The following is a 72089-nucleotide window of genomic DNA, read 5'->3' as shown; positions in this document are numbered from 1 at the left end:
AAAAAAAAAAAAAGGATTTTTCTCATTATGATAAAGAATATTTATGAAAAACCAAGAATTAACATAATAATTGATAGGGAAAGACTGAAAGCTTCCCCGCTAAGATCAGGAACACGGCAAGGATGCCCATTTTTACCACTGCTATTCAGCATTGTACTGGAAGTTCTAGCCAGAGCAATTAGGACAAAAAATAAAAGGCATCCAAATTGCAAAGGAAGGAGTAAAACTACTCGCAGATAACATGATTCTATATATAGAATATTCAAAAAAAAAGTCTACAAAAACCTATTAGAGCTCATAAACAAATTTAGCAAAGTTGCAGGATACAAGATCAACATGCAAAAATCAGTTGTGCTTCTAGACATCAGCAAGAACAATCCAAAAGGAAATTAAGAAAACAACTCCATTTACAATAGCATCCAAAAGAATAAAATATCTTGGGATAAACTTAACCAAGGAGGTCAAAGACCTGTACATTGAAAACTATGAAACATTGCTAAAATAAATTAAAGAAGACAAATGAATGGAAAGACAACCCATGTTCATGGATTTAAAGCCTTAATATTGTTAAGATGACAATACTGCCCAAAGTGATCTACAGATTCAACGCAATCGCTATCAAAACTCCAATGGCCTTTTTGCATAAATGGAAAAGCAGAACCTCAGATTTATATGGAATTGTAAGGGGTTTTGAATACTTAAAACAATATGAATAAAGAACAAAGTTGGAGGACTCATGTCCCAGTTTCTCAACTTGCTACAAAGCTACAATAATCAAAAGAGTATGGTACTGGCATAGGGACAGACACACAGACCAACAGAATATAACTTGAGTCCAGAAATAAACACATAAATCTATGGTGAACTGATTTTCAAAAATAGTGCCAAGACCATTCAATGGGGAATAAATAGCCTCTTCAACAAATGATGCTGAGACAACTGGATCGCCACAGGCAAAAGAATAAAGTCAGACTCCTAATAGATACCATATACAAAAATTATTTCAAAATGGATCAACAACCTAAGTATAAAGGCTAAAATCACAATACTCTTAAAAGAAAACATAGGAATAAATCTTCATGACTTTACATTTGGCCATGGATTTTTAGATATGACACCAAAAGCACAAGTGACAAAATTAAAAATAAATTGAACTTCCTCACATTTAAAAACGTTGGTGCATCAAAAAATAAATTATCAAAAAAGTGAAAAGACAACCTACAGAATGAGAGAAAACATTTACATATCATATATCCAGTATATATAAAGAACTCTTACAACTCAATAACAAAACCATAAACAATCCAGTTAAAAACGGTCAAAGGACTTGAATAGACATTTCTCCGAAGAAGATATACAAATGCCAAAAAGCATATGAAAAGATGTTCAACATCATTTGTCATTACAGAAACACTAATGAAAACCATAATAAGATATCATTTCTCACACACTAGGATGGCAATAACCAAAAAGGGGGGGAGGTAACAATTGGCGAAATTAGGGACGCTCGTGCATTGTCAGTGGGAAAGCAAAATGGTTCAGCCACTTTGTGTAACAGTTCAGAACTTCCTCAAAAACTTCAACACGCAATTCCTATAAAACTCAGCAATTCCACTCCTAGGCATATGCCCGAGAACTGAACACGTGTTGACAAAAAAACTTGTACTTGAATATTCATAGCAGCATTATTCATAATAGCCAACAACAGGAAACAACCCAAATGCTCATCAACTGATAAATGAATAAACCAAATGCAGTATATTCATCCAACAGAATATTATTTGGCCATAAAAAGAAATGAAGTACTGATAATACTACCACAGGCATAAATCTCGAAAACATGATGCTAAGTAAAATGAGCTGGACACAACAGGGCAAATACTGTACGTCACCGTGACACGAACCATGAGAAAGGAAACCCACAGAGGCCGAGAGCCGGCTGGCGGCTGCCGGGGCTGGGGACTGGGGCTGGGGAGTGACGGCGCGAGGCATGGGTGCGGGCTCTAACTGGGGCTGAGGGAAGTATTTCGGGGAACTAGACAGAGGGGGTGGCTGCGCAGCGTTTGAACATACTAGATGTCACGAAATTGTTCACTAGAAAGCCGGTCACTCGGCGTGAAGCGAATCTCACGCCAATCTTTTTCGGAAGGAGGGGAGAGCGGCTCTTCAGGAGGGGCGCTCGGAGGGCCCGGGGCGGGGAGAAGCCGCGGTCAGGCGTGGGGAGCGGGCCAGGGAGGGTAGGCCTGTGAGGCGGAGGGGAAGGGAGGGCGGGCGTGTGGCCGCAGCAGGCGGCCGCGCCCTGTCGCCCCTGCCCTGGCGTCCCGGGGCCCCCGGCCAGGAGCGGCCACTCACCGGTAGTCAGGAAGTAGAACAGCAGCATCAGGGCCCAGCTGGCGAGCACGAGGAGCCCAAAGTGCTTGCGGGCCCAAGCCTTCACCGCAAAGTAGCGCGGCCCAGCCTGAGGGAGGCCAAGCAGAGGCGTGCGCCAGGTGGGCCGACGCATGGCAGCCACGGCAGCCTGGAGTCCCGGACTGTCGTTCTCCGGAGGAGGCCCCAGCGCCGGCTCCTCCGCCTCAATGGCTCTCACCCTCGCGCGCACTTGCCACAGCGCCCTGGATTTCGACCGGTTCCTCCGCCCGCGCATCAAGCTCCTCTCAGCAGGCATGGCTCTCGGTTCCCGCCTCGCTGAGGTACCGCCTCGGTGCCGGCGACCGTTGACCCACAAGCCCCTGCGGCAGTGACGCTTACGTGGCCCCCCGCGGCGGCACGTGCCAGGCCTCGCTGCAGGCCCCGCCCCTTTTTAACGGCCGCCAGGCTGTGTGCATGCCCCCTCCGCGACTCCAGGCCCCCTGCTGCCCGTGCGGGGTCAATGGCTTTGAAGGAGCGCCCCTGCTCATCCCTGGCCCACAGGAAGGATGCCGACGGCAGCCTTGCGCTAATTCTCCTCAGAGCCAGTCCGATGACGCACACTGCACCCTTTACGGCCACTGCAGTTAGGCACTGTCGTATTTGCTACGGTGGCTGCTAGGCAAGTGTGGCTGTTTAAATGTCAATTTTAATTAATTAAAATTAAACGGAGTTAAGAAATTATTTCTTCAGTCACAGTAGTCACATATCAAGTGCTCAGGAGCCACACTTAGCTAATGGTAACCGTACTGGACAGTGCGAATACGGAACGTTTCCATCAGGGCAGAATGCTGTGATGGGCAGCGCTAGGTGTGCGCGGTGACTATAGTGAATATGGTCGATGTTCAAGAGGTCGTTAAACTGAGTAGGAGCTTTCAAGTGGAGCAAAATGGTATTTGCCTTTGGAAACCTTAAGGCTGAGTTACAAATAGATGAAACAATAAGAAACATGAGAACAAAGAGGCTGTGAGGAACGCCAGTGACTCAGGAACACTTCCATATCATTCCCATCATTTGCCACCAATGAATTGGGTGGCCTTAGGTGCCTTCCTCCTGCTGGGCCTCAGTGTTACGTGTGTAAAATGAGAGAGTTAGCATTGTCTCTAAGCCCCCTTCTTGCTCTAAAGTCTGACCCTCGAGCAAAGTCCCGTTATCCTCGCTTGGTTTGGGCACACCTGCGAATGGACCATGTAGGTGATGCTGGCTTGCTTCTTAGCCTATCTCATTCTAGTTTTCGAGGGATGTCAAAACTACCCTTCTCAACTGCATTTCCATCCTTATTCTCACTATGTTTTACTCTGGCTTTCCAATGGTTTTCTGCTAGTTTTATTCTATTGTTATTTCCAATGTTAATAGGCATTCCACAGGAGTAAGGAGTGGGGAAGGCCTCCTATGCAAATAATTCTTGAAATTTAGCACATTCCACCCCACCCACCCTCACATCCAGGAGCAATGCATAACGTTCTTTATTAAAGGATCTGAAGAGAGAAGAAACTGCTTTCCTTTCCTTTCATCTTTAAAAAAATTTGTTTTTGCCTCAGCTTTTCCAAGACTAATTGACCAGAAGACACCTGTCCCACAAAACACTTATTAACATCTTCTGAAACTACTGCTTGCACTTGTGAGGAACTGTGAAGTGTCAGCGTTTACTCCACTTGTGAGTAACAAGGTAGCCTGCCACAGTTTCGTAGATACTGGCAGAAGATGCAACACTTCTGGGTCGGAGACAAAGGACAGATGCTCTACTGAGACATGCAGAGACTCGAGAGACTCATGAACAATTGCCTTCCTACAGCAACCCTGTTTGTGTTATAGCACACATGGAAAATGATCATATGACCAGACACGACACAGCCGCCCTGAGGGCTCAGGGGATTAAGCTAGAGCACATGGGTTGGGAACTCAGCTCTCGACCACTTCATGGCTTGTGCTCTCTGAGCCTTAGTTTCCCCTTCTGCAAATTTTGGGCTGTGGTCAGGCTGATTGTGAAGATTCCTTCCAGCTCTGGCTTGCTATGGCTCATACTTGACTGTAGTGTTTGGGTTTGCTGTAAACAAGCAAGACGTGGCAGTTCTACAACAGTGCAATACTCCTGAGCAATCCACATTATACCACTAGAAACCCAAATTACTAACAAGAACTCGGGGACAAAATCCCTAGGATTATGCCTGAGCATCCCCTGGTTTACACAATACTAATTCAAGATTGGGGCGGCAAAAAGCCATGTGGAAGTATCCATTTTGTAGATTGTCAGATGTAGATTTAAAATCTTGCACTGACTTTCCTCTTTCCTCCTATATCCTTGTGGGAGCTAAATTTGATACTGGCCAACTCAGACCTAATTAGGGAATAAAATCTGTTGCATGGGCATGAATACAAGAACTGCTTCGTGAGATGGTACATACCATTGCTCAGAATGTAACTACTGCACTTGTGGAAAATTGAGAATTGACACTATTTTTTAAATATCACTACAGACAGACATGAAAAGATGCTCAATCTCAGGTAATCAGGGGATTGCAAATTAATTAACAATGAGGTATAATTTTATGCTCATCAGATTGGCAAACATTAACAAATATTCACAAGAATATTGTGAATGCTTAACTAGGAATTCAGTCATTGCCGGTGGAGGTGCAAATGGGTACAACCACTCTGGAGAGCAATTTGATAACACCTTGTAAGGTTAAATATCCACATAGTCTGTGACCCACAAATCCCGCTGTTGGGTATCTATCCTGTCACTCATGTGTACAAGGAGACATGTACAAAGACGTTCATTGTTGGGCCGGCCTGGTGGCGCAGCGGTTAAGTTCTCACATTCTGCTTCCGCAGCCCGGGGTTCGCCGGTTCGCATCCCGGGTGCAGACATGGCACTGCTAGGCAAGCCACGCTATAGTAGATGTCCTACATATAAAGTAGAGGAAGATGGGCACGGATGTGAGTTCAGGGCCAGTCTTCCTCAGCAAAAAAAAAAAAAAGAGGAGGATTGGCAGCAGATGTTAGCTCAGGGCTAATCTTCCTCAAAAAAAAAAATGTTCATTGTTATAGTGAAAGCAATGTAAAGGATGTCTCAGTAGGGAAATGAAACAGACTGTAGTTCATTCCTATAATGTACTAATACATAGTACCTAATGATGATCAGGATCTATCAACCTCACCACATAGTAATTCATTTTTTGCTGATTTGCCTAGTGGCATGAGGTGGCACTGCAGTCTCAGCTTCTAATTCAGTGGAACCATTGTTGTATTCCCTGAAAGAAACAATTCCTCTCTTGGATAATAAGCTTCTAAAACAGCAGAAACCAGAGTTGTTGGAATGAGAAGCAAAGTGTAAACATTGTTGCAAGTAGTTCACTAGGTATCATTTTCACCATCACCCCTTAGATCTTAGCCCCGTGTATACTGGTTATTGGAAAAACAGCACCTTATGGTGATTTCAGTTCTGGTTCAGAGTGCACAACGCATCCTCCAAAACAATACCCCAGACTCACAGAATGTTTTCTCTGAGTTGGACTTCAGCAGGTGATTTCATTATTCTATTAGGCTAACTTCTTTTTTAATCTTGACTGACGTGTAATTGACAAATTTGTAAGATATTTAAGGTGTACAATGGGGCGATTTGATATACACTGTGAAAGTATTCCCACTATCTGGTTAATTAAGCTATCCATCACCTCACGTATTTCTCTCTCTCTCTTTTTTTTTGTTGAGAACATTTTTCTACTCTCTTAGCAAACTTCAACTATATAATGCAGTGTTATCAACTATAATCACATGTTTTACATTAGATCCTCAGACCTTACTCATCTTATAACTGAAAGTTTGTACCCTTTTACCAACTCTCCTTATTTCTCCCACCCCCAGCCCCTAGCAACCACTTTTCTACCCTCTGTTTCTGTGAGTTCTACTTTGTTTTTAAGATTCCAAGTATAGTTGCTACCACGTAGTATTTGTCTTTTCTCTGTTGGCTTATTTCACTTAGCATAATGCCCTCAAGTTCCATCTATGTTGTTGCAAATGGCAAGATTTCCTTTCTTCTCATTGCTGAATAATATTCCATTGTATATATATATGCTACATCTTCTTTATCTATTTGTCTGTTGATGGACATGGATGCTTAGGTTGTTTCCGTATCTTGGCTGTTGTGACTAATGCTTTAATAAACATGGGAGTTGCAGATGTCCTTTCGAGATCCTATTTTCATTTCCTTTGGCTATATACCCAGAAGTGAGATGGCTGGATCAGACGGTAGTTTTATGTAGGCCAGTTTCTTCTAGGTGATGTGGCACATGGTAAATACAGTGAAGCCAAATGGCCTCAGTCCATTGCTACACTTCTATTAGGGTAATGTGAGTTCCTTTGATGGAGGCAATGTTGTGTGAGATACAGTGGTGATATATACGGTATTCAATAAACCTATGGATAGTAGGACTAGCAGAAGTGTGGTGGGCAGGGAAGCAAATCCAATCTGGAGGGAGAATCTATTGAAGTGAAGGAAAAAAAGCATTGTCCACTCCATAACAGAAGAGTCCAAAGAGATGAACTTGTCTTAAGGTTTCTGGATGGTACCCACAGGATATGACACCATATCAGGGGTCCAGGGTTGATGGCTCCTGCTTGCAAGTTGGGCATTCAAGCAGCAGTAATAGTCAGTCTTGGTGAGAAGAAATCCATGTTATTGAGCCATATGTAACTTTCATCCCTGCCCCCACAGCCACTTTGTGTATGAGCCCATCAATCAAGCACAGGATGATGGGGAAAGAGTCTGACTGACCTCCACTGCATGGGCATTAAGTCCACCTGATGATTTAGCACCTCTTCTACAAAGAGAAACTTTTCATGAATATTAATATGCAAGACAAATAGTATCACACTCTAAGTCTATTTTAGGTCAATTTACATACCTCTTTCCCAAATTTCCTTGCCGTAAATCCTTCAAACTTGCTTCTTCCAAGACCTTGATCATCTAGCAGCAACATTAGGCTCTGCCGTGAATCAACATAGATCTTTGCTACAGCCCTTCTTTCCTTCCAGGCAAATGGGACAACTTCCAGGCAAAGGGGACAATCTGATACACTGCTCAAAGTTCTGCCCACGGGGAAGATTTCCTATCCCCTTCCTACTGATCACCTGTTGAGTGGAGCTGTAATGCCATAGCAGTCCACTTACTCCAAAGAGATAAATATTCTCTCCTTTTCTTCTGATCGTTGTTGTCTCTGGATCGGCTGCAGCCATCTTGCTATCAATATAAAGATGAAGTCAACATGGAGGATGGCAGAAGAGAAGCACAGGAAGAACCTGGATCCCCAGTGACATCAGTGAGCCGACTCACAACTTAACCCATCTTGAAACTTCCAATTATGTGAGAAAATTATTTTTCTAATAGTTTTAACGACTTTGAGTTAGTGTTTCTGCTTCTGGTAGCCAAATGCTTCCTAACTAATACAGTTGTTCAACCTGTCTCACTAGGAAGGGTAACACGACATGCACTATTTGATCACATAGCCCAAAGTCAATGCTATTAATGGAAAATATCCCACATTTGAACACCACATAGATATAACTATATATACAGAGATTTATGTTAAGTATTTGTTCAATGAAGGAATGAACAAATGGATAAATAAATGTTTTCAATAGCTATTGCTCTAAGCACAAATCTCTATTCCTTATTATCTGTATCAGTCAGGGTTTAGTTGCAGACAATTAGAAACCATCCTAGTTAGTTTAAGTAAAAAGGAATTTAATACAGAGAAAGAGGTGATTACAAATTTGTAGGAAGGGCTGGAGGAGGAGGCTCTTAGCTGGGCCTCCAGGGAAAATTCTAGAACAACACTGTAAACTGACTCCCTGAGGGAACCAGTGGCATACCAATGCCAGAGCAGTAAGACCAGACTACTCTGGGTGTAGGCACTGAGGGAGTGCGGCATCTCTAGGAAAGTAAAAATAATAATAAAACCAATTAAAAGTTTGTCTGCTTTTTTATTGTCATCATATGTCAACAATTCTAAATAATGTCAGTGATAAAACACTTCTCTGAAAAAAAATCATTTCTTTGGCTATGTTCGAAACAAATTACTGTGACTACTGTTGAGTTGTAATAATATATGCAAGCTTCAATCCAGCATATTTCAATTACATATCCTTTAATCAACATTGTATTTACATGGAAGTTAATTTGGAGAACTTCCAGTTATACAGGCGATCCCCAACACCTATGGAACCAACAACATATGTTAATTTTGAAAATAAATTCACCAGAGTTTAAAATCATTCAAGTTCAATTCAAGTACAGTTCATGTCTCCAACACTTGCAGTGCTACACATTCCTGTATTTAAAAAATGACAGCATGGGGGGCCAGCCCGGTCCTGCAGCGGTTAAGTGCGTATGTTCTGCTTCAGTGGCCTGGAGTTCGCCAGTTCGGATCCCGGGTGCAGACATGGCACTGCTTGGCAAGCCATGCTGTGGTAGGCGTCCCACATATAAAGTAGAGGAAGATGGGCACGGATGTTAGCTCAGGGCCAGGCTTCCTCAGCAAAAAGAGGAGGATTGGCAGCAGATGATAGCTCAGGGCTAATCTTCCTCAAAAAATAAATTAATTAATTAATTTAAAAAAATGACAGCACACTGATTGTAAAGACGAAGACACAGAACTTGAGTTTCTTCAGTTCTGTCATTTATGATACCACTTGAAGTTTTTAATTGTGTTTACAATTTACAAAACTGAGACAGAATGTCAACTGTAAAGTATGATGTGGTTATTTAGTAAGTGTAAATGTTAGCTTATACATTAAATAATATTTCATTCATGAACCATTTTACCGAACTTAAAAATTTTCAAAATTGAGATTGATCCTTCTCTGTACCTTACTATTCTTCTTATTTTTTATTGAATTTTTATTAAACTGGAATGTTATTATTCATTATTGCAACTGATCAATATATAGAAATGTTTGTTCCCCCTTGTGTCCAAAATATTTATTAATTTAATTAAGAACTATTAACCCATTACATTTTTCTCTTTTTTGCACAGTAATATTCATTTTATTATTTATTGATTTTTATTATATGATTATATATGAAGTTTAATAAAAGAAATTTTCACAATGCCTGCAGCTCTTTTCTGGCCATGTATTTTTATTCTTTTCATTTAATGATTATTACTGAAAATAATTATGTCACATAGAAGAAAGAGGTGTTAAAAAATGATCGACTCCATTAAACTTCCTCACACTCCTCTATGGCAGCCCAGGTTCATGGGTTCGGATCTGGGGTGTGGACCTTCTCCACTCATCAGCCATGCTGTGGAAGCACCCCGCTTACAAAGTAGAGGAAGATTGGCACAGACACTAGCTCAGGGTTAATCTTCTTCAAGTAAAGAAAGAGGAGAATTGGCAATGGATGGTAGCCCAGGGTGAATCTTCCCCACCAGAAAAAAAAAAAACAAAAACCTGATACACTCCAGTGATCCGATGTGAGATATGTTTGGCATCCAGTGAAAAAAACAGCTACCTTTCTATAGCTGAGATGCTGGGTATCAGGAAGTCACTTCCAGAACTGTTAGTTCTAGGAAACCACTACTTAAGCTGGGATCTGGGGATCAGGAATTTGCTGCTGGAACTGTTGGCACCGGATCCTCACCAGCAAAATGGATGCCTTGCATCCCTCTTTACTCCATTTGGTTCAGTTTGGAATTCAATCACAATGAAATTGCATCTGATTGGCTATATCTTTAGGTGATTTATCACATCCAAAAGCCTGTGTGCAAGGGAATCTGGGAAATGTAGTTTTTAGCTTTCTAGCTTCTGCACTATAGGAAGGCATACTCAAAAAAGTTGGATGCTGAGCAAGCCGCTACAATCTTCAATAGCCTCACACCCATCCAGATCAGGGCTACTATCACACAGGCACACTCTACTTCTCACTGTCACTCTACCAGCTCCTTCCACCGTGCCTTTTAAAATCTCCATCCTGATGTGAAGAAACTACTCTATATCCTCCCTTTTCCTTTTCCCTGATTTCCTTCGCCTGAATTAGCTGAATTTTAGCTTCCTACTGATTAACACTTCCTGTATTCATTACTACCCTGGAAACTGCCTTCAACGAATGCTGCTCCTCCTTCTAATTCTAGGTAAAGAGAAGGAGTCAGTAAACTCCTCAGACTCCTTTGCTACCCCAGAATATGACTTGAATACTTCTGGTCAATCTCCTCTCTTTTGGAGCTCACATTATCTGATTATACCACCTGCTCCATTTTCTGCATCTCAAAGGCCTACTAAATCCTATTTTCTACTTTTGTATTTTAGTACCTGAATCACTGACTTCCTTTCCATCACAACTTTTGGCCATTATCCTTGGAATGAAACTGGCTACATGGTTCCTTCACCTTCCAATTTTCAAATCCAGAGGCCACTGAACTATATATACTCCTCAAACTCTTTGAAACTGTTAACTTCCCTCTTTCCCTGAGGAAGCTATGTGTCCCTACTGGAATATAAGTTTTATGAGAACAAGGATCTTGTTGTTGTTTGTGTTGTTTATTGATGCATTTTTAGTGCCTAAACAGTGAGTTGCACATAAAATCCACCAAATAAATATATTTTAATGAATAATTGTTATGACAAAGCACAGTTCTCAGGTAAAATCTCATCCTCATCCCATTGGCTAAAGGTAGGCATTCCCCAAGATTTAGCCCACTACCACCTATTCTTTGTGTTCTCTAACTTTTTTCCTGAGTGATATATTTACTTCCAGTTCTTCAGAAATCACCTCTATGTCAATAATGCTTTCATCTCTATATATCTAGCCTCACCCCTGTCCTGAGCTACAAGCTGGAGATCAACCAAGCAAGTTCAATGTTCTTGCTTCTAGGAGAACCAGATGGAATAAGTCAGAGATCCTGGGCTCTGAGAGTTTCAGTCTAGTGTGGGAAGCAGCCATGTAAAATACAATTATAACAGAAAGTGATGAATACTCTTAAAAACAGAGGTAGGGAGTGATATCAGAATCATGGTGGAGTGAGCTTTTCCCTTAGTCTCTTCTCCCAAAGATACAATGAAAAGGACATTCATAAACCAGCAGTGGACATTCACACAACACAAAAGACATCTGAGAGACCCATGCAGCCATACTTCTGAAGGGGGAGGTGCTGGACCTCCCAGGAGGAAGGGGAAGGAGGTTAGGGGATCTCCTGTTCATCCCTGGCAGAGATCTAGGATATAGGATTGTGTGCAGCTCTGAGAAGAGAGGGGGGAGGGGTGGCTTTCCATGGGAATGCCTTCGTTCTCCAAGTTCCCTCACAGCTGTGGGAAAGCTCCACACAGAGGAGGCTAAGATATTGAAGAGGTGTCTTCATCAAGCCAGCACCTCAGGAGGTCAGATAGTGAAGGCAGAGTGAGAATGCCACCAGGATTACTCACACGAAAGTAAGCACCCCTCCCCTTCCCTTGCCCAGTGCACCAGCTTGGCCGGTTGGCCGGAGCAAGTGACCCCCGCCAGAGTGACTGTGCATATGTTAGTAAAACAGGAGCTTTGAGCTGGCAGTCACAGACAGGCCCTGTCATCATAGATTCCAAAAGACAGGCACAGATGCCAGGGATGATGGCAGGCTCAGAATACACAGCTCCTGACCCCACCCCCCAATGATGGCAAGTGGAATCTGCACCCAGATACTATCACTTATGGGAAGGCACAAATCAACCTCATCAAATAGCATGAAGAAATACGTTACTACTCCAGAACAGAAGGAAAATGACAAGCACCCAGAAGTCAATCCTGAAGGCACAGAAATTTACAAGCTAAATGACACAGAATTCAAACTACCTATCAGAAAAAAAACTCAATGAGCTACAGGAAAGTTCAGATACACAGTTCAATTAAATCGGGAATAAAATTAATGAACAAAGGGAATTCTTCACAAAAGACACTGAAACTATAAAGAAAAACCAATCAGAAATGTTGAAGACGAAAAATACAATGGATGAGATAAAGAAAAATCTGGTCTCCCTGAACAACATTGCTGATATTATGGAGGACACAATCAGCAGTCTAGAGGATAGAAATACAGAAATGCTTCAGATGGAGGAGAGAGAACTAAGACTAAAAAGAAATGAAGAAATACTCCAAGAAATATCCAACTCAATTAGGAAATGCAAAATAAGGATTATAGGTATTCAAGAGGGAGAAGAGAAGGAGAATGGAGCAGAAAGCTTGTTTAAAGAAATAACAGTGGAGAACTTCCCAAATCTGGGGATGGAGCTGGAAGCACAAGTGAAAGAAGCTAATAGATATCGTAATTATATCAATGTAAAAAGACCTTCTCCAAAGCATATAGTAGGAAAGCTGGCAAAAGTCAATGACAAAGAAAAAATATTAATGGCAGAAAGGCAGATGAAAATAATTACAAAAGAACTCCTATCAGGCTCTCAGTGTATTTCTCAGCAGAAACCTTACAGGCTAGAAGAGAGTGGAATGATATATTCAAAATTCCAAAAAACAGAAACTTTCAGCCAAGAATATTCTATTCAGTGAAAATATCCTTCAGATATGATGGAGAAGTAAAAATTTTCATAGATAACCAAAAGCTGAGGGAGTTCATTGCCACAAGACCCCTCTAGGAGAAATTATCAAGAAGGCCCTCATACATAAAAAAAAAAGGGTTTACAAACCCTCGAGCAAGGAGATTAATAGGCAGACAAAGTCAGAAAATTGCAGCTCTCTATCAGAACAGGTTAGCCAACACTTAATTTTAACACAAGATAAAGAGAAGTAAAATGTCAAAAATAAGTACAATCTCATTTTAACCATGAAATCACGAAACAAAATGGAATAAATTTTGACAACAATAACTTAGAAGAGGAAGAAGAAAGGGATGGAACCAGGTTAAATTAAGGGAATAAGAGGCTATCAGAAAATGGACTGAGATCTCATCAGGATGGCAGCATAGGCAGACTCTGAACTCCTCTCCTCCCACAAACACAACCAGGTTGCAACTATTCTTGGAAAAATTACCCTGGAGAGAAAACTGAAAACTGGATAAAAACAAGGAACAGTCCTGACTGAGGCAGAAGAGGCAGAAATTCCTTCTGGAGAGAAAAAAGCCACCTTTTTGAGCCGTGGAGCTTCACAGCCAGCCAGGCAGGAGTCACTCTAAGGTACGCAGCCCTCCCTAGAGAAGTGGGGACCTTAGAGGGAGCACATCACTGCTATAAGCATCCTTCAGACTCAGCACAACTGAGACGAATGTCCTACTATCTGTCTTCGCTGGCTATTAACTGCAAAGGGGGCATATCCCCAGAAAAGCTATCAGAAGGTAGCTGAAAAAAACTAGCTCTTAAAGGGCCCATACACAAATTCTCCAGTCTCAGAGAGCAATCTAAAATCACCAAAAAGAAAGCTGCACAGTCCTTTGGTGAAAAGAGACTTACCTGGTAGGCTCTGGGTGCATCTTGGTGAGAGGTGAGACTTCTCCAGAGACTCAGACATTGGTGGCAGCCATGGTTGTGACCTAGTACAGGTGTGCTCACACAGGCCCTGGCAGATTCCATTGAAGTTCTTCCCCTGGCCTGTAGGCCCAGGGGTCTGCCACACTCACTAGAGTGCAAATGTTATCCAGTTCAGCCAAGGCAGGCAGCCTGCCCTAGGGACCAGCCCAACCCAACAGCAAGTGCTCAGGCTACTTGTCGACCTGCATAGACTGGGTGCCTTGATCCTCTACAGTCAGGCGAGTGTGTCTGCCTCTGTGGGGCAGAGCCTGTGCGAGGAGCAGGTGAACTGTGAGGGTCATTGGTGCAGAGGTGGGTGCCTCTGCAGTGGGGCAACTGGGTTCACTTCTGGGGTTCGAGAAGTGTGCACAGACCAGGGCTGTGTTGACTGTGTATGTGGGCCTCTGGGGGGTGCGGCTTATCAGTGGCAGAAGACTTGATCTTCACAAATAGCCACAAAGAGGATTGGCCCCACCTTCCAAAGCCTGAAACAATTGGGTGCTTCCATACCTAGGGCCAGCTCCACTCAGCTCCAATCCTCAGAGAGCTGACAATAGCCTTGCAGGCCTGAGGCCTACAGCAACTATAAGCCCCTGAGCCTAGCAACCAGCTACACTGGGTACCTACTCAATTAACAGGAAAACTGCAACAGGAGAGTGCTATTAGACCTTGTAGCCAACTGTGCTGGGGCTACCCAAGCCAGATTTACAAATAGCTGGCCAGGGAGGGAAAGACTACACTCCCTGGGTACCTGCAGTAAGAGCAACCCTGCCACAGCAGAAGGACACAAGTAGCCCACACAGGGATCACTCCTGGATCATCTGGACTGGTGACGAGAGGGAAGTACACTGCTGGGCCTCAAAAGGCATCTCTTACATAAGGCCACTTCTCAAAGATCAAGAGACATAGCTGACTCACCTAAAAAGATTATAAATCAAGATCAAGAGGGTTTTATTCCAGGGATGCAGGGATGGTTCAACATCCACAAATCAATTAACGTGATACACCACATCAACAAAATGAAGAATAAAAATCACATGATCATCTCAATAGATGCAGAGAAAGCATTTGACAAGATCCAGCATCATTTATGATAAAAACTCTGAATAAAATGGGTATGGAAGGAAAATACCTCAAACATAATAAAGGCCATATATGACAAACAGCTAGTATCATTCTCAATGGAGAAAAACTGAAAGCCATGCCTCTAAGAACAGGATCCAGACAAGGATGCCCACTTTCACCACTCTTATTTAACATAATATTGGAAGTTAAATAAGAGCATACAATGGAGATAGGAGAGTCTCTCAATAAAGGGTATTAGGAAAACTGGACCGCCACATGCAAAAGAATGAAAGTAGATCATTATCTTACACCATGCCCAAAAATTAACTCAAAATAGATCAAAGATTTGAAGGTAAGATGTGAAACCATGAAACTCCTAGATATAGGCAGTATACTCTTTGACATTGGTCTTAGAAGGATCTTTTCAAATACCACGTCTACTCGGGCAAGGGAAACAAAAGACAAAATAAACAGGTGGGAATTCGTCAGACTAAAGAGCTTCTGCAAGGCAAAGGAAACCAGGAACAAAATGAAAAGACAACCCACCAACTTGGAGAAAATATTTGCCAATCATATATCCTACAAGGGGTTAATCTCCAAAATATATAAAGAACACCTACAACTCAACAACCAAAAAACACCCAATCAAAAAATGGGTGGAGGATCTAAACAGATGTTTTTCCAAAGAAGATATACAGATGGCCAATAGGCACATACAAAGACATTCAACATCACTAATCATCAGGGAAATGCAAATCAAAATACACTAAGATGTCACCTCACACACTTTAGAATGGCTATAATCACCAAGACAAAAAATAACAAAGGTTGGAGAGGATGTGGAGAAAAGGGAACCCTCATAAACTGCTGGTGGGAATGCAAACTGATTCATCCACTACGGAAAAGAGTATGAAGATTTCTCAAAAAACTAAACATAGAAATAACATATGACCCAGCTATCACACTACTGGGTATTTATCCAAAGAAGTTGAAATCAACAATTCAAAGAGACTTGTGAACCCCTACATTCATTGCAGCATTATTTACAATAGCAAAGACGTAGAATCAACCCAAGTGCCCATCAACTGATAAGTGGATAAAGAAGACATGGTATATATATTCCATGGAATACTACTCACCCATAAAAAATATGAAATTGATCCACACGCAACAACATGGACGGACCTTGAGGATATGATGTTAAGCAGAATAAGCCAGACAGAGGAAGACAAACACCACGTGATTTCACTCATATGTAGAAGATAAACTAACACATGGACGAAAAGAACATATTAGTGGTTACCAGAAGGGAAGGGGGTTGGGGGCTGGGCATAAGGGGTAAAGGGGCACATTTACATGGTGACTGACAAATAATAATGTACAACTGAAATTTCACAATGTTATAAACTATTATGACCTCAATAAAATAATGTAAAATAAAACAAAGGTATGAACACTGTGCAGTAGGAACACAGAGGAGAGGGCAAATAATTCGGCCTAAAGTTGTTAGCGAAGGCTACTGAGAAGTGACATTTAATTTGGGCTTTGAAGATTGAATAGAAAATGTCTGGGTAAAGAAGGTGGGAAAGGTATTTTCCATGGAGGAGGCCGAAGAGAGACTCACAGGAATGAGAGGATATGATAGATATGGTATGTTGAGGAATCAAGGATAAATATTCTGCCACACCTAAAAGTATGTCCAAACCTGACCTTTAAATCTTTCCCTCCCAAACCAATCTCTCCTCCTGATTTCCCTTTCCCTGTCAATGTCCTCATCCTTCTCCTGATCCCTTCGACTTAAGACATCTGGGTCATCTTGGATTCTTTATCCCTCATATCCAGTTAGATTTTTATTGATTTTGCTTCAAAATACTCCTCAGTCCCATACCTCCCTTCTATTCCTACTTCGACAATCCTAGCTTAGACCCTCGTTACTTCTTGCCTTGACCAGAAAAAGTTTCTTAAGTGATCTCCCAACCAATGGGGTCTTGCAGTTCTAATCCATTCTACTCACTACAGTCTAATGATTCTTCCTACTTAAATACCTCTGCTGGCTCCCTGAAGTCTACAGAATAAACAAATGATGATAATAAATCTACTCCCTCCTTCAGGCAGCAGTCTCTCTCTTTGGCGTTTGTAGATCTCCCCCTCCTGGTTTTCTTCGTGTCTGACTGCTGCTTTTCAGTGACTGCTGAATCCTCCTCGTCTAGGGCCTCTGCAAGGCCATCTTCCAGACCTTCTTCTCTATCCTCTCTCACTCTACACTCTCTCCACCAGTGATCACATGGACTCCTGCAGCTGACTTGCCATTATATCCTGATTATTTACAAAACTACAGTTTGGATCGCTCTTCTGAATCCCACTTAAGCATCTCTGCTTGGATAAGTCGCAAGCACTTAAAACCGCTCACATCCAAAATTGAATGATTATCTATCACAAACCTGCACTGTCTCCACTGTTCTCTATCTCAATCACTGGTACTACCTTCTATCCATTTGCTCAAGTGAGAAATCTGAGGGTCTTCCTTCATTCCTCCATATTCTTCAATCCCCATTCGTTCAATCAAGAAAAGCTCTCTACCTCCGAAACTATGTGCGATGGTTAGTTTTATGTGTTAACTTGGACAGGCTATGGAGCCTAGTTGTTTAATGAAACGCTAGTCTACATGTCACTGTGAAGGTATTTTATAGCTGTGGTTAACATCTACAATTAGTTGACTTTAAGTAAGGGACATTACCCTCAATAATCTGGGTAGGCCTTATCTAATTAGTTGAAAGAACTTAAGAGCAAAACTGGTTTTCCTGAAGAGGAAATTCTACCTCAAGATGGCAGCATCAGTTCCGGCCTGAGTTTTCACCCTTCCAGCCTGCCCTATGAATTTTGAACTTGTCAGCCCCCACAATTGCATAAGCCAATTCCTTAAAATAAAACTATGTCTATTTTATATATCCTGCTGGTTTCATTTCTCTGGAGAACCCTGGCTGATATATGATGTCTCTCTTCCACCCACTTCTCTCTATTTCCACTGCCTCCCACCTCATTATCTATGGACTCCTGAAATAGTATCTTAACTCGTCTCTTCCCTGTAGTCTCGCCCACTCCAATCCGTTCACCACACTGTGACCACTGTGTACTTGGAAAGACATAAATCTGATCGTGTCACTCTCCTGCTTAATACTTTTCAACAGCCGATGATTGCCCTGACAACCCAAATTCCTTTCCCTGGTTCATGGTTCCTGAGAGCACACCTGCTCAGCACCTTGCTTACTACCCCAGGCTCAGCTCTTGCACCTCTCCCTCGTTCATACGATCTGCCCATACCCAACTTTTGCAGACTCAGGACGCTCTCTTCTGCCTTTGTACATGCTTTCCCCTCCTTTCCCCTAACTAACTCCTCTCCTCCTCCCTCAGCCCTCAGCTTAATTATCACTTCTTCAGGAGACCTTCCCTGATCCCCAGACAGGTTAGATCCCCTTCCTGTAATTTCCTATAAGGTTAAGTTACAACATCATTAGTCCTGGGGTGCTTGAACATGAAGAATAGAATTCACAGTTAATTCAGAGAGAGATAGAAAGATCTGCTCCATGTTTACCACCTCCTCCATCACCGCTTGGGAGCTTTTGCAAGAGAGGATGGTTGAAGCGGCCATCCATCTTCCTGGTGGCTTTTCTTTGTTTATATTGAGTTGGATTTCCTCTGTGAAACAAACACTCTTCCAAACTTCGTATTCAATTTTATTGCTCCATCAACAAGGTGGGAGAGTGAAGAATGCCTGTTTTCTCCTATCTGTAATTGGCATGGGACTCCAAAGTGTCTAGAAAAGTCCTTGATTCTTCAGGGTTTATGAGGGTGGCTAAAGACAATAAAATGTTCAAGTCTTGGTACCTTAAAACATCCAAGGTTTATGGCTTGCTCACACTACATGGTCAACACAGGTTGGCAGGGGCACTCTGCGAATCATCATCATTGAGACCTGGGCTGAATGAAGTGCCCTGTCTCATGATACTGCCATCTCAACTGGAGCTTCAAAATTGCTGTGTCAGGGGAAGAAAGTGTGGAGAATCACACCACCCTGGCTCTTCAATGCTTCGGCCCAGAAACGACATGTATCCTTTTTGCTTGCATCTCATTGGCCAAAGGAAGTTACAGGGTCATGCTTCACTCAAGGGAGCATGTGCCGGAAGGCAAGGAGAACCAGGAAATTTGGCGAGCCCTAAAATGTCTAATACCAGCATTATTACTAACAGCTACCCTTTATTAAGGATGAGCCATGTGCTGGGCACTGTGCTAAGCACATTATATCAATCCTCTTAACAAGCCTGAGGTAAGTGTTAATACCTCCATTTTTATGGGAAACTGAAGTTCAGAGACATTGTGCGACTTGCTTGAGGCTATAGGTGATATTTAAGCTGGGATCTGAATCTGTGTCAACTGACTGGCAGTCAATGCTGCCCCTCTCCCCTCACATACCTGGCAGGTGAGTTTGGCCCTTCTGCCAACCACTATTGCATTGCCTACACTATACTATAGTACTCAATCCCCCCTCCAGAACTCTGTGCTTTTGCACCTATGATGTCCTTGGCCTGGCAAAAATGGGAAAAGTGCATTTTTGGCAAACTCCTGTTCACTTCTTGTTATCCAATTTGAACCATAAGCCCTCCATGAAACTTCTCCTGACTTCCTCTTGCAGAATTCATTGCCCCAGCCTTTGTTGCACTCAGCTCAAATCCCTAGCAGGGCATTCATCACTTGATTTTATTATTATCTGTTAATTTCTTATTTATTTGATTAGACTGTGGCTCCTTGAACAAGGGAGCCACGTCCCATTTCTCTCTCTATTCACAGGACAGAGGCAGAATAGCTTAAATACAGCCGACACTGATTACACATACATGCCAGACACAGGTCTAAGTGCTTTATATATGCTTGCTAATTTCACTCTCACACCATTTCTATGAGGTAGGTGCTATTATTATTTTTTTCTTGAGGAAGATTAGCCCTGAGCTAACATCTGCTGCCAATCCTCCTTTTTTTTTTTTTTTTTTTTTGCTGAGGAAGACTGGCCCTGAGCTAACATCCGTGCCCATCTTCCTCTACCTTATATGTGGGACATCTACCACAGCATGGCTTGCCATGTGGTGCCATGTCTGCACCCGGGATCCAAACTGGCGAACCTGCGGCTGTCGAAGCAGAACGTGCGCACCTAACCGCTGCACCACTGGGCTGGCCCATAGGTGCTATTATTAACATCATCTATTTTACTGATGAGGAAATTTAATCTACAGAATGTTTAAATAACTTGCCCAAAGTCTCATAGGTATTAAATAGCTGTGCTTGGATTAAAACACAGTCAGTCTAACCCCAGGGCCTAAGCGTGCTTAGCCACTATGCTACTGCTCAAAACTTCCAGCTCATATCTCAGCCCTTCCCTCCTAAATACTTTGTGCATTTCCTGAAAACAAGAACATTCTCATACATAATCAGAGTACAATGATCAAAACTGGGAAATTAGCATTGTCCTATTATGTAATCTACAGACTTATTCATAGCAAATTCTCCCAGTAACGTTCTTTATAACAAAAGACAGCAATACTTTTTGCTTCAAGACCCGATCTGGGATAACATGTTGCATTTTACTGTCATGTCTTTTTAGTATTCTTTGATCGGAAACAGTTTCTCAGCACACTCCACGTGCCACTTAAGGACAGGGACATGTTCTGAGAAATGCATTCTTAGGCGATTTCGCCATTGTGCAAACATCATAGAGTGTACTTACAGAAACCTAGATGTTATAGCCTACTACACACCTAGGCCATATGGTACTAATCTTATGGGACCACCTTTGCATATGTGGTCCATCATTGACTGAAGCATTGTTATGCAGCGCATGAGTATTTCTTTTTCTTTTATGACCTTGATAATTGTGAAAAGTACAAGCCATTTATTTTGTAAAATGTCCCTCAGTTTGAGCTTGTCTGATGATTAGATTCAGCTTATTAATTTTTTTAGCAGGAACAGTACAGAAGTGTGTTGTGTCTTTCTCAGTGCATCATATGAAGAGGCATGTAATATCTATTTGTCCCTGTAATTAGCTTTTATTTTATGCTCATTTTTCTTTCTCCTAGTGTCTTTTTCTTCTGCATCTCCAGCATCAAATACACTGCCCGACTCATGATACGTGTTTAATACACATTAGTTGAAGGAATAAATCTCTGTTCCTCTAAAAGAAAACTATTACTCAAGCCAAACCCCGTGAATCATAACCCTAATTTCTTCCCTCTCCTATTCCCCACAAAGAATAATCACCAAGTCCCACTGATTCCACCTCCTAAATATCATAGCAATCCCCCCCTTCTCCATTCTCACTGCCATTGCATTGGCTCATTATTCCAACAACCTGGCCGCCCTGCCACTAGTCTTGCCCCCTTCAATGTATTTTTGCAAGGTGAGCAAAAGAAAACACCACTATGTCATGTAGAATGGGCACAAGAATAGGTCTAATTGGGTTAACTTTCAAGTCTAAGCATTAATAAGAAGAGGCACATGGTCTTCTGTTCTGTTGATATCCCACAGGGAGACCTGCTTTCCCATTGGCGCCAGAAATTCATTGGATTTTTCAGTTGGGTTTCTGGAGTTGATGACAATGACAAAGAAGACATTGGAAAATGAGAAGGGTTCTAAATAAGAGTACAAAGTTCACCATGAAAACCAGAGTTCTCTCAAACCTTTAGTCACGGACTCCAGGGCAAGCCATGAGAAAAAGACCCCAAGGCTTAGATTGGGGATGGGGGGGTGTTAGAGCCAAGTGGCTAGCTCCTATAGTTGCTTTTGGATAGCTCCACTTGCAGTTAGGTATTCAGCCAGAAGCAGCAAGAGCTGTTGGCCACAGTGCACACCGCCTAGTCAGTAAATAACCCAAAGCTATGCAGATATCCAACACAATCAGAGGTAGGGAGTCAAGAATATCTTTGGTAGTGAAACTCCCAGCTATCTCATTGGTAATCACCCTAGGTGAACCTTAGAAACACCTCTTGACGGGGGCAATCTTGTGTAAACTGGTAACAAACTGTGTCCTAATGCCCTCAGGGAGATTCTGCTGATGGCACCAGAGACTGCAGATATATAGCCTGTGCCCACTGGAACTTTGATTACCAAAGAGTTGTGTGGCTACTTTCAGGAAGTGGGCAACCCTGTGTCCAAGGGGGAGGCAGAGGAGACAAAAAAGGCTGTCTTACCACACAGAAAAACTAGTTCTGGAAGTGAGTGGGGAGCGCACAATTGCTGCTTCGAGTTGGGTCCAGGACATCACAAGGGATCCATTTAGCATGATCACAAGGGATGGATACATGAGTATAGAAGGTCAAGGCAAACAGTGGCTGAGGCTCCTGCCTGGCAGAAGTGATACCTGAGGCATTGTTTGATAGTGGAATGCTGATAAGATCCCTCATAGCCAAATCAAGTTGAGGGTGACATATCTAGCTTTGTGATAGTTGGTGCTCTGGTCACTATCTGTCCATGGTACAGTCTGTCCATATCTGGACTAGGAAAACAGAGAAGTTATTTGCCCCTTGATCCTCTACTTGCTTCCCAGGGTTGGATTTGTCCATGCCCAACCAGTTGGGGTCCATGAGCACACTTCAGGAATGAACTGGACCTTATTGTGTATCTTGGAATGAAAAGCTCCACAGAGACCCAAGGCTAACAATTCCTTTACCAAAGACAATCTCGTGAGATTGAGGAAGATGGCTACAGTGCAAAGGTGACATTGCATGAACATAGGAACCACAGGAGTGTTCCCAACTTGCAGAGGAGGTGTGTGGCAAACCCAGTGTCAGAGCTGTCTGCCCAGTGGGAAAAGACACCAGATGTCATTTCGAATTTGTGTTCATCCATATTTCTGTGATCCATGCAGTAAAACTTTCCAGCAACTCACCATGGTCAGTGCAGGTCCAAAAAAGGAGGAGAATTATTATTATGTAGTGTGGTGGCCACATAAGCGTGCCACTGACAGCCCCAGTTGCTGCCCTTCTGGATCTACCACTGTGTGTGTGCCAATGTCATGTTTCCTGTAGACTACTTGCAGACAATAATTGAGCACAGTAGGGGTACTAATGCAGATCCATTCTTGTAAATACAAGAATTCCTTTAACAGGTGATTTTGGCTCCAGCACTCCCCATGAGCCTGGTTGAAACTTACTTGGAACTGCACTATAGTCTAAGATTCTTTCTACCCAATCCTCCTCCTTCTTTCCTTTTCCCTCATAAATATCAGACATGCATCATGGTCTGAAGTCTCTCTTGAACTTCTCCAGCATGTGGCAAAGTTAGTCCACTAGAGCCTTAAATGTATATGTGCTATCTGATTGGGGGAGATGGACAGCAACCTCATACCTAGAAAGCGTGTCCAAACTATGTAGGGGCAGGGGACCTATGAAGTATATCTGACAGTATGAGCCAGTCCTGTCTTCCATGGTATGACCAAGTTCACCCTGAATTATGTGCTTGTGAAGCTGTCAAAGAGTGCAGGCTCTAGGGGTGTCAGTAGCTTCTTTGTATGTCAAAGGACAGCCTTTTATGGTGGTTTAGTTACTGTGCTGTGTCTGGACATGGATCCAGTAGGTCACTAAGAATATGATGGCTCACAGGCTCAATTGACATTCTCATTGCAGATGCTCTGCTTTTCTCACAATGTGGTCCTTTCTAGGAGACAAATACATATGTGACTTATTGAGCTTATTGGTGAGTTGTATTTGTTTCCATAGGGTATGACTTTAATAGTCTCATCCTGGGTGTCCTAAAGGTCTGACTAAAGAGTGAGGCCATTAGCAGCAGCCCATGAGTCTATGTAAAGGCATATTTCATTCATTGAGGAGCAGAACGCTTTATTACCAAAAGCACCACTTGAAGTTCCACCTATTGTTCAGAGCAGCCAATGCCATGGGTTGTCAGCACTTACCATCATTATAACAGATGGCTTAGTATTCCACTGCACTTGCTTACCAAGTGAAACAGGCTTCCTTGTATAGTACCAAGTCTCAAAATCGAGGCCCACATTGAGCCAACATCTCAGGCAAAGCAGGCAATGGGGCCATCTCGGCACCCACTGGGTGGAGAGCCATCTATTCTTGCAGTTGGCTCGATCCCCAATTCGATGTACAATTTCATTTCATATTTTTTTTGGCTTGCTGCACTTTGTCAATTATTAAGCTATTGTCTCCCAGTTCCAAACCATCCTTCTATACTCTGCTCTTGGAGGCTGGGACTGGGACTCTGCACACCACATTTCTCCTTTGCTAGTGCTGCCTATTAGCTTCCGCCGAGAAGAGGCTCTAGAGGGAGACTGGAAGACAATGGTGCTTCGCTCTGGCAGGAAACAGTCTGCTCCAGTAGCAGTAGCTGAATCCAATTTCCAGACGTCCCCACCCCCATCTCAGAACCAGCATCATCACGTTTCCTCAGACACACCAGCACCAGCCAGTTGACTGGCACCCCTCCTCAGTGGTCTAAGTCCCAGCCCCATGGGGATCTGCCTGTGAGTAACCAAGGTACCGGTACCGACCAATAGTGCCCCTTTCCTAGAGGTCTGGGTTTTAATTCTGTGAGCCCCTCCTTTGAGCTTTTGGGTTCTTATCATCCCAGCCTCATCCGTTCCTTCCTCCAGGCCTCAGGATGGTATATGCTTCCTGCGGCTGTCACCTCTGTGTTACCTTATTGTTCCTGGTTTCCATTTTCAGTCCTTTAATATCTGTTTAACCAACCTCTATATTAAATTCTCTGTTAAAATCACTGGTGTGATTTCTGTTTTCCCGACTGGACCATTACTGATACTCCCATCTGATGGAATTTGGTTCGGTGACAACTCACTGCAGAATAGGAATAGTGGCTCTGAGGGTCACACTGTTCCTTCAGTGAGACGATCTGTCCCCACCAGCACCAATAAGCGTCGTTCAAATGGCATGTACCATTCAGTAGTGGAGAGATGATCCATCCCCAATATTGGCAGAGTCTTGTCACCACTGGTTACAGCTACTTAAAACGCCATGAGATCAGAAAGTTAGTGGGAGGCGGGGCAAGTATTGTTATATTGCGGCATGTTTTTCTTCTGTGGCTTCTTACTGCAAGGGTCCTCAATTGAATTGGGCGACAAGTCCGGTGACTTAGTACAGATTCTTGAACAACATTCCTAGGTGCAGCATGTGCTGCTTCTAATACCCAAGGAGGCCAAACAGGTGATAAGGGCTCCTTTTGAGTAGTTAGTTTTTCCTTATTAGGCTGTGTATCTCTTTGGGCTGCTGTTCATCTAGCCCCCAAGATATGCACTCCAGTGGCCTGGTTCCGGTCTCTATCCTCACTCAAGGCCCTGCCACCTGTGGACAGCGGTGCTTAGAGAGCGTGCATTATGGTGAGAGCAGTTTCCTACGTGAGGGCCACAATCAAATGTCATCAAAATAATGCAATGGGCTTTCCCAACTCATTACGCATATTGCAGGTATTAAGTATTGCTGGGGAAGTTCAAAATGACTGAGGCAGGACACCTGCTCTGCCAGGTGAAAACAGAACAATTTTATTTCTTCCTAGAGGGATCTGGAGGACACTAGCAATGTCTAGAGCAATTCTGTCTGAGAGTAATATAATGTGAGTCACATATGTAATTTAAAGTTCTCTAGGAGTCATTGTATAAAAAAAGGTAAAAAGAGACAGATCTAACTAATTTTAGTGACATAGTTTAGTTATCCCAATAGATCCAAAATACTAACATTTCAGTATTTAAATATACAAAATTAGTAAGATATTTCCATTCCTTTTTCCAAACTAGGTCTTCAAAATCCATCGCGTATTCTACACCTACAGTAGGTCTCAACAGCCCCATGTGGCTGGTGGCTGAGTAAGTGGACAGCACAGCTCTGGGGCCACATACTGAGTGCCAGCAATGGCGGCAGTCAGTTCAGTCACCTGTTGGTCTATCAGGTGTTTTGAGTGCCACGGTGGCTACTATTAAAGCCACAATGATCTTCAATCAGGGGCCATGGACGCCAGAATGCCAAAGCGCCTCAAAGCAGCTGTGACCTCAATAGGGATGTTCCACTTCAAATTCAGCGTCCTGGGGAAGTCTCCTTTTTTGTGGCTATGTGAATCTGATTTCCCTGAGCACCCAATTGAAGCACCAGGCAGACACATTTGCTCTCTCCCCACTGGTCAGACTAGTCATTCATTCAGTAAAAGGGAATCTGGTGGTAAACCCCAAAGGGTGGTCATTCAGTGTCACTTACCTCATGGGTGTAGCTGCTTCCTCACGTAAGCAGTTCAAGCCCCGAGGGATTCCTGTGACCGCTGCTGGAAGTCCAACTCCGTTAGCGTACTGAAGCCCCTCAGGCTGTACCTCAACTCCCCTCCCCCCCCCCCACCAAGCCTCTGTGTGGTACACTGCACGATGAAAAGTTTCAAATCTGAGGTTAGGTTGCACCTACTGTTGCAGTGGTACTTAGGACCAAGGGCTCTTTTCTCCCAACTTCTTTTTCCTTAGGGTTCACACGGCTGGCGGACTTGTAAGGGAGCGCCAAGGGCTCAAACTGTCTCAATCAGCCATATGAGAAGTTGTTCCAGGGCCTTTGTGGCACATGGCATGGCCATAACTAAGCATTGCAACATGTTCATCAGTGATTTCAGCTCAGCCAGGTTTCCCACTGTCAGCCCTAGGAGGGACATCGTCCATCTCTGGTGTGGCTTAGTTGATCCCCTTTGTAGTTTCCAAAAGGCCAGAGCTGGAATGAAGCGGTGGGTGAAGGCAAACGTACATCACCACGCAAAAGGCAAAGGTTTTAGCGAGGGAAAATTCCCAGCATGGGTCGGCAAGAGGCGGCACAGGGACGCCCATTCTCTCATGCAGAGAGGCACGCAAAACCACCTTGGGGCTGTATTTCAGGGGAAGGGTATTCCTTCTCTGGGAGTCTATCTTCCCACAGGGCAAGCCAACACCAGCCTTGCATACAGAGGATCAAGTCAGGGCTTAAACACCTGCTGTCAGGGGAGCCTTCTGAGAACACGGGCTACCAGCACCTGTGACCTTGCGGGAAGCTGGATTTGGACTGTGGGGGAGAGCAGCTTCCAGGAAGCTGGATTTGGGCCCAGTCCTTCCCTCTAGCTGGTTATCAGGCAACTTGACACGGTCCCTGGAGTCATGGGGCAATCTCGTCTCTTCCTCCACACTCCTGTTTATGATCTTTCAAAGGCTCCCTAAAGTCCAACCTCTAATGTGGCACCATAGGTCCTCCTTGACAGTATCTCCAGTTTCATCTCTCTGCCTTAAATTCTATGGCCTAGCCTAGTGAACTCCCGGAAGTTTCCCGAATGTACTTTCCCATGCCTAGATCAATGACCTCAGTCCCTTTTCTCCTGGCTAGTTCCTCCAACCTGTCCTCCGTCTTAGGTTAAGATTTCACTGCACCTGAGCAGCCCTTTACTGACTCACCACCCGATTTAGACTGTCTCTCCTTTGTGCTGCCACCTCACCCTGAGCATTAGTACTTACCGTACCATATACTGGAACTGCCCATTGCCTCATCCAGCTCGCCCACTTGACACCGAGCTTCTCGAAGGTCTGAAATATTATCTTTATATCCCCAAGAAGCTTTTGAAGTGCCTGCTATATAGTGTACGTTCAGTAATTATTTAATGAGAACCAGAGGAAATCAGGTGAGTGGTTCGTTAGCACTTACTCTGCAGCTTTCTCCATCTAAAACACGACTTATCTTATTCATGCCTACACAACTCTGGAGCTAGGATACCTTAGCAACCATTTACGTAACCGACGAGGAAACCGAAACCTGGAGAGGTGAAATGACTTATCCAGTTATCACAGAGCTATGCCCTAGTCAAGTGTGGAATCTACCTCCTGATTCCCCCTTTTCCATGGCGTAATTCCTTATGTCCCTTCCTATAGTGAAGTATCTATGTTGCACTTGAAACTTTTAATGATGTATATTCCTTCCGCACTAGTACTCTGTTCTTTGATGCAGTATCTTACAGGTTTTGATCTCCAGGAAAACCTGAGAAAGATGCCGTAGTATTTACCAAGGAATAACACCGGAATGTTTTTTCCTCTTAGCATAAGCCATCCAAGTTCTGTACGATACTGAATGATGATAATATACCCCAATTCCCAGGATTCCATGTAACCACGTTCTGTTGACACTTAATCTTCCTTCCAATTTTCAACCTACCCCTGTAATCAAGTGTATGGTATACAGAAATTGGTGGGAAGACCTTTAAGCACTCAATTTTGAAGCTTAGTCTTTTAATTATTTAGCAAGTGCAACCTGCAAAGACTTTTAGTGGTGCTCCCACTAACATAAAACTCCTTAGCATAAAAAAACGGGTTTCTCCCTGTCTCTTCATGGAAAGTTCTGAGAGAGAAATGGAAAGAAAATTTCTAAACAGCCCCCAATAAAATTTTTAAACAGCCCTAAATAAGCACATAGAGGAAAAGATGCTCAAGATTTAAATACTGGTAACCATCAAGCCTTCTGAGCAATCAGGACTAGCACCCGGTAATGGCTATTTCAGAGGAACCGGTTATCGGAGGCATCAGAGGGTCATGAGGGAAAGATGCTATTTATGCCCAGGAAACAAACTGGCTCAATAGGGACCAAATCAGTGTATTGACTCTTAAGACTCTATACTCCTAACCAGCAGGAGCTGTAAGATCATGATCATGAGAGAAATGCCTGGGTGAGCCAAGGTGAGCCTCAAGTTCACTGCTGCCAACAGGCTGTTCATGCGTAGCACTGAAAACTACCGTAAAACCAACCAAGTTACTTGAGGATCATTTCTACCTACCACCTCTAATGGACTGTGCTCAGCTCTTTGGCCTCAGGAAGAGCACAGAACTAGGCAGAATGCGTAGCAGAGAACCAAAAAAGTTACCAACATGAAAAACTAGAAAAGCAGAAAAAGATGGATTTTTCTGAGAAAAACAAAAAACATACCCATCAACATACAGGAGACTTTCCAGCATCACTGGATCATTTTGGATTCTAACACTGGGTAGAACTTGGACACTGTCACCTCTCCATTTCTATCGTTTTTTTCTAGGCTGTGCCAGAGTTCCTTGAAGTGACCACAATAGCCAATTCAGGTGCATTCTACCTACAAACCTGTCATTTATTTTATTACTGAGATACTGACATCAGAAGTGTTTTTTTCTGTAAGTACACAGACACATTTACTATTTTCCAAACAGCAGGGGATGTTCATGTGCGCACAGACAGGAGTATGTGTTTAATACGGTTTAGTGGCATCCTATGTAATTAATGTGTTGAAATCTTTTAACGGGGAACATGGAGAATTTTTTTCAAATATCTAAGGTTTTGCTTTTTTAGGGTACAGAAAAGATTATTTGCAAGGCATATATGCTTTGCATGATAAATAACTTTCCCCCCACATATCATTAATTTTTGTTATATTTAGAAATTTAAGACCAGGAGCAAACATCTGTCAGACTAATTTTTTGCTTTTTCATAAGTGCAACTTTTTAATAAAAATTTACATCTAGATAAACAATCTTCAGACTTTTGAAACTTTAATAAGATTTTAAAAACATCATGACTTTGAACTGAAAAACATACACGTTTAGCACACAAATATTGTAATATGAATCAACTCCAACTCCATTTGAAAACATGGGAATCAAATTACAGTTTTAGAAGTTAGTAATTCACATTTAAGCAAGTTAGCGCCTTGCTGAATTCAGCCTTTGTAAAAAAGAGACTTAGTGCATATTGGAATGGCACAAAGTGCTTTTGTACCATTTTGTTGATTTTTTCACCTTATTAAACAAGATCAAGTTCTTGAAAGTTGGTAGATAACGGCTAACTTCCTACGACATGTGAAATTTCCAATGGTAACAGTTACATTTTGTAACAGAACATTTTCTATAGATTTCTTTTCCTATCTTAAAATTTTAAAAGCAATCATTTGTAAGGATTGCATCAACATCAATTTAGCAGAGGAAGATCAAACTTTATTGAAACTGCTTGCATACAAAATATATTGCACTATAACCAAACAAATGTCAACATAAAATCCAATCTGTTGTCGCTAATATGTACAGAGAATATTGCCCAAGAGCAGTTACATTACAAGGTCATTCTACCTTGGTTAATTATCTACAGTATTTTAAACCAAACAGCTTACAGATGATGTGTGCAAGGTACCAATTTCTGTTTTCAAATACTATACATTCCCAGAATAAATAACTAGAAATCAACATTAATGTTTGGCAATACTTTCAAAAGACTTTTTAATATTCTTGAAATCATGTGCAGTTTGTTGCCATTTTTATACGCTTATTTGTATGCAAGGAAAAGTAACTGTAAAATGAAAATTCAAAGAAACAAACTCACAAGATACATCAGAGGCAGAACTTGGGTTCGTACGGCTCTGTACAGATTCAGTGGTCCCCCTACTCGGAGTTATTTTTTAAGAAAAATATAACATCTCAGAGTGAAGGTCCTTCACATATTTTTCCTCAGTAAATTTCATTCATTAAAAAAAAAAAGACAAAACCAAAACCCAACATGTCAAAAAACAAAAGAAAAAAAAAGTAGTATTTGTTAACCAATCCTAGTCTGCTTTCCAATTCTGCTTATACATTAGACCTTAAATTTATAGTTTATAAAACATTTAACCTGCTTCAAATGTTTCTTAGACAAAGTACCTGTACTTCACAGGATTATTATGCACACGTGGAAATGACCTTCCTATCTCCCCGAAATAAGCCTGAAACTAAAATATGAAAAACTTCACGAAACTTGGGGAGGACAAAATAAAAAAGGCTCTAAGTTAAAATTGGTCATCAGGCCAAAGAGCAGGCATATCCTTCTAACTCGACCAGGAAGGTTTGTTCCTAGCTGAAAACGTTTCAGCCTCTCTCAAATGAAAAGATAGTTATTTCTTCTCCTGTCTATACAGAAACATTACACATCCCTCTCAATAACACTATTTGTCAAACTTCAGTGCAACAAAACAAAAACAAAAACAAGTCCTATTCTTTACTGCCTAACCTGATGTTTATGTAAGGAAAAAATATGGAAAGCATGCATTCCTCTATGAAGTACTAATGTTTGACAGGGTTTGCTACATCTTTAACATTTAGTGTTTCCAACTTATCTTCCCTGAACTCTGCATCCAAATATAATATTCCTACCTGCCAAGATATAAAAAAGGCACAGATCATACAACTTTTTTTTTTTTGCTAATGAAAATGACAAACGTCACATCACACACATCTCAGGGTCCACTAAAATACTGGAAAAGTGGACCAAAACATAAACTGACACAGGACGTGAAATGACACAGTATTTTATAGACTTTTACATGATACTGAAAACAGAAGTCTAACATGATTACCGTAAGTGCTATTTATTCAGAAAAACTGAAATATACCGGTGAGTTATCACCCAGTGCAGGAAAATGGTCCAAATTAACAAAGACATCACTGCTCAGTACTTTAAAAAATAAACCAAACTAAAATCCTTTCCTGAAGTGCTAAGTATACTTAAAAGTAATGTTTCAAAATTTCAAGATCTTTTTGTGCAAATCTGAAAATTGTTGCTTATGGTCAATACCAAAGAAAAAAAAATTTCTTAACAGAATTTGTGTTCATTTCATGCCCTGTGCCATCTTGCCTACTATTTGTCTTTGGCCTAACAAAGTTTTCTAATATGGAATAAGAATTATGGAAATGGTATAGGAAATATAACTTCAGAATTATGCAGTTTAGGGTACTCCATTCACAAGTGGTTGCTGACCATCCACGCTGTCTGGCTTTTCCTTCTTCTGGTTACGATCTTTACCCGTGCGCAGCCGATTACCTTCACTGGAGGTATTCTGTAATGTTTTAGTGTGGACACTCCTTTCATTATTGCAGTCAACTCTGATCTAAAACAAGTTATAGTTGTTATATACACAGACCATATCCTATTGTAATCTGTAATTGGCCTGACAAGAAATTTAAGCCTGAAGTGTAAATTCCACATGTTAAATGGGGAAATGGGGGTGAGAATAGAAAGAGTGCAAGAAATTAAGGTCAGGCAAGATCTTTATTTGGTTTGATTTTAAAACACTCTTCTTCAACTGGAGCACACTGGTCATCTCACTGCGTCCAAAGTTAGACAAAAACTCACAATCCTACCGTGTCTTCTTCTAAGCAGAATAAAACAGTGAGAAACAAATATTTACAATGAATTGCTATTATTCTGATTACAAGATATACATGATTATAATACTAGAATTCAAAAGAATGGGTTATTCTTCAAAGACTGTTAAACCAAAGAGGAGAGACATAATGTCTTCCTATTCCAACCTTACCAGGATAAGAACTCAACCAACTCACTTATTAACTAGCCTTCAGTTGACAGCTTTGTATCTATCATGGGTATGATTAAGTATCTCTATAAAGAGAGCTCCCAATGTCTCCCAGCAGAAAATAAGTGTTAGTTTCTAGTAGCTCGCATTTCAGTAAGGCAAGTCGGATGATCATACAACTTGAACTCTCAAGAATAAGGATGGTAGAGGGAAATCTGAAGAAACTAACGTGTGGAAAGGCTGGAATCCCAGGAAGAGTGTAAAGATGAATGCAATTTATAAAAAATTCTTAAGATTTATACAACATTTTAAGTGCCAACACCGAACACTTAAACACTGCTAACAGAATTCCAGATGCTGTACAAAAGAAAAATAACACTGACCAATGGGCCTAACACAACTACAAATATTGATCTGCTTCAAGTACAAATGCTATGTATATCCCAAAATGGTTCACTGTAATTTCAAAGTGTATTTAAGTGTTGGGTCTGGGTGCGTCTTACAAATGTTTGGTTGTCAAGGGTTCAGTGCTTTGATTCAGATCTATTTTCATACTTACATAGAACACACCACCTTTTTATTTGGTATTCCATTTTAATTATAAATATGTATCTTTTTAACCAATGCGATTAGATTGCCAAGTTCATCAAACATGTCAGTTTAAGTGGGGAATTATAAAACTGGGAGATAAATGCCTCACATCTTTGTAAAGCACATGTATGTAGATTATTTCATCAATCTCTTTATCTAAGTCTAATGTCTTTTCTATGCTGGTCCTTAAGAACCCGCCAGTAGTTAACACCTACTTACAAGTGCTAGGGATTCTAAGGAATATTCTGTCATGAAGTTTCTGCTCTAAAGAAGTATCTCTCACAAATCTTGGATGTTGGTTCCAAACCACTCCATAGCCAAGAAGGAAGCCTGAATACTTGTATTAAGAATTAAAAGTTAAAGAAGAAGAGAACATGGATTCTGGGAATCAGTCACCAGGGTTCCAACATCACTCCACCATATGCTAACTATGTGACTACATAGTCAAAGGACTATGGACAAAAGACTGAATGTTTCTAAGCTTCAGTTTACTCATCTATGAAACAGAACAGTAAAACTACTTACCTTGGGGTTACTGGAGGAGTAAATGACATAACACATACACAAAGTACTTAGCGAAGGTACCTGGACATACTCAGGTGTAATTTTAAAAATGATTTAACAATGGGTTCAGCACAGGTGATGACCAATTGAGAACAGAGGCTGGCTGTAAACAAGCAGCTGACTGACTCAGCATGTACTAGCTGAGTTTCATCAGTCCTGCCTATCACGATTACTACCCATGAGATAGACACCTTCTTTTCCTTACTTTCCACTCAAAGAGGACACCCCATCCCTGCAACTCAGGGGAGGAGGGCCCCACAGGGCCTACTCAGATCATTCTCACAGTACATTCCAGAATGTTCTCTTTCTTGGGGAATCGGGGGCAACCACCAATGTGGTACCAAAGTCATAATGTGACTGTCGAAGTCTTCACATATACTCAGACTGCATATTCTCTATAGAAATCTTCCTTGTATACTTGTTACAAAGGACTAAGATTGCCCACAATTGTAACGTTGAAAGGAACATATTTCACATATACCAAATTCAGAACCTTTGAACATGTTTTAAAATAAAGTAAAATAAACTCATAAATCTCAAAGTACCGTAATTCAAACAACTGAGATAAAAAGAGGCACAGAGGTTTACCTGGAGGGATCCATCTGCTGTTCTTCCTTTAGCCTCTCTTGGATTACGTGGACGGTTATCTGTTCGGGAGTGATCATCATTCCCTACAAGGACATTTTCACAAAGTTCAACAGTCACTGATTCTGACAGGCTTAGTGGAAGTTCTTTATTCCCACATCCTCAATCTATTTAGACCAACCACAGAATCTAATATATAATCAACAACCTAGTGATTCCAGTTACATAATGGTTAATAATCTAGCATGCTACAAGAAGGCATTACAATTCTGCATCAACTGTGTTACAGATCAACCTGAGCTAATGATCAGATGTCATGGTTAGAATCCCCAAAGCAGCTGAACTGGTTATCAGTGTTCATTCATATCTTCTACATGAACCATAAGGAAGGGTGTCTAATATCCTGTTAACCACTGTACGAATGAAAGGCTGAGCCTTTCCCACGGTGACCAGTTTAAAACAGAAGAAACAGGGTCTTGGTAATACAGCACTGAATCACCAAGATTTTTCACAGAACTTCAGACAGTTGTTACAACTCACCTTTATTCCTGAATAAATGAAAACCTCTGTACCTTTGAAGCCGCCTCCACGTCCTCTTCCTCCCTGGCCTCTTCCTCCCCCGCCACGCCGTCGTCCGTCTCCTCTGCGCAGGAAGTTCTCCCTCTCTTCCTCTGTTGGAGCTAATGACCAATCACTGAGTTCATCTCTGTGGTCAGATTCTGTTTCAGAAGCATTTGATGCTTCAGAATTAGTTCCTATCGAGAGTTAAAAGTTATATACCATTGTCCGACTTAAAAAAAAAGTTAGGTTAACAGAAGCTTCCAGAGACGTTTCAGGGGTAATCCAATACTCTTCCCAATTTATAAGCCCACCGAAAAGTATTATTACTTTCCATTTTGTAAAACAAATTATCTTAAATTCAAAATAAAGGGTTTCAGAATATTTGAGGTAATTTTGGTTTTAAACATTTTTGGTTATCATTAAAACAACACAAGGTATTTCAGCAGCCATCTAAGTTCTACCCTGAGTGCGCCACGTCACTAAACAGCTGTGCTCCTTTACACATCTGCGCCCTCTGAGGGAAAGCTGTCTACAACAGTTACATACTGTTCCTTGATAAGCAAAACCTCTATAAAGAGAGTTCCTTTTAACAAGGCTTGGCCCAGGGACAGAGGGGATTGCACACATTTTGGTCACCTCTGAGAGGGTGGCAAAGAAGGCCACCATGGCAACTGTCTCAGGGCAGGATCTCTTGTGGGATGAGGGACTGGACCCAGCTGAAGGGGTATGTGCGTGCCTGATGCTTGCTCCATAACCTTCCCTCCCACTCCTGTTGGAATAACTGATCATTAATACAGGAATTATTATAAGAAACTCGTTATGCCTGAGGGGGTGGGTTAATGACAAAGGGGATGGGAGTGGGGAAAAAAAAAGAGTTCCATGGTGAGGTGGGACTTCACCAGCAAAAAGAACAGACTGTTGGGAGGGGTGAGGGGTGAGGTTCAAGGTTGGCCTTAGGAGTAGGTGTGTCTCTCCCCCACTCCAGAACATCAACTCTACTACCTCTCTCTTCCTCTGTTGGAGCTAATGACCAATTATAGCTTCACCATTATAGCTTCATTCCTGTGGATCTTGAAGGCTTTTCCATCTTTAAAGAGTTCCTTTTTGAAATGCAAATATTTGTGAGATGGATTATACCTTATACCATCATTAGCAAGTTACATAGTAGATACACAGTTGAGCAAGAAAGACAGTGGGTACTGGCAGGTGGGGATAGCGTTCAGTGAAAGGTAGTGGGAGAGAAGAAAGCAGCACTGACAGAACAGCTGGGAAGGCAAAGAGAAACTTCGCCTACTTCTTGACTGTGCCTAGGGCTGACTTTGGCCATGCCACTCAAAATCACCTTATGAGCCACAGAATGCAGACCCCTGATTTACACAGTCCATCCAGCAAGTATGACCAGCACATGTCTGACAAAAAATGAGCCATAGTACACAAATAAAAAGGTTCTGGCTATACAGTAGGAAAATCAGGAAAGGCCTTAAGAAAGTCATCAACACACAAAGGCTTAAGCAGATTTACCCCCAGCCAGAATGTGGACAGAACTCACACCTGCCCTGTGAACTCTATGTGTTATGATTAGGTTTTTACTCTATATGTCTCTTGCAACACAATTTGACCCACTGTGAATTGGAAACCATGTAGTGAGAAATTGTTATAATGGGGTTCTAATGAATATTAGAGATTAGCAGCTATTAAGTCTAGGAACAGATAAAGTTACTGAGTAAAATGCTTAGTTTGTACCTGAAGTATATCCAGGACCGCGTCTGCCGTGCCCCCTATTTCTGTAAGGTCTACTACCTCGACCCATTCCTTGACCATCATCAGTCACATAGCCTTTTTCCTTATCTGTACGATTTGGTGGTGGTCTAGAACTAGCTCCAATCTGTCGCAACTGCTCATCAATTTGTAATCTCTCCAAACGCAACTGGTCTACTTCCTATTTAAAATATACAAGATAACAGTAAAAATAATTTGACATTTTACTTAATAATACCTTTCTCCTTTTCATCAGATAAAAAGTATACTGGAAATATTTCAATTTCAGTTCTAAATTTACAGTAAACACTGTTACACAGAATCATCAGGAAATTGAATGGTCTCCTTAAAAAGAAAATTACTATAGATAACAGATTATTGATGTCCAGAATTAGAGATATAACAAAAATACTCAGCATTAAAATGATACTGAATAGAATTTAAAGTTGTTTGACCTGGTACTATTATCCAATAGAATCTGCTAAGGCACAGACATACTCATTTTGGGACTTCTTGATGATAGGATATTGAATAAAACAACTCTAAAATGTATGAATACAGATAAACGACATTTAAGGTTTACCAGCTGACCTTAAAAATCACACAGTGTAAATAATCTTAACTGAAACAGATTTGCCAGTTAGTATCTTAATTTACAAAGCATTGAGTTTGGGCCATCTTCTGTTTTCAAAGAACATACATATACTACAGCAGGTCTTTGGATATGATTATACAATGAAGGAACAACTATTTTTAACAAACTGAAAATGCTCATATTCTTTATATGGCAGGGGACTATTTAATAGCTGACCAAAAAAGTTAGGTCCTCCATCACGCCTTGAAAACCTCTTACAGACTACAACTCTGCTAGAACAAGTATGACAAACAGTATAAATTCAGTTGATCAAAAATACACCTGGGGTCCACTGAGAGACCCTTACACACAGTGCTTCCAATATGTTGGGTTCTGTCAAATCCAGATGAAGCCTCAATTCTAACCCTTGTCCTTGCAAAGGACCCACAGACATCTCATTTACTGGCTAGAGGGAAGTGGATCCATAACTACAGTAGTACTGGGTGTCTCAGTCAAGCAGAGGCCATCATAGGGACTGTCTACATGAACAGTCATGGAGAAGTCCCTGCAAAGCTAAGTTCCTAAAATCTTGGTCGTGGCAGCTTCTGGAAGAGAAAGGGCAGGTAAGGATCTAGATGAGTTTCATCAGTGCTCTGAGGCAAAATTTCTGTTTTACAAAGGACTTGAGCAAAGGAGAGCCTGTAGCTAAGTGAGTGGATTATGCCAAAAGTACAGTTATAGCTCATGGAACGGGTATGTCTTGCAAAACAGAATGGTAGTCCAGGTTCTCCCTGTGGGGCAAAGCAGTCTCCTTTTGGTGAGAGATGCCAGGCCCAATCAAGGGAAGATCTGGTGATGGAAAGAATGGCAACAGGACAGCTACTGATGACCAAAAAAGATACTCAAATGTGAAGAATAAATCAAAAGGTCTAAGAGAGAACATTAGTCAAAAGAACAAGGGACTGATACAGTGCAATCCTAACTCTCCAGGATGGTCTTCATAATTATCTAAGCAAAAAATATGGAGAAAAACACATACGAAAGATAGCACATAAAACACATTTTAAAAACAAAGACAAATAAGCAAATCAATGGGGTATCCTACCAATGCGAACCTTGCTGGATGAAACCTTCACACTTGCAAAGACTAACTGAGCACCACAAGAATGAATGAAATGCCTAGCTATTGTACTTTTCTTTCTTATTTGTATACAAGTAGAAATTGTTCAATTTTATTTATTTCAGCAAAAAATTAAGATAGCATCATAAATAAATAAAGTTGGACTATTTTTCAAATACTGTTTAGTGCCAGTTACATTATAATCTTGATACATATGTATATAAAGAAGAAATTATAAAAGTGACAAGGATAAGATTCCATTTCATTGAACTATAGAACATTTTGGCCAAAGGGAATTTTCAAAAGCATCCAGTCTAGGGAAGTGACTTGCCTAAAGTCACATAGCCAGTTCCTGGCAGAAGAGAGACTAGAAGCAAACTGCTGGATTGCCAATCCAGTGCTATTCCCACTGTACTTTGTAGCCTCCTGGTTCCTGCTTTCCAGCTTGCAATCTAGAGGAGGCATAACCACACAAACACTGGCTAAAATGAGCATTTATAAGAAGACACAAATTGTTTCTATTTTCTACCACAGAGTATAGAGAAAAATATGAAGGGTAAACATTTAAACAGAGGACTTCATGAAACGCTGGGATTTCCTTGACAAATGACAAAAGAGAGACAACAAAGGCAAGTGTTACAGATACAAAATTTGGCCTGGAAAAAACTCACAAAGGCTAGAAAGGATCAACTGGATGACAAGGCTATGTAAAGGATTACCTAAATTGAGTGTAAGGCTTCAGAAGAATACTGGGAAATGAGGGAATTTACTGAGAACTGGAATATTGGTCCTTAAATTTATAATGATGAAAAACTGACTTGAGTTTTCAGAAGGAATATAGTAAGCTAAACAAAGTATTTTCTTTATTATCTTTTATAGGTCTTTCATTGTAACATACAGAATGAATCTTAACTGCTGACAGATTTATTATGGAGTTTTTATATTTTAGTGCAAAAGGATTAGAAGTTAAGGTTCTTCCTATTCTCACCTTTAAATAGTTCAGGTGATAATCCAAAAGAACAGTGGCATTAGCGATGCTGTCCTTTGTTCCCACAAAAACAAATGGTACCATACCCTGAAAAAGAAATGGTAACAATGATTCTATAAAATTAATGAGGGATTAATGCGAAAAAATGCAAATAATGACTAAATCTCTAGCTCAGGGTCTGACAAACAGTAGATACACAAATGTTTGCTGAAAATATAAATCAATACACGAAAACAACAATAGTTGGTATATTTTGTACATTTACTGTGAATAAGGACAGATCAATATAACAACCCCTTAAATGCATCATGTTATGTTTTAAACACTACTATTAAATGTTGGCAAAGTCACAGATTATGTAATTCAAAATTATACAAGCTTTAACATGAGATGTACAAACAAAATTAATACGTTCAAATACTCTAAATCATTTACTACAGGTTTTATCTAGATCAAATTCTTTAAAAAGTAATTCAAAATTAGATACTAGGGTACAAGAGTGACAACTAAAATCAATTTTGCTAACCAAGTCAACAGAATACAAACAAAATACAAACAAAAAGAACTAGGATAAATTAAAATGCATTCAGTAGTCTGACAAGAAAAAAAAAACAGGCACATCCATAAGTATAAAATTTAGCATTTCAATACATTTCAATAATGTATTCTGAAAATTACAAAAGGCTGAATCATAAGAAAAGTTCGATCTTCTCTCTGTGGTACTATTTTATTATATTAAAATACTAAAAATATATACTTCTAGCCCATCACCATAAATGAGGAAAAAACTTTATCTAGTCACAAGTTACAGGGAAGCCTAGGCCAGCTGTACAAACTAATAGCTGGCAATTATGACATCAAAGTTGAGCACAGTTCAATATCTTGCTACTGAAAGAATACACATGTACACATGGTTACTGATATTCACAAGTGACTAAAGAAAAGCGTACAATGGCTTTGAGGTGGAAACACAATTTTCTAGGCAAAGCTTCTAGGTGTGAAAAGCCAAGATGCTGTCCCTTTAGCAAGTATCATTTTATTAAAAAGAGCATTCATCTGATCGGTGTGGCTACTGCTGGGCTGCTTTGTTTGCTTGCATTCAGTACACAGCATCTAAAATGTATCTGTGGCTAGAGTAGGCTTTTTCTTTTTCCTTCCACGTGAACGTGGCTATTGATGGGGAACAAAACTGAACAATTAAGAATACTACTTGCAGACTGACCTTCATCTGGTAGGCAAGGCACTGCTTCCTAGTAACAGTGATCACCTGAAAACCAGCTGCCACTGAAAATCCGTGGGCTTCATAAGGACTTTTTTTTGCATTGCATAATATATGAACTACAGAAATAATCAGGTCTGCGAATCAGATCTCTTCTTCTCAAAACATTTTTGACTGTTGAGTTTTTTCCCCAACTGGCTTTGTTACAAAGCAGTTAACCATATTATTCTCAAAAATATCATATGATGAAATGCTGCACCCTTCCTTCTGGATCATACAGTACAAAATAAGCTTTAAAACCCTATGTCACAGATTCAGTTTGATTGACTTCGGAGTAAATAACTTTAAAACATCTTCTCTTTCAATGTGTCCACTTGCAGTTATATTTCTCTTTATAAAACGGCATTTTTGCTTTTAATCTCTTGTGAGTCATAACATTTTTCCCATAAATAATTCTCACAGGCCAAGCAGGAGGCCCTGGCCTCAAGGAACTCACAACGTGGCTGAAAAGATCAAAACTAATGGCTACGCAGTAAGTGCTACCATAGGGGTGAGCATATTGGAGCATGGAATGGGGAAAGGCTCTTGAGCCAGTCAGGGGGAGGGGATCTGAGGCAAGTACACAAGGAAAGCACAAGGAGTAAGGTCAAAGCAAGGTGGCAAGTTGGAGGAAGCAAGAGCGCTCCAGGCGGAGGAAACACATGCACATGTCTAGAAGCAACAGAGTATAACATGTTCAGAGAACTCTGCTTCAGTACGGCTCAAGCCTCTCTAGAATGAAAGGAAGAGGACTGGTAAGAGATGATAGGTGACGGTGAAAGAAAGGCCTCATAGGCAACAGGAAGGCATCTGAGCTTTCTCCAAGGGCAATGGATCCACATACCCACAAAACACTCCCCCACCATCCCCCAACCCTGATGGTCATGTGTAGTCCTTCTTAACAAGGGGAATAAACATTAAAATATAAAATTCAAATGTACTTTTCAAGGAATGTTCTCCTACCTGCCAAACCTTGAGTTCAGGTTTCTGGGATTCCCCTGCTACAAGTGATGAAACCACTAACAGCTAAAGCAGCATAAGGAACGCAAGTGATGTTGTTAATTGCAACAAGTGACACCGAGAAGCCTGAACGCAGGACTGTCACTGCAGGGCTTCTAACCCACTGCTAAACAGTTAGGTTCGGTCAAATATTGAAAACCAGTTTCTAAAATATGGCTTTACATAGTAACTAATGCATCTAACAGAAGGCATATTTTGGGCTATTACAACCTGCAAAATTTCAAGAGAGACAGCATGAAAAAATGAAAGTCCACCCTTGAAAGAAGACTGTGACCATTAAATGCAACCCTGTAGTTTATGTTTACAGCATAAGTTCTGTCACTGTGAATAAGCTGAAAAGTAGGCAGCACTTTGGTTTGTAATATCTCATAAGCTGGCAATCAGATTTGAAAAAAACACAACATGAGTAGCCTATAAGCCTAACCAGAGAGAACACCCGAAACACCAATTGTGACATCTGGGTTGAAGAAATTACTTTTAGCATAATTCAAAGTGACAAATATTTCTTACCCTCTGCACTTTTGTACTGTTAGGCTGAGAAAAATGAGTGCTGTTTTCCTTTATATCTATATGTTTTTTTTCTTCCGAGGGAGTAGGTCCAACTCTTGAGTTACTGGAAGGTAGGGAATTTGGTGGCATAATTTCCTTGGTAAAAAAAACACAAGAGAAAAACAGACCAACTTTTAAGACTTTATTTAGCTTATTATAACGTTTTGGTAAACAAAATTACAGAATGCAAAAATTACGCAGTAAAATCTCCAAAGTATTTAAGTTCAGCAAAAAGAATCTTTCCCAAAAGGAGGTTGGTTAGACAATATGTGAAAATTATGGCAATTTGGGGGGATTTTATTTTAAACCCTACCATTCTACAGAAGAGCAGGTCCTTACCTCCCCAACTCCATACAAATACTTTAAAAGTTGCTACCACACTCATGAATATAAAAGTGAGCATTATAAAATTTAAAGATTGGGAAGAGATGTTATGCCCAGATAAAAATTTACAACACACAAAATAAACACACATACACTTAAACTAAAAAAGCCAAAGGATGAAAGCCAGACAACCTAACCAGTAACCCAATTTTTGCTGTGTCAGCAACATTAAGTAATATTTGAAAAGTGCTTTACACTTTTCTATATTTATGACTCCCCATTTTAAAGACTGAGAACAAGCGTTAAAGGAGTTAAAAAGTGACTAATCCAAAGTCACAGCACTGGAGACTAGACAGAGGCCATTATCTACAACTATACCGTTAACTGGCATGCCTCCTAATCAGAATTTTTACATTCACATTATGTGTGTATTACAGAGGCCTATAAATTAATGTCAAATAAAACAATAAAAAATGTTTACTTTTATTAGACAAACTAGAAACAAATACACCAGAACATACCTCTTCTTGTGGAACATTTTTCTCATTTTCGGCCTCAATTCTCACCCTCACAACTCCTGACTTGTCCACAATCTCCTGAATCAGTTTTCCATTTTTGCCTATTACCTTGCCTAAGTTAAGAAATGAATAATTCATGTTTGGTTTTAAAAACACATGCCCCAAACCGGTAAGCACACCCCACTGTAAACTATCACCTTATTTTACATATATATGCACACACATAATTATAAAATCTCAACACCAAAACAGAGACTCTTTTCAAAAAGACAAACTGGCTTTCCGAGTTAGTAGGTGGTCATCTGTAATCTCTTTTGGTCAGGTATTAGAGTGGATGAATACTCAACTGATTGGGTAATTTTGAATTTTTAAGGCAGTTCAAAGACAGGCTCTTATTTTGCACAAAAGGGTATACTTTGAACTTGCTGGTACAGTGGTGCGTATCACTCTTTCGGCAAAATTCTATGAAAAGAATTAAGGAAAAGGAAAGACAACAGAAAATACACTTGCTTATTTATTCGACAACTTCAATTCTACCTGTACCTGATTTAAATCTGCTTCTTTGCCCACAGTAAATATTTCTAGAATTTTATGTGGCACATTTATAAAAGATATTCTAAGTTTAAGAGTGGCCTAAACAGCCATACACCCATCTAAAAGATGTGTACATTCTTCAGGCCAGTGTGTTAGCAATATTGCTCCTGTGCACTACCCACAAATTCTATCAGTATATCAAAGGGGGAAGGATTAGCTACAGAGTGAAAGATTAAGAAATCACATTTTAAGATAACTCAAAACCACAACAAAAAAGCTTAAAACCAGTTCAAGGTTAAGTATTATTCAATAACATCCGTTAAAACGCCAAAGACTTCAAATACCAGTAATGAATAGGCAGTCGATTCTTTCCCTCATTTTATAAAATTCAATCACATACTTAACTGGGAAATGACTGCTGTCACAGCCACCATCACCCATTAGTGTAAAGCATCACATTACAAATGTAAGAACTACCGATTCTAGAAATCTACATGTGAATTACATCTGATTCCAAAGGCTCTCCCAAGGTACCCAAAAGCACCTTTGCACTGGCCACATGCATCATGTACTTGCCACATCATCATCAACTCATCTAAGGCAGGAATGGGGAAAAAACTGGAAGCCAAACCTAGATAAGAACCCAGGGAAAGCCTTCTTACAACAGGATCTGGTGGTTCTTCTCATCAGCATAGCCTTGGTACTCTTGCTGTGTGCGGCAGCCTCACTCACCCCCATAACCTCTTTCGACTGGTCAGTGGTCAGGGAACAGAACTGACACCACTAAATCAGGACTCCTGATCTAGGTCCTTTCGTCAATTAGTTCTGCTCTTCTCTTCAAATGAAAAGGGGCTGGGGGAGGAGAGAAGTTACATGGAGTCTTCCCACAACTTATTTTTTATCTCTAACACTTATATTTTCATGAATTAATGCTGATTTTAAAAAAGGTCTCAACGAATCAGCAAAAAGAAAAATGAGATTTTGGCACACGTTTAACTTATGTTTAACACGTTTAACTTAACTATCCTAAGTAGTGTGTGTTAACTATAGATGATTGAATAATTAAACCAACTCAATACCAAAGTGGGTGAAAAACAAGCAAATTTTTAGATAAGAAAAATAAATCAGTGTACATACTTGTGAACGTGAATCTCTCACAAAGAGATCTTGTGAAAAATAACGAGATCATAAAACATATTTTGGGACTCAAACTCACATAATACTGATTAGACATCTCCCTAAAGATCTGCCTTGCCAAACCATCTTACACAAAAACACTTTCCCGGGCCAGCCCGGTGGCGCAGCGGTTAAGTGTGCCTGTTCCACTTTGGCGGCCCCGGGTTAGCCGGTTCAGATCCCGAGCGCGGACGTGGCAGCACTCGGCAAGCCATGCTGTGGTAGGCGTCCCACATAGAAAGTAGAGGAAGATGGGCACAGATGTTAGCTCAGGGCCAGTCTTCCTCAAAAAACAAACAAACAAAAAACACTTTCCGAAAACTCCCAACATTCCCATTGTTAGAGCAGACAATCTCTAAAACAGAACTGTTTTACTTTAATAACTAGAAACAAAACAAAAATCAGGCTGATTGTACTTCAGCAGGCTTTCTGGTGAAAGGTCACTTCTGGGACCCTCTTGTCTCTAGGCAGGTTCACAGGCAGAATCTACTTTTCATAGCAAATAACCCAATTCTACATTACACAGCTATTTCCAAATGCCAACTGACATCTGACTATAACGTCCCTCAACTGAATTGGATGAAATTGTTTTGAAGAAGGGGAAGGAGGGAGAACTAAAATTTACCGAGTCCCCTCCTATGTCCAGAGCTTGGGTAATATCTGTATCTATCTGTATCTTTCTATTTAATTATCACGACAACCCTGTGAGGTGAACACTATCATCACATTTGTTTCAGGGTTGAGGAAAGTAAGACTAAGGAGAGCTAAGTGAGTTGCCCAAGGCCGAATACCTATTAGAAAGTGACGTAGGACTGAAATCTAGATCCAGTTCCAACATCCAAGAACTTTCCCCACCATCATGCCATCTCAGGAAGGAACGCCACTGAATCTGACACCTAAGTTTCTATTTGGTAATTTCTGAAAAAAGTGTCTATTGACTATATTTTATAAGAACTTCTAAATTTAAAATAACTTTTCTAACTATAAAATGAATTGCTTGACAAACTGTAAATAAGAGGGAAATAAATATCATTCATAATCCCACTTACCCTGAGGTAATCAGCATAGTGCTGTACATACATTCTCTATACATACAACTGGTATGCAAGTTACCTCAATAACATTAGTAGTGTTCTTTAGTTGTCTGCAGTATACATCAAGTGAATAATTCTACATTATTTCACTACTATTTATACTTTATCTTCAATCAAACTAATTTGCTTTGCGAGAAAAACATTATTCCAAGTATTTCCTAATGGCACAGAAAGATGTTTATAATTCTATGCTGACAAAAAGTACAGCAAAACAGGCTAAGCTGGACTGAAACTACGTGAACAAAATGCACAGAAAGTCCTTATTTTCTCTTTCTTTAAACTTTCCAAAGGGCGTGCATTACTTCTCATAATCAGTCATGACGTCAAGTTGAAAAAAAATAAAACGCATAGGAAGTATGTCCCAATTTCATTTATAAATTAAAAACATATGTAGCGTTCTTGACAAAACCGCACATTCCTTTAATATGTTCTACTAAAGACATCTGTCGCATGTGAGGGTACTGGTGAAGGGTTCCAAGGTATTCGCTGGTGTTCGTGGTGGTGATGGTCGTGAAACAGTACTCAAGTCAAAACGAAGAATTACTGTCGATGTTGCAGAAAGCCCCACAGACATTCAGTGTTACCTCTAGCTTTGGAACTTACTAGATTTAAGTAACTTACATTCAGATGTTCAACTCCAAGATAATTAAGAATGCTATCATTTTATAGATCCATTAGAGAGATCATATACTAATCTACTCCAAATTACAAGGTCCCCAAATGTCATTCATTTAAAAAAATATATATTTAATTTTGAAAAAAATATATTTAATTTTAAGATATATAAAATATACAGTAAAGAGGCTGCGCAAAATTTATCCTTCCAGGCACTAGTAGGTTTGAACTAGCAAAGCAGTATCATTTGCATACCTTCCGAATATGTAATCTTTGCGTATCACATTTACCAAATATTTTCTGTACACCATAGCAACACACCATATTTCAAAGATTAAGCTTCAATTAAATGGTCACTCGAGTGAGTGAAAATGGAATTCTACCAGCATAAATTGTTTACCTAACTTTTGTTTTTGTAGTGGATGTCAACAGCAATTTCTGACTCACCTACTAAGTTCCTTGGAACTTGTATGACATCTTCAGCAAATTCAAGGAAGCTTCTGGCCTTTTTCACTGCATCTTGATCCTAATAAAAAGGGGGAGGAGATTTAAGACAAAAGATGAGCCATCTGAAATACTGGTTTTATTTTAGGAAAAAAAACCTATTTAGTAAAATATTTACCTCTCCATAAATATGAAATGTGCAGGTGTCTTCATCTAGATCGATAGCTGTGACTCCTGGTACTTTTCTAGCTTGCTGAATATTAGCACCATGAGTACCAATCGCTAGACCCATCAGATCTTCTCGTACGATAAATTGTTCATGAAACCTTGAGGCAAGTTGCCTTGAACTCTGAAGAGAAATGCACATCTGATTAAAATTCTTTATCAACTATTAAGACAACTGTATTTAGGTCAGCCATGTAAATTATCTTGACCCTATTTATCAGGGGCCTATCAATTAGTTTCAGTCAGAAACTAACAGGTTTTAGAAAATACCTCCCAAGGCATAAGTACTTATTAGGTTACTGAAAGTCTATGTCATTTGATATATTTTTGTTAACAGGAAAGGGCTTGTTGACAATTTTCCAAGGTAACTTTTGAAAACCTATTTGCAAGGCTGCCTTAACCAATGACATCAACAATGTAACAATTAAGAAGCAGATCAAATGTTCCCAAATAAAAACCAGCTCACTGGGTCTGACAGACTCAATGTTATTTAAGTAAAAGTATTCTTAAATACCATCTTTACAGAAAATTGTATTCAGTTCATTTTTACGGTGTGTATATATATGTTTTTTTCTGGAAACAGTGCTAGTTATATAACTTATCACTAGATACTGTGGTCTAGACATCCCTCTGATGAAGTGATGACATTAAAACGACAGCCTCCCACCACATCCCCCAACCTAAGAAAAGGAATCATAAAAACTGTTGGTACAGTAAGTTAATTGAATGATTACAGAGTGTCAAAGATTTACAACTTATCTTACATATGTGCCTGCAACCTAAAATGAGATCAGAGTCTGTAAGACCTTGTGATCTGGATCCACAAGTATGATCAATTCTTTCAAATATTTGGTAATGACTGAACTAAGTTACACTAACACGCCAAACTTGTGGATAATTGCTCTCTTTAAATAGAATTATCAAAATTTAATGTTTAGTTCTAGCATGCCATTAATGAAAACCAAACATATTAGTGGCTCATGTTGAAAAATGGAAATTTCTTATCTGAATATGTGGATCTCTTTAATATTAGTAGTGAGGAAAGATAGGCATGCACACTAGTTTCTCATTATTCAACATATCTGATAATTTGAATGAATGAGTGTAACTACTGCAAACAATTTTTAAAGTATAATATCCTTTTTGTAGATTAGAGTAACAAAATGTATCAAATATTCCTAGGACTTTTCAAGAAGTCATGTTTTTTGAGTCCTGGTTCATTCACCTGGTTCATTCTTTTCATTGATAATTCACTGATAAATGGTAAGTCAAAGGTATGATAGATCATTTAAGAAGAATGAGATGTTTCAGAAGAGGCATATGAGCATATTTCCATAATACTCACAATGACAGTAAGGAGGCTGTTCTGGCCTAAAAGTTATGGAGAATAGCTAAAGAAACCACAAACTTGTGAACACAAGGACATCAAGGACGAATGAGAGCAAAAACTAATTTAAACAGACCTCTGTGGCCATAAGGAAAACAAAGAGCAAAAGGAGATATCAATGTCTCCTCCCCTGCTAAGAGTTCAGCAATCACACATCAAGTTAGAAGGTGGCAAGTTTCACAGAGTTTTACAAGAATAAAGACTTTACTACCTTCTCTGTTAAAATGCAGTTTGGAACTCTTTTTTTTCTTTACTATTTCAACTGCATGGTGTTTTCCCTCTAATGAAAGGAATAATGATAAGGAACTCTGGAATCTGACAGTAATATACTTGAGTTGGCACATTAAACTAAAATCCATTTAGTTTCTATGGTAATGGATGGAAGTACTAGATAGTTATCAATGAAAATAAATGTATGGTGATGGAAATTATTGGAGGATTAATAAAAGTAGATAAAATGCACCTTAAGAGACGAAATAGTAAGTTAGGGAAATAGCCTCTGGCAGGAATCTGAAGACAGGAGTTTTAAAGAGTGACAACCAATTAGAATGAAGAAGTTCTATACCCTTTTAAACAGAGATAAACATACATAATGAAAGGAATATGATTAGATATTTAAATACTCTCTAGTACTTTAATGATAACATGTTATATGGAAGAAGCATTGCCTCATTTTATTAGCAGCTTTGATGAACTTCTAGAAAAAGTGAGTTGACCAGAAGTTTCTTAATATACATAAACTGCTGCTTAATTCTGAAACCTCAGACAAAAAACTTTAGTATGATTATGCTTTGTATAATTTTTCAAAATACAGAATCTAAGGAATTGCTAAGAAATAGTAAATAAAGGACAAGCTGCCCATACTCAAGTTTTGTAACCGCACACATCATTTCTAGATAGCCGTACAAGCAGCACTAGGGAAAGCCTCATACCTCTAGTTGCTTACTGGCTTCTTCATTTCTCAGTATCAGAGACAGCTTAGTGCGCAGACTCCGAAAGTGCATGTCAATCAGCATGTGTGCTCGCTTTGAGGTGACTTCATTGATGGACTAAAGGATATAAATTCACACCATTATTATCAAAGCAAATGCCCCAAATGAAATACGACAAAATAGACAACTCAAAAACACTCACCAAAATGACAAGCTGATAATTTTCTGGATCATAAATTACAGAAAAGGCACCAACTGCCTTTTTAAAGTCCTTATGTGCCGACTCTTTGGCACACCTAGAAATAAACAGAATATGTATTGTGAAGTTAAGATGAATGATACCAACTACTGGCATAAATATACGCAGAGAGATCTGCACTTAGAAGAATTATGGATTTCTATTAAACTTGATTTATGCAAAATACGCTATATCCATTTAAAACTTTAGTTCCTTTGCTGTCTATCTCTAAAATACTTAGCCCAATCAAGAATTTGAGAGTACAGAGAAAGGAAAAAAAAGTTATGCTCTTGAGGGATTCCTGGTGGTCTTAGATCACATATTTAGCTGAGCTACTCTCCCCTGCAGGCTTTCTGATTTCAGTTACAAGTAAGACAAGTCAGTAATTTTCTTGCATCAACTGTTGAAAACTTTTGGGGATAGCTACAGGTTACCCGATTTTGTTTTGTTGTTTCTTTTCTAAAGAAAAACTGCTGACCAATTTAAGGGAGAGAAGAAGTATATGAATCAGAAGGCACAAAGATGTACACACATACACAATTCTACAATCAAAAAGCAGAATTTCTATGTATTCTGAACTGCAAGTTAATGTTTATCTAAAGTGACATTCCAAATCAACATTATTATATCCCCTGGATGAAATCTTCCAAAAGCAATCTCTTATCTAAAGTCTTTAAGCATTACTCCAGATTAAGGATTATACCACAGAGATGACCTTTTGAAGCTTCTTTAGCTCTTCTTACTACACATTTCTCTGAAAATATTAGTTAAAAGGGAAAAAAATCTGGAGAAATCTTCATTGTCTAGAATTTGATTTGTGACTTATGACAGAAAATCTTATTAATCACTTTCAAAATCTTAAAATTCTATGAACAAAGTTAATTTTAGAAAACAAATGTACATGAGCCACGTATCTAGCCAAGTAAGTTTAAACAAATGCAAGGCTGGCTTGATTATATAACTGGAAAAAGCTAACTATGGTTTTTTTCATTACTTTTGCAACCATTTTTAAGGTCATCGAATTTAAAAATTGATTTATATTATTTTAAAATCATACCCTTTTAAATGAATGGCATATCACCTGTGCGTTCTCAGCGTTTCTCACATACCAACTTACATTTGTCGTAAGTCTTCTGGCACATCCAGTTTGATTTTATGGAAAGTATCTTTTGTGGCAGGTTTGTTGGGATTAACTGATCGTAAACGTTCAATTGTGACAATTTCATTGTACGTGGCATCACATGCTGCATATTCTATCACGTAAAACTGAGAGAAATAAACAAAAGTCATTCCTGGTCACGGTATTTAAAGTAAGAGCAATAAGCTATACCTACTCAGTTATTTTTAAATTCTCTAGAGGAAAAAAAACTGTATTTGATCAACATACGAAACATTCTGAACATGTAGAGAAAATATTTTAATAAAATGACTCAAGTTAGATATTACTTTACAAAAAGAAATCCAGACTGAAATGCAGTACCTGGGTTCAGAAAAGGGAAACAAGTATAAAAAATTTTAAATATGCATTTTCCTACCTCACCCTTTATCATCCTCACTTTAGCTAACCACCAACAGCAAGGCTCTTTTTCATTTGCTCTGGAATAAACCTATACAAAAATTACAACATAGAATATTTCATGATTAACATCATTCAGAAATCCATAGATTATCAGTCATCGAGGAAAATGTCTCAAAATGACCTTAGGTGTCTTCCAAACCCATATGCCATATACCTTAAAGCAGACCACACCCCTATAGCTAGACATAGATACATAAGCAGAAACTACCTGATTACTAGGGAGATTACCTAGAGAAAGCACTTTCTTCCTTCTCTGTTCTACATCAGTAATAATCAGTATTCTGAATGAATACGAATGGCTCAAGAAAAGCTGATTGTTCATAAACCTGGGCATACCTTCCTTGGGTACTTTGTGAGTGATGAAAATCTATCTGAAAATGTACAAGCAAACTTGTTTTTCTTTTACTCTAATAAGCAAATAAATGACTGGAAGTTACTGACCCTGGCCTACCATCTGGGTGCACAGTCACTAAATGGATAAGGCCGCTGACCACTCAGCCCACTAAGGATACCCCCCGGTATTCATGTCTCTGGGGACTAAATGAACAGATCCTTGGTCACTCTCTGGTCTCCTGTGCCCTCTTCACTAAAATGGACAACTCCATGCTGGCAATCCTTTAGACACTACCTTCCTGCTCTCACACTCTGTGGATCAGTTCTTCTAACCGATCTCTCTGGGGACCACTTCAGAGTTCACTTACGATGTGCAGCATGGAAGCTTTTGTGAAGACACCAGCAAAGCAAGGTTAATAGGAAAAGAGACAACACAATGTACATGGAGAGAGATACAGAGACTCAGAAGCAGAAAGAAGATTCAGGGAAGACAAGGGGGATAGGAAGGAGAGGACAGGATAGAGGAGAGAGATACAGAGCCTAAGGCTGACAAGCAACTCAAAGCTCCAACTCCTATCTCCCTTTGACAAGTGAAGTTAATAGTTATACAACACAGTGACTAAATACAACATCATTCAACCTACCTTTCCCTCTTGCCTCCATCACTTCCTCTTAACTTTCCTCTAGCCAGAGAAATAACCTCGGTTAATTGTTATGTAACACAACGAGGTCATCCTGGCAACAGTGTCTCATTGGTCTCTACCTGTCACATGACTAAGTTGGGAAAAATGTCTCCTTTATCCACCACTATTATTAGCATTCCTGATATAGACAGACCAAAAGACCTGGTGTCTAGCCTCCCTTTTACAACGTAAGTTAATAGTTATATACACAGTGACTAAATACAACTTAATTTAACCTACTTTTCCTTCTTGCCAGGTGGCCATCAATCTCCTTCAACTCTGCTCTGGCCAGAGCAAGAACTTCAGTTATGTATTACTGTTAGGCAATACAGTGAGGTCACCCCAACTACAGCATCTCACTGGTCACTACCTGTCATGTGACTCAGTTGTAAAAAAGTCTCCTTTATCCATGCAAACACTATTAAGAGCACCCTGATACAGAGAGACCACATGCCTGGCCCTTGCCTTCAGGAAGCTTGCAGCTCCTAGGGAAGTGGACAGCTAACAGTCCTCAAGTCCAGACAGCGTGTGTTCCCTACTGGGATCCCTCACAACACCAAGCCCGTTCCTTACACCTAGTAGGTACTGAGTGCAGCTCTGGTAAGTGAATAGTATATTCTATTTCTACTTTAAAATTTTAGAGAAAAGAACACAGGCCGGGACATTCAGAGACCTCTCCCGAGCACCCTCTAAAATAGCACTCCTGTCCCTACATCACCTTCTATCCTCTTACATTTTTTCCCTAGGACTTACTCACACCTGCCATAGTATTAGCTATCCTCACTAGAACGTGACTTCAAAGGCAAGGGACTCTCCTGTTTCACTGCACCATCTGTACCTAGCACAGAAAATAAGAATTCAAGAACCTACTACACTTTACCTGTACAAACATCTACCTAGATGCTTCCTTCATACCATAAATACGCATGAAGCTGCAACTACGAACAAGGCATTGTAGAGAAAGAAGAGAAGAAGCTTAAAACGGAGTACGTGAAAGGGGAGGAAAGAGAGGTACCACATAGACCAACTGTAACATAAAGCTGACTCCAAGTGCCTCAAGTCCCAAAACAATTTCGGTGGCTAGAGAAATCACAAACACAGTGTTTTTGTTAATGTGTTACATCTCCATAGCACGTTTTGGTCAAAGACATCAATGGTACACGAGCAGGTGGTTTATAGCATGCCCTGTGAAAAGATGTTTCATCTATATGTGTATATACTAAAACTCGCAGGTGGATTTTTAAAAATATACCAGGAGGATTTACTGCTACTTAAAGAAATTCTAGGATGCTGCTCTAAGGCATGAATTTTTTCATTTGTAAGACTAATTTTCTTAATCCATTTCGCTCAAAATGGGGACAGAGTTGTAAACTAACAATATACTATTCAAAAAATGATTCAGAGATTGAGGGAAAAGAAGTACTAGTGGGCAAAGGAAATAAGTGGAAACTTTCAAAGATGTGCCCCAAGGCAGCCACATTTAAGCAGCATGTATTATTTCAAATCATTATTAAGATGGCTCAGTCAAAAGCACATGTCCATCACAGCTCTAATTCTCAAGGTAGCGTAAACAGTGTTAAAGACCAGGGGTACAAAAGGCACAGGCAAATTAAATGCTCCGACTCCTTCAGTGCTTAACAACTTGATGGCAGGGGAAACTTACCTCAACTTCATCACTTTCATTTATATCTTTATTATAACCTACAGGTGGTGGGAATCTCACATCATGAAATGGAATCTGCCTCTCTGGCTGCCAGCTGCAAATAAGCACAATTATTTAACATACTTTTCAGTTTAATGCAAACAATGACCACAGTGACCACACTGCCATCAATTTTTGGTTAAGTGTGACCCTGCTTCTCTAGTTTAAAGAAGCAAATGCTTTAAAACTGTCAGTGTCTTGCTGAGCGGGGATAACGGCACTATAGAGACATTTCCACAAAGTCTGCATGCAGCACAGCAGCCTCGTAGTCCCATTTGGAATATTTCTCCAAACACAACAGATCAATATTACAATTTCCCAAACAAGTCTTTCTTCCAATAATTTCAACCTCTAAGGATTGTAAACGTAAGGCCACAACAGGAATACCATTTGATGCTTAAATTAAATGTTAGTATCAGTAAGTGTTAGTAATATCATCACCATACTTATACTTGCAAAGGAATTTTAACCACATTCCAGTGACCACAGAAACTGGTCCTAAATGCCCTCTAAATCCAAAGCAAAATAGGGCAGTCAGCAGATTAGCAATTCATAACTCACTTTTCCCCATTTAAATTTTAGATCCCGCGAGGTGGTCAATTCTTGCCATGGATAGCTGGCTGCTGATCAGTATGACGTACCAGTATGCACTGGCCTGGTGGGATCGCCTAAACCACAGAAACCCGATGGAGACAGCCTATAGGAGTTGAGTAAGTTGCCTATGCTTTTTTAAATTTAAAATGATACGGAACGCTTTTGAAAAATACCTAATTATTCTTTTATATCCACAATGATATAAAATATTAAAAGACAAACTTGGCAAAAACACTGGAGGACTCACCTGCTGAAGCAGCCATTTCTGGGTTTCCGCTAAAAGGCTTTCTTAGGAAAATCCTAGTGAGAAAATGGCTTTTTTTTTTTTTAAGAAGATCTATTATATAAGATAGGAGGGTAGGTAATTAAGTCAGAATTTATGGAAATGTGATTAGGGCCTATATAAGACTGAACCCTTTCTCTGAATTATTATACACACTTAAAAACTATGCAACTTAAAAAAATCGTCTTAACTTCAGAAAAGCCTTCTTATACTTACTGAAAATTAGTGACTTTTAATATGTTACAAATTCATTGCTAAATTTGATTTGTAAAGCATAAAATAATACATAATTTTCTTGGTTCCAAAGGAAGGATTATTTTTTAAGTCTTAAGTGTATAGAGATAAAAAAATCAAATTCTTCATTCAAAAATGTGAAACATGGAAGGTAAAAACAAAGCATCTGAAATAATTTGTATTATAGTAATAGGAGTTTCTAAAGAAAAGGTAAATATAGTCTGAAGTTCTATAAAACATCAGCTTTTTTTTTAAAGATTTTATTTTTCCTATTTCTCCCCAAAGCCCCCTGGTACATAGTTGTATGTTTTTCTTAGTTGTGGGTCCTTCTAGTTGTGGCCTGCGGGATGCCACCTCAGCACAGCTTGATGAGCAGTGCCGTGTCCGCGCCCAGGATTCAAACCAGCGAAACCCTGGGCCACTGAAGCGGAGCGTGTGAACTCAACCGCTCGGCCAAGGGGCCAGTCCCGAGCTTTTTTTTAACACAAGCTTTTTTTTTTTTTTTTAACAGAAAAACAAAAAGGAAACACACAAGGAAAGGCAAAGAGACTACTTTGGTAGGGGCCTATCAAATCCTGGTGATGTACTCAAACCCAGTGCTGAACGGCAAACACAAGGGAAAACAGTTGATCTATTTCAGATTCCCAGTATGACAGATAGCTTGAAGAGAAACTTTTACAGAGCTATGGGATATGGAGAGAATTAGGAGGTCCAAAGACAGAATAGTTATAAGTTTACAGTAGAAATCTGATTGAAAACAGAACTGATCTGACAAATCCGTGTATAAAATAGACATTCTTAAATGCATAGAGGAAATGAGTGTTTGATTAATATTTTAGATTAAGGACTACAGAAGAAACTAAGAGTGGCAAATAAAGATAACTCTCCGTTTATGGCAAACTGTGTTTACCTAGTGATGGGAGCAAGCAGATAAGAGTGTAATTACAAGAAAAAAATTCCTCTCCACATTATCAAAGATCCCTCCGTTAGAGGTGTGAAGCTGTTGTCTAGTGTATAACCATGGTTATTTGAAATAGCAAAGAGGCAGACTCTGGAACTTTTGGTTCTATGTATTCAGAGGAAGGTATTCTATTATTCAAACTTGCATTTTGGACTCAGATTAGTAGTCTAGAGCTGGGAATAGGGTTGGATACGCTAAATCCTTTTCTCTCTCTCACCCTAAATGTGTTTCAGGCATCTGAGAATACTACTTTGTCCTGTTGGTAGCTAAAAGACTCTGCTGACAGTCTCATTACAGTATGTCTGGGTCAGATACTATATTTTAACAGATTTATTAAGATACAATTCACATACCATATAATCCATCCACTTAAGTGTATGTACAATTCAATGGTTTTAAGTATATTCACAGATATGTGCATCCATTACCAGTCAACTTTAGAACATTTTCAACACTCAAAACGAAATCTCATACTCTTTAGCTATGGCTCCCCATTCCGAAGCAATCACTAACCTATTTCTTCTCTCTACAGACCGGAAATATGCTTCTGATATACTATTAATTCTCGTGGTGCATAAAAGCCAATACACTATAATTGTTGACCATTCTTCAGAGTTCAGTAAAATCCTAAGATCATGACCATATCTACACTTTGGCTAAGGAGTTTACACATACTTTAGAATCTTGAAAAGCTACTCTGAAAAATGCCTTTATTAGCATTCAGAAAATTCAGTCAAGAGACTTGTCCCTCCAATAAAATGTTAACATCTATACTACTGATGCCTTCATATAGCTCATGTTCATGGGCCTGTATTTTTATTTACTCATCTAGCAGAAGAAAGCAGAAAAGATCAGTTACCACTATTATTGATTATAAATATATGAACCAGATAAAAAATAAGTCAACAGGTAAACATGATTATTTCCAGTAAAATACACTAGACAACCAAAACCATCGATTTCAGACTTAACATTACAAAACTCACATCGTTTTTACCAATAAATATGAAATCCATTCATTTTCGTCTTTTAAAAATTACAAATATTCCTATTAAAACTCTCTTACTAATACAGAAGAATTTGGTTTGCTTTCTTTACATCCAAGGGGACTGAGATGTAAGCATCAAGACTATACAAAAGGGATCTCTAAGGTCATTAGCAGAAACAGTCATTCCATTGGTTTAATATTGAGTTGTTCAGGAACTTCCTGGTCAGTAACACGAAGATCCATTCCTGAAAAAACACTCAAACTAGGCTTGAATTTTTAAAATGAGGAGTAACTAGAATAATTAGCATAAAATAATAAAGAACCTGAACATTAAAATTATACATAGACACTTACTTGTTTTCAAATGCAACTGTTATTGAATCTTCATGAACATCCTTTACAAACGCCTGTAAGAAAAACACCACAGTTAAATTAACTTCTAATCTTCAAAATCATTTTTGTTTTTAGTCACATTTTACAAACATACCAAAACATTTTAAGAATAAAATGGAGTCTTAAACGAAAGCTTGTCAGTTTGTGAGGATCACGCACTCATGAACCACATCTGTATTTAGCCACCTACTATGTGCTAGGCCCTAGGAATACGGATTAGTTAAAACAAAACATGAAAAAATTGCTCCAGAATTCAGCATCGAAGGGGGCGGGGCGAGAGTGGAGGGGGGCGAGAGACAGAGATAGAGACAAGTCAATTGAAAATTACAATGCACGTGGTGAGTGCAAAGCTGGAGGTATACTTTACGCTAGAATTACTGGAAACTAAGAAACTTGTTCCAGAGACATATGCCAGCCACTATAGATCTGTTGTAACCTATCTTTTTTCTCCTTAATAAAATTTTAGGAAAACACAATAGTAAATGACTAAATATAATCTCAAATCTATGTATCCAAAAGTACACTTAATTTTCCTTAACAACAATATACTGCTAATACTACTAAAAAGTCCAATTACCAGAGTTTAATTAAATTCTCAATCTCATGAGCACTTGGAGAAAAAAATAGTAATATGAAGTGCAGAGGTTTAAATCTTTTAAATCTGATGACGCAATTGCTGGTAATCTGCAGAAAGACATAACAAAAGTAATAGCTAACTAATTATCAAGAATTCTTTAATCAGCATGCTGTCTGTAATTCTATAAAGTGACATAAAAGTAATAGCTAACTAATTATCAAGAATTCTTTAATCAGCATGCTGTCCGTAATTTTATAAAATTAGGTCTTTAATAGGTGCAGGAAAGGAGGTTTTGTTTGTGTTTTGACAATTAGAGGACTAGGATAAAGCATAAAGAAACCCAAGGGGCTTTATATCCTAATTCATTTTAAAATGGCTTGAGAGATTTAAGCTTCCTACTCAAATTAGTTCTGTACGTTTCTCTCCTCCTGTGGTTTCTCCCTGCCTGGATGGTTACGGCCAAACTCCTTCTCCAGCTGTAAAAGACCCTTCATGACCTGGCCTGCTGCTCACCTCTCCAAGCTTCATCTCTCACATCCTCGGAGGCTGTGATTCAGCAAAGCTAAACTACCTGGGCCTCTCTCCTAAATGCTGTTCCTTCTTTCCTATTGCCCTTCCCCTCTTTCCAGCTAGCTATCTCCTATGGTCTTTTAGGTTTCAGTTTAGATGTCACCTCCTATGGGAAAACCCAGAAGACTAGGTTAAATTCTGTCCTCTGCATTCCTATAGCATCCTATACTTATCCCTACTATAAACACCTCACTATAGTATTATTGCCCATTTTCCCTCTACCAGTAAGTTTCCTGAGGGTGGGTGACAGGTTTGATTTTATTTACTGTGGGACTTGAGTGCCTACTAAGAACTCAATGAACAGTTAAGTGGATCATTGCCTAAGAGGTTCCTATCCTAGCCGTGGAGGAAAGGTATGTGGGGGGTGGGGTGGGGGTATGTTGATCAGGGAAGACATACTGAAGAAGGTGAGGTTCCTATCAAACTTTAAAGGCTGAGGAAGAATTAGCCAAACAAAAGGGACTGGAGGTAGGCGAGGCACACCAGGCTTAAGAAGCAGCAGGAACAAAGGCTTAAACCTGGAGAAACAGCTTGAGGCATGGTAGAAATAAATCCTTTGTGGACAAGGAAGCGAAGACGACAATTCAATGGGGAAAAGAACAATATTTTCAACAAATGGTGCTGGGACAACTGGATATCCATGTGCAAAAGAATAAATTTTGACCCTTGCTTTATATCATATATAAAAATCAACTGAAAATGCATCAGAGACCTAAATGAGCTAGAGGTATAAAACTCTTAGAAGGGGCCAGCCCAGTGGTGTAGTGGTTAAGTTCGTGCATTCCACTTTGGTGGCCCAGGGTTCATGGGTTTGGATCCCAGGTGTGGACCTACACATTGCTTGTCAAGCCACGCTGTGGCAGTGTCCCACACGCAAGATAGAGGAAGACTGGCACAGATCTTAGCTCAGGGCCAGTCTTCCTTACAAAAAACAACTCACAAAATAACCTCTTAGAAGGAAACATAGTAGTAAAGCCTCATGGCTTTGGATATTGGGAGGATAACTACTTCAGATTAAGATTATTCTTTAACTCCTGGATCCTCAGTAACTGGTACAATTTCTGGTATATAGTAGGTGCCCAATAAGTTTGTTAAACAAATGATTCAATGCAAATGTAAATGTCTTGGTAATCCAATACTTCTTCAAAGGCCCAAGGCTAAAGGATTTTTTCAAAACTAGAACTTTCCAAAATATCAAATTAAAACATTATCAGTCAAGTATTAATTAGCTGCTCCTAAGAAAAACAATGACAGGGACGCAGGGCCCTGGAAAACATTTATTTGGAAGCTAGATAAACAGAGACACCAAACTTGTGCAATCATGCTTACAGGAATAAAAGTAAAGCTATACTAAAACAAAGTTTCCTTGTAAGATCAAGGTGGGCTAGAATGGAATGCAGGTGTTCTGCTATACCCAAGATGGCTGAATTATGGTTTCTAAGTTAAGCATCTTTATAGTTGCTGGTTTAAAGGGGAGAAAACCGATATTTTCTTCCCATCATTTTGATCTTATTTTTCCCCAGCTATATTTTTTCCACAGATATTTTGAGAACTCTAGCTTAATACTGACCATATTTTAGAATATAGATTTCCTAAGGGCGCATGCATGCCCTCAGTGCCCTAAGGTGGTGTTTGCCTCACTATTATTTCAGCAACAGAAAGGTCTCATTTTGAGTTAAAGTTGCAGGAATTGGTTGCTCTTAGTTTTATAAAGTAAGTCCCCAAAATTATGGTGAATGGGAAGAGGAACAGACCTCCTCCCACCCCCAGCCTCATTTCTGCCTCGTCTTTACATGATGGCTGATACTAAAGTGACGATGTGCTTTCTAGGGGTGGGATTAGATTAAGGACTAAAATGAAGACTCCTATTAGGAGATGATCTTTTATTTACCCAGAAAGGCCACTGCTTCTGTTTTCATCCCTGTCTAAAAAGTTCTATGTTTGCATGTCTTGGCAGTAATTAATAGTAGTTCCTTACTGTATATTATATGCTGAAAATGTTAAGTCCTTTAATCAGCTAAGAGAACCTTGTTACAGCTGGGTGAAAAACTGTTCTCACTATATTAGGTGTCTTTCCAATACTATTGCCCTTGTCTAAAACTGTGCTGTGCACCATAGCAGCCACCAGTCATATGTGACTATATTTAAATTAATTACAATTAAATAAAATTAAAAATGAGTTTCCCACTCATACTTGCTACATTTCCAGTGCTCAATAGCCACACGTGGCTTAGTGCCTACTGTAGTGGACAGCACAGGCAGAAATCATTTCCATCATCACAGAAAGTACTACTGGACAGCACCAATTTGTTAAAAATGTTGGGGACCATTTTCAAACTCACCTTAAAAGCACTCTAAAAGTCAGTCTCATTACTTCATTGCTATATTCTTTTTTCTATTTGCCAAAAAGTTATTGCACAGTTTAATCATACTCACTCACCACATTTGCCTATTTCCTAAAATCAAACATTCCCTCAAAAGAGGAAGATCTGCAACTTTTACGACTATTAAAAAAAAAAATCTTTTAAAGGCTCTGAAAGCAATTCCGGATGTAGAGTGTCAGAAACAGTTTGAGTAATCATTGCAGCCTACCAGGGCCACAGCCTTCGAGTTAATGAGGCTTATCTGTATATGGATGTTTGCATGATTGTTCCAAAACCAGTCATTTTTCATCACTGTTTGTATATTAAGTGAATACAGAAGGCATGCAATACCTTCTTCGTTGCTGCTATAATAAATGGCATAAAAGAAACTCATCAGTTGCGTCTGGCCTGCACTCACACCAAGGACAAACGCCTCCTGTGACTTCTATCTAAGACCTTTTACTAAACCGTCACTTCCAACATGAGTCCCATCCTCCTGCTTGCTTCTCATCATCCTTTCTCCAATATCTCTCCTTTTAGCCCTGCCCCTCCCTCACCACAACACTCATTTCCTCCTTCCCCAGCCACCTCCCGAGCACTGTCACCCTACCCACCACCAATTTGGAAAACTACATTTTGTTGTGATCACTACCTATCTACATCATGCGAAGCTGGTGTTTGGGGAGAAGATAGGTTCAGGGGATTCCAAAGAAGGGAGATGGAATGGGTTTGAATGAATACACAAAGGGAGCTGCACCGTACTGAATGAGAGCTAGGGCTCTTATAAGAGCCAGTAACCTTAGTGGTCAGCAATTTTGCTGTGAATGAGACGTAGGTTCAAAATCTTGGTTCTACCACATAATAGTTGTGGGACTCTCCAAGAAGTGGTCTCTGGGCCTTAAATTTCTCATCTGCAAGTAAGGAATGGATACATGGGAATTGGACCTGCCGTCAAAGGTTGTTGTGAATAATGAAATCACACATGTTTAATACCTAGCACAATGTCTGGCACATAACGGGCACTAAATAAATGAGAGGTAAAGCAGAGAGGGGCATATTTTATAAAAGATGCAGAACCATAAATGCTCCTGCATTTGAGAAAACTACATCTCAACAAAAGCACTTAAAAAAAGATTTAAAAATTGGGACAGAAAAAGAAAAGGCTGTTTCCTGAAAGATACTAAACACTAAAAGGTTATTTAGACTCTGAGAAGAAAAAATGTGATGAAAATCTTTGGGGTTTGAGAAAGGTGCTAAAGTGTGAAGAGAGACACAGCCTCCTCATCAGGGGGTATATACAGGAAATCAAAAAATCATTATGAGATTTCCCAACTTACGGACAACTGAGCCAAAGAGGCAATCACAAAATCATACTTACCAAAGAATGCAATGACTCGAGATATCCAACTCAAACTTTCCCTTACCAGGACTGACGAAACTAACGAAAGTCCATCCCTATCTGAGTGAATCTTACTCCGCCACTACAACTCATACCCCCCCAGCTTAGTAAGCTCTCTCACAAATATGAGTGACTAACCTATATATAGGTTATCGTGTAAAGAAATTTCAATGTAAGCCTCTAACCACCACTGAACACAATTACATTATCACTGAAGACAGCACACGTAGAGCGATAATTCTCAAGGGAGAAAACTAGAGCATTGTAAAATATCCCTCCTAAAGAAAACCTATAGGATATAGAGGATAGGGACATGTGAAATGTGATAAAATACAATTGAAGGCTTCACATATAAAGCAAGTTATCGCTTTGTCACCCTTTGTATGTGACCACTAACAATGGAAGGGAATGAACAACCGAAAGGGAAAAGTACAATACGCCACATCAACAGCCCTGCCCACCCCAGCGCATGTCTGGGAATACTAGACTTCACTTGGGCATTTACCAAAAATTCTGAAAAAAATGCCTTCTTTCCGGTTTACCCTGACCCAAAGACAACACACAGGTATAGAGAGAATAGTATTAAATGAGTTATTAATTTTCTTGTATGTATTGTAACTTTTGAATGTTTCAGTTCTGATCTGCTCCCAGTGTAACAAAAGCAAATTTCATAGCAGAGTCAAAGATTTCTAACTTTACCTTTCCTTAGTGGGCTTCCATAGGAAGAATTACAGTGTGCCACATCAAGGCACGGGAGTGAATAAAAAGGAAGCTAATACATAAGCTGAATATTTCATGACATCTTTGTATCAACAGTAAAAAACGGTAATATAAACTTGCAACTGTACTTATAAAAAGCTAAGGCAGTGTGACAGTCACAAGTACAAAGATGACAACGCAATGCAAAAAATGGGCAGGAACTCAAATCCAAGCCATTTCTTCAAGCTAAGTTTCATCATTTCAGGAAGTCAGAGTACTGATCTCAAAGCCCAGGTCAGACCCTTACTAGCTCTAACACTTAGCAGTAAGTCACTTACCTAATCTCTCTGTACATCTACGTCCTCACCCATAAAATGAGAATAACAACAGCACCTCAGGATTGCGGGAGAGGGTGAAATAAACAAACAGAAGAACAGCACCTCAGGATTGCGGGAGAGGGTGAAATAAACAAACAGAAGTCAAGCACCTAGAACAGTGCCTGGCGCCTGTTAACAGTTATCATAATCATGATCGTGGTCATCGCAGGAAGCACATTCCCAACGTGGGCAGGAATCGGAAACCCAATTATTATACCACTGATTTTTGCACTTAATAATTTGGAGGTTTTCAGAATGGATGAGTACGAAGTTGGAAAATGCACAGTTCAAAAGGGAAAAAATGATGCTTCCACAAAGATATTAAACACTAAAAAGGTTATTTAGACTCTGTGAAGAAAAAAAACTGTGGCTGACCTGAACAATACATTTCCTCAAGTAGAGACCAATCCCTGGATGGAAAGTTATATGTAGAGACTTCAGAGAAAACATACATAGTGTCTTACGCAAGTATATTTGTAGTAGAACAGTGGTTTCTAGCAGGCTATTTAGCTAACATGACATGTTGGGCTACTAAGGGCTTTATTAAAAAAAATTTCCTCTTGACTGTACATTTTATCATATTTAGCTGCTGGCTCCATAGTACTGCTCACCAAATTAAAGTCTGTCCTCAGATACCAAACTTAAAAACATACGCTGTAATAGAATATAATCTAACAATAAGAATGCAATTTAGCATATTTACACCATATTACAACAATGAATCAGATGCCAGTCACTATATTTTCAGAAAATGAAAAGGTGTTGTATCTTATGTTTCCAACATACAATTTATCCATCTTTGGCAATTCATACTAATATACAAAACCTAGGAATCTTAGGATATACTAGTGCATACATTCATATTAGAATGACATACATTCTACATCTACAATGGAGTTAATTCATTACCATTCGCAATAAATCAAAACTTTAGTCCGGAAAAAATCCACTACACTATTTTAGGCAGATTTCCCTAGAATAAAGAACTTATTTCTACATTATTCATTTAGGAAATGTTTTGTGAAGATTTCGTGAGGTATAATGCAAGTGTCTTCATGTCTTAAAATAACATAAGGCTCTATAAGTTGTACATGCGACTTTTTCTAAGTCAAAGAAAGACCTAAGCATAAAAGTAGTGGCTCTGACAACTACTAAATCTAACTGTCAAGTGTTTAAGAATAAACACCAGAGGGAAAAATAGAAATGAGCTGTTACAATCTGAGGGTTTAGGTCTCATGGTTCCGTTAACTCTGAATCCTGAGTTTGAGTTATTTTTTAGAGAAAGAATCCAACTGTTCCCAGCATATACTCTATCCAGTTTACACTGCAAACTTGGACCCTGCTCTCAGAAGATGGAGAACTGTCCTTTGCAATATGGTGGTTCTGTAAGGCAAATCAAAGTCTGAACTCAATTATATTGAAGTCGTTTGAGTTGTTTAGTTTTTAAAAGCTTTTCTATCAATTTGATGAACCAGGGTCCTATTTTTTCCCTAAATGTAACATTTCTCCAGAACAGTTCATTTTTCATTGGTCTTTATTTCCCATCTTTTCTGCCCATCCCAGGGGACAAGGAACTCAGTTTACTTTTGCTTTACTTTTCTAACTCACAGCAATATTGAGTCATATAAAAAATCAAACCTTTTTCATTACAGAAACTATTTTTCCACCCATACAGACCATCTGAGGTATTCTTAAAAATAAACCTTAATTAAATAAACATAACGGCAATTTCTCTATACACATTGAAGTTTCACATTTCCCCTCAAGTAACTAAAAGACAATCCAGTCTTTTTATTCACATTCAAATGAAACGACTCTGTTAAAAAACAAAAACAGGGGCGATTAATAGCAAAGATAGAGGTCATTTCTTATATTCCAAGCAGTTTGCAAGCAAAATCACGGAAGCAAATCATAGGTTGCTGGAAGAGAACAATAAACCCTTCAAGACCAGGATGTGCTACCTGCCCTCTATAGCAAGCTAACTCCACCAAAAGACAGTAAAAGTGGCGTCCAACCTAAGCTAATATCACAGACCTATTAGAATACTGCTCAACCATTAGCCCCTGCTCATATTGACTATAGCTAACGCCACAAATCTACTGAGTAAAACTACCAACCTAGGAACTAGAACGATTCTACACAAAGCAGCAGAAATTGCGCATCACTGAAATAAATGCAAGTAAAATTTTGACTGCAAAGTCAACTGAAACAATTTTATACTGGTAAGACTCTTAAGAACCTAACTGCTGGGTTATTTTTTTCTCCTTTTACAGCTAAAGGTTTCGTCTTTTTGCTAAAAGTATGGAACAGTTTACATATTTTACTCACTTATGAAATATACTGATCTCCAAAATCTCCATAAAATTAGTAAACACATATATAGTTAAGTCAACTGTTTATTTTCCTATAGCCAAACGAGTCTCGTTTGAAACGTTTCAGTTATCCTATAATAAACTGAAGAACTGTGTCGGACAACGGCAATAGCTAATTTCCATGTTTCCTTCCATACGCACCTTCTATTGCCAAAATACTGTAGTAAGGTGAGATATTACTTACAGAAGTTACAGAGGGACATTCAAGAGGAAATGAGAATTTACAGATTACTAGATCTACAGTAAGTACATACCAACAGAAGCACTACAAATACATCAAAATATTTTTAATCCTCTTTTTGAAAGTATAAGATCTTAGTCGATTTGCAAGGGTGCAACTTAAAAAAGAAAAACCCACAGTAAAACCACGAATGCCTATTTAAAACCTCAACAACACAGTCCACTGCAATACTACTACACACTCAGAAACGATAGGTACTTGGAACACAAAACAATTATTTCAACTCACTTTTTAAAGTTCCCTAGTAATAATATACTCCCAGTTTACTTCCTGAAGTTTCACGGCATATTTGCAGCCCTTTTGAGGGTTAAAATTTTTTTTTCTTAAGTAGCAAAGAGTTGCTAATGTTTTTAGATGCTGAAGCATCTGTATTGCTGAATCTGCCCACATTCATAATAAGGGGGGGAGGCTGCGAATATTCAAGATTGCCAACTTCTTTAATGCATTACTGGGATACGTCAGGGTCTTCCTGAAACTTTTGGATCTAAAATCTCTCCTGAAATCCACAAAGAGAGGCCACTAAAAATCAGTTGCCGCTGTGATTTGGTACTGACGACAGCTTCTTACTACTCTCTCTTCACATCCCTTTGCCCAGAACAGTGGAGCTCTCCGAAGTCCCAACGCTGGACCGGAAAAAGAGAAGCCAAAGGAGATCTCAAACCCTCTTTGCAAGGCAGGAGGCGGCTCGACGGAAGCACCCCCAGCTCCTCAGCAACTACCCACACGTCAGGCCCGGATCCCACTTGCAGAGGATATTCAGGAAAAGAGAAATAAGCCGTCGCCGTCACCCCGCGCGGATACTGGCCCTTCTCGCCAGGATCTCTTACCTGCCGCCGGCCCTCGCCCATCCGCAGCGCTCCCAGGCGGGGCTCGCCCCCGAAAGGGCACCCTCTTCTCCTTGCCCGCTTCTCCTTCCGATAGGCGCCTGGGCCTCTCGTAGGAGACAGCGGGGCTCGAGGGGCTTCCTGCAGGCCCCGAGCCCGCTCCTTCCCTCCCAGACAACATCCCGCCCAGCGCGCCCCGGCTCCCGGGCGCGGCGTCGGGAAGAGGGCCCCAGGCCTGCCTCCCGCCGAAGCCGAGAAGAAAAGGGAGGGAAAGAAGGGCGAAGATGGGGCCTGCCCTGGAGCCAAGTACCTTGTAGAAAGCGCCATTGGAGCCCCGCACTTCCACCACCAGCTCCTCCATCTTCTCGTCGGCCCTGCTCACGCCAGGAGCCCGCCCCCGAGAGGTGGGCTGCGGGCGCTCGAGGCCCAGCCGCCGCCGCCGCCGCCGCCGCGCTGCCGCACGCCCCCCGGCAGCGGCGCCGCCGTCACCGCCGCCGCCCGCGCTCGCCGTCGGCTCACCGCCCGCTCAGAGGCGGACCCTCACCGGAAGTGAAACCGAAACGGAGCCGAGCGCCTGACTGAGGCCGAAGGCTCTGGCCGTTCCGCGTGTAAACAGTGAAACCGCGTCACGTGACCGACGCCGCCCCTCCCCCCGCGGGCTCAGCCCCTCGGCTCCGCCCTCTTTCTCCTCGCGGGCCCAGGAGCGCGCGCATGCGCGCTGCTGGGAACCGGCCGGGGGGCCGGGCCCAACGTAAGGCGCGCGGGCTCGGCGTGCGCGGGCTCGGCGGAGGGCGGGAAGGCGGGAAGGGCGGCGACGGGTCGCGGTTCTGGCCCAGGTTGCCCCCCTTCGCGTTGGCCAGCGAGGGCCAGAGCGCCAATTTCTGTAGGGAGAAGTCGGAGGCCTGGGAAAGTGCCTCCCGTAGCGATTAAGTGTATTCATGTATCCGAATCCTGCTGGCTGTCTTGGGTTGGAAGTTTTCTTTTTGAAGTGGGGCAGAGTCTGATTGAGCTGGAGGTGGAGTGGGGGACAAGAATAAAGGTGAAATGTTAGATTGGAGACTTTGAATTAGTAACAGTGGCAACCACGGTGACCCAGGCTTTTGTGAGCCTTAGAGGCAGAGGATGAGAGTAACGCCGCCCCCACCCCAGGAGATTTTAGGCTGCATTTGACACATCCTGTGTCCTCTGACGGACAATGGATTGTGTCAGGACCTCTGTAGATGTTAGTCCTTCCTCAGACCCAGCACTGACCCATATACGTCCCTCCTCTCCATTCAGTTTCGTACTTTTACTTGACATACGTAAAAATAAAGTGTTAAACACTTGTTAGTTTCTTTACAGTTTATTTCCCTACTGTCTCGCTCCTCCTGTATAGTCACTCTGTACCAAAGGCTGGGGTAGGCATGTGTAGAGCAGCCAGGGGACGTATCTACAGGGGCCCTTCACCTGTTTCCTTGCAGCTCTCCCTGTTTTACTCCCCACAGGAGAACAAACTGCAACTCTTCCTCTTTTGTGCTTCTGCACTGTTCTTGTATCCACCTTGACTTAGGTTTCCTTTGGAAAGCTTGTAAACCAACTGAGAAGCTTATTGAGCCCCTACCATATGCTAGGCACTGTGCAAAGTGCTGGTGAGACATTGGTGAAGAAAAATGAAGAAAGACAAGACTGCCAGCATTGAACTTGGATGCTAGACACGTAGACGGACATAAATCAAATTACCAGAAAAGTAAATGTGGAGTCGCAGCTGTGATAAGGGCTATGATGAATAGGTACACCTATGATAGTAGGAAAGGACCCAGTCTAGGGTAGGGGAGGAGTGGTCAGAGCTGGGCAATGACTCCAGCTGGAATGTGACCAGTAAGAGTTAACTGGCAGCACTGAGTTGTTGGAGGCGGGGTGAACTGCCCCAGGCAGGCGCCCCAGAATGTGAGGCATCCGTGGACCTCCAGTTCCCCTCCAACCCCACTCCTAGCCAAAGCAGCAGTGTTATTGCTGACGGAGTTCCAATTTTAAAGCAGCGGATCAAGGGCCACATTCCTTGAGGCCGCAGTAAACAGGAATGACCCATTGGACCAGGGTTTCTGGAGTAGTCACAAGATGCAAAAACCCCAGTAGGACTGAAGGGGAACCTCACGATAGGCTGGGTGGGAGCAGAGCGTGATCTTTAACCCCAGTGTAGTAAAAGGGGACAGATTTATTAGAATGATTATACCTTCCACGTGTAGGGTGTTGTTCAGTTTACCCAGGGCTTTCAAAGATTATCAGCTCTTCACAACCAGTACAAGCCACACTGAACCTGGTGCTATTCCCTGAACCTGTGAGGCACTTTCATGCCTTCATGTCTCCACACATGCTTCCTGGTCCCCAGAAATACGTTTCTTTAGGGTCATCAGCTGGGTTCCTATTAGCGCGTTGTTTTTACTTCAGGTGCAGAGAGTTGAGTTAACTTTGCTCCTCAATTCTCAGCACATTGCCATCACCGGTCCCTGCAAGACCCCCTCTTATTTGTATTATTTTATATTGTTTATATTATTTTTCCTCGTCTTTCTCAATCCCCACTCTCATTCTCTTTCTAGACACCTGAAATCTGTTTGATGTAGCTCCTTGATAGTTTAAGACATGCAGTGTTTTGCGTATGCCTTTTGCATTTACAGAGGTGGTATTGGACTGTGAATCTGTTTCCCACTGTTTTCATTCAGCACCACGTTCTTGAGCTATATCCACGTTGCTGTGTGTACACCTAGTTTTTGGCTTCTAACTGCTGCTGAGTATTCCATAAATTGTATTGATACATTTCCCTAGTGATGGGCGTCTAGGTTACTGGCAACTCCCTGATGTCACACTGTGGTGAAAACGCTTGTGAATGTCTTTACAAACCTTTGCACGAATTTCTTTTGTGCTCTTAGAAACTTTGTACGTTACGTACCTCCTGCTTCCTCACCACACTGTTTAGCATATAGCAGGGCCTCAGTAAATGTTGAATACCTCTTCTATGACGCTTACTGTATTGGAATCACTTATTTATATTTCTGTTTCTCTCATTGGACTGTGAGTTGCTCGGGGGGAGGAAAGAGGCCTTTCGCTTTGTGTCCCTGGCACAGAGTTAGTTGCTCAAGCCTAAAACTGAGTCATTTTGACCCTCTCTTTCTCTCACACATCTCTTCCATCAGCAAATTCTTTCAGAGACCGTAATCTACTTCTCACCACTTGCACTGCTAAAACCATGGTCCACGCCCCCATTCTCTCTCACCTGGATTATTGCAATGATTTTGCTGGTCTCCCTGCAGCCACACTTTTTCTCTGTCTAGTTTCAACACAGAAGAGAGAGGGACCCTATTCAGGTGTCGTCAAATCACTCTCCACTCAAACCCCTCCAATTGTTCCCTAAATGCCCGAGGGTTAAAGCCAAAGTCCTTATTTATTCTGGCCTCAGTGCCCTACCCACATTGGCCTCTGTTATCTCCTCTATCTCGCCTTCTACCTTCCCCCTTCGCTCCATTCCAGCAATACTGGCTTCTCTGCTACTTCTTGAAAACATTAGGCAGGTTCTGTCTGTCTCTATCCCCTAGAATGTAAGTTCAGTGAGAACAGATGTTTTTGTTTCTTTTATTCACTGTGTCCCCAGTGCCTACCACAGTGTTTGGAACGTAGCAGGTGCTTACTGAATATTTATTGAATGAATGAATGCGTTGAGGACCCAGCTTAGGTCAAGTCTGCTCCCATGGCCTATATTTATCTGATATTGGAATGATGCTTCAGCATTTCTAGCCTTGCCTTGCCCTTAGCTTCCATTAAATTGCTGCCTCTTGTCTTTGCATTGATTTATTCTGTGTTATTTCCTGCTCCTTCGCAATTTGAGCCCTCTGAGTCTTTTTCCTGCCTCAATCCCAGCTGAAATGCCCTTTGTCCTTTCCAACTCTAGACATCCTGTGTACCCTCTAGGACCCAGCTAAAACCTTACTTCTTTCATGACACTTTCTCAGACAATTTCACCTCACTTTGACTTCCTTGAAGTAGATATTAGAAAAACAAATTAAATTAATAGTCTTTATGTTTTAGGACAGTTTTAGATTTACAGGAAAATTGAGCAGATAGTAGAGGGTTCCCATGTCAGTTCCCTGATGCCTCCCTCCCAGTTTCCTCTGTCATTAACACCTTGCATTACTGGGGTATATTTGCTATCATTGACGAGCCAATATTGAGACCTTATTATTAACTAAAGTTCATAATTTACACTAAGGGTCACTCTTTGTGTTGTATATTGTATGGGTTCTGACAAATGCATATGGTGCCTCCACCATTACAGTATTATATAGAATAGTTCCCCCACCCTAAAAGTCCCCTGTGCTCCACCTATTTATTCATCAACTCCATCTGCTAACCCTTGGTAACCACTGATCTTTCTACTGTCTTCATAGATTTGCCTGTTCCAGAATGTCTTATAGTTGGAATTATACAGTATGTAGCCTTTTCAGATTGACTTCTGTCACTTAGCAATATGCGTTTAAGGTTCCTCCATGTCTTTTCATGGTTTGATAGCTCATTTCTTTTGAGTGCTGAATAATTTCTATTGTCTATTCTATTATATTGTCTGGATGTACCACAGTTTATTTATCCATTCACCTACTGAAGGACATGTTGGTTGCATCCAGTTTTTGTCGATTATAAATAAAGCTGCTGTAAACATTCGTGTGCAGCTTTGTGTGGACATAAGTGTTTAACTCATTTGGGTAAATACCTAGGATTGAGATTGCTGGATCATGTTGTGACTATATTTGGCTTTGTAAGAAGCTTCAAGCTGTCTTCCAAAGTGGCTGTACCGTTTTGCATTCCCACCAGCAATGAATGAGAGTTCCTGTTGCTCCACATCCTCCACAGCATTTGGTGTTATCAGTGTTTTGAATTTTGGCCATTCTAATTGGTGTGTAGTAGAATTTCATTGTTGTTTTAATTTGCAATTCCCTAATGACTTATGGCATTGAGTATCTTTTTGTATGCTTATTTGCCATCTGTATATCTTCTTTGATAAGGTCTCTGCTCAGATCTTTTGCCCATTTTTTAATTGGGTTGTTTTCTTATTGATGAGTTTTAATAGTTCTATGTATGTTTTGGATACCAGCCCTTTATCAGATTACGTTTTGCAAATATTTTCTCCCAGTCTGTGGCTTGACTTTTCCTTCATGTAACAGTGTCTTTCACCGGGCAGAAGTTTCTAATTTTAAAAAAAGTACAACATGCATTTTTTTCTTTCATGGATTGTACTTTTGGCATTGTATCCAAAAAGTCATCACCAAACCTAAGTTCACCTAGATTTTCTCCTATTTTATCCTCTAAAAGTTTATAGTTTTGCATTTTATGTTTAAGTCTTTGATCCATTTTGAGTTAATGTTTGTAAAAGGTGTAAAGTCTGTGTCTAGATTCTTTTCTTCTTTTTTTGCATATGGATCTCCAAATGTTCCAGCACCATTTTTTGAAAAAAGACTCGTTTCTCCATTGAATTGCCTTTGCTCCTTTGGAAATGGTCAGTTGGCTATAATTGT

At 40.3% G+C, this 72089-nt stretch overlaps 1 protein-coding gene across 15 annotated transcripts; it reads right to left on the bottom strand.

Moving 5' to 3' along the window:
* Positions 1 to 29460: 29460 nt before the first annotated feature.
* On the bottom strand, positions 29461 to 67205 carry FMR1 (fragile X messenger ribonucleoprotein 1). Of its 15 annotated transcripts, none has more exons than XM_070605726.1 (16): positions 66860 to 67205; positions 57089 to 57141; positions 53636 to 53729; positions 50913 to 50984; positions 50495 to 50643; positions 49342 to 49435; positions 49140 to 49256; positions 46774 to 46944; positions 46599 to 46677; positions 42736 to 42845; positions 41852 to 41986; positions 39064 to 39150; positions 36367 to 36562; positions 34635 to 34817; positions 34066 to 34148; positions 29461 to 31896 (listed from the first exon to the last, which is right to left on the bottom strand). In XM_070605726.1, the coding sequence occupies exons 1-16, from the start codon at positions 66908 to 66910 to the stop codon at positions 31735 to 31737; spliced, it is 1836 nt and encodes a 611-aa protein (XP_070461827.1). In that variant the 5' UTR covers positions 66911 to 67205; the 3' UTR covers positions 29461 to 31734. The 15 variants fall into 15 exon arrangements, with proteins under 15 accessions (XP_070461827.1, XP_070461829.1, XP_070461828.1 ...); XM_070605728.1 differs by having other exon boundaries at positions 29461 to 31845; XM_070605727.1 differs by having other exon boundaries at positions 34635 to 34781.
* Between the last annotated feature and the right edge of the window lie 4884 nt (positions 67206 to 72089).

This window comes from Equus przewalskii, chromosome X (assembly GCF_037783145.1).
Source record: "Equus przewalskii isolate Varuska chromosome X, EquPr2, whole genome shotgun sequence".
NCBI lineage: Eukaryota > Metazoa > Chordata > Mammalia > Perissodactyla > Equidae > Equus > Equus przewalskii.
The sequence above is the reverse complement of the archived record's forward strand: the minus strand, read 5'-3'. Positions and strand labels throughout refer to the sequence as shown.

Coding starts and splice junctions, on each gene's coding strand:
- FMR1 (XM_070605726.1), bottom strand. CDS start 66,910: ATGGAGGAGCTGGTGGTGGAAGTGCGGGGCTCCAATGGCGCTTTCTAC. Junction 53,730..57,088: donor ACAGTTGCATTTGAAAACAA/GTAAGTGTCTAT, acceptor GCTTATTTGCAG/CTGGCAGCCAGAGAGGCAGA. Junction 31,897..34,065: donor CAGCAGATGGATCCCTCCAG/GTAAACCTCTGT, acceptor AACTTGTTTTAG/ATCAGAGTTGACTGCAATAA.